Below are 72,089 nucleotides of genomic sequence, written 5' to 3' on the forward strand. Positions count from 1 at the left end.
AGACCACCCCTCTTGATTGTCTGCCACAAAACAACGCAAGAACTGCTCAACATCCTGGTTTTTCCTTTCTGTCTGGCCATTAGATTCAGGATGATATCCGGACGAAAACGACAAATGAATTCCCAACCTGTCACAAAAGGCACGCCAAAAACGAGCCACGAACTGAGGACCCCTATCAGAAACAATGTCAGTAGGAACGCCATGAAGTCTGACAATTTCCTTGACAAAGGCCTTAGCGAGAGTTTTAGCGCAGGGCAGTTTGACGAAGGGAACCAAGTGACACATCTTGCTAAAACGGTCCACGACCACCCAGATGACAGTAAAACCCTCAGAGGGGGGAAGGTCAGTTATAAAGTCCATAGCCAAATGTGTCCAAGGAGCACTGGGGACCTCCAAAGGACAAAGCAACCCCGCAGCAGGAGTATGTGAGGACTTAGATCTAGCACATATAGTACATTGGCGCACCCACTTAATGACTTCCTTCTGCCATCCAGGCCACCAAAAACTGCGACCCACCAGTCTCTTGGTCTCAGAGATTCCGGGATGACCTGCCAACCGAGATTCGTGACACTCAACAAACAAATCTCTCCTAAAGGTCTCAGGCACAAACAACCTCCCATGAGGAGTGTTAGATGGGGCATTCTCCTGAGCTTTAAGAATCTCATCTTCCAAAACGGAGTCTAAAGCAGCTATCACAACACCTTCTTGTAAAATGTTTTCCTCTTTCTCAGCACCGACTATGGGAGAAAAACTGCGAGACAAGGCATCCGCCTTAACATTCTTAGTACCAGGGATGTAAGTAACGGAGAAATTAAACCGCGAGAAAAACAGTGCCCACCTAGCCTGACGGGCATTCAGGCGCTTGGCAGCATCAAGATATATCAGATTTTTATGATCCGTAAGAACCTGAACGGGAAATTCCGCACCTTCCAAGAAGTGGCGCCAGTGTTCAAATGCGAGTTTAATAGCTAATAATTCCCGATTACCAATATCGTAATTCAATTCAGTCTCCGAAATTTTTTTTTAAAAAAAGGCACAGGGATGTAATCCATCCCCGTTATCCTGAGACAATACTGCGCCAACCCCCACAGAGGAAGCATCAACCTCAACCAAAAACGGCCTAGTAACATCAGGCTGCATAAGGATGGGAGCAGAGGTGAACCTCTCCTTGAGATACACAAAAGCTTCAATGGCCTCAGAAGACCACTGAACCGCATCAGCACCTTTCCTGGTGAGATCAGTCAGAGGTTTGACAATACTAGAAAAATTTTTTATGAATTTTCTATAGTAATTGGCGAAACCCAAAAACCTCTGTATCGATTTCAAACCAATAGGCCTAGGCCATTCCTGCACAGCCTGAACCTTAACCGGATCCATCTCAAAACCTTTGCTGGAGATAATGTAGCCCAAAAAACTAATTCTCTGTACAGCGAACTCACATTTCTCCAGCTTAGCAAAAAGCGAATTGTCCATTAATAACTGTAATACCTCACGCACGCTCCGCCAATGAGACTCCAGATCTGGCGAATAAATCAAAATGTCATCCAAATACACAACCACATTTTTACCGATCAAAGGTCTAAGGATGTCATTAATCAGATTCTGAAAAAATGCAGGAGCATTAGTAAGACCAAAAGGCATAACCAGATTCTCAAAATGACCCACAGGAGTGTTAAAAGCAGTCTTCCATTCATCACCCTCCTTCATGCGCAACAGATTGTATGCCCCCTTAAGGTCAATTTTAGAGAACCACTTGGCCCCCAATAACTGGTTAAACAGATCAGGAATCAATGGCAGTGGGTAAGGATTGCGTACCGTAATTTTGTTAATCTCACGAAAATCCAGACAAGGACGTAAACCGCCGTCCTTTTTTTTTACAAAAAAAAATCCAACCGCCACAGGAGACTTAGAGGGCCTAATGTGACCGGCGGCCAAGCTTGTCTGTATGTATTCCTCCAAAGCCTTCCTCTCAGGAATAGTAAGGTTAAATAAACGACTCTTAGGAAGAGTCGCTCCAGGGACAAATTCAATAGAACAATCATAGTCTCTATGGGGAGGCAAAACCTGCGATTCCTTCTCAGAAAAAACTCTCCAAAAATCCTGAATAGGAACAGGCAATTCTCCCCTATCCAAAGCTGCAATACGCCCGTTACAACACTTGTCATAACATTTATGGCTCCAGGATTTAATTTCACTGGTAGACCAATCCAGTACAGGATTGTGAAATTTTAACCAGGGCAAACCCAATATTACTGGAGAAGGCAAGTTATTCAACACTACCAAATCCAATTTCTCATGGTGAACACCATTAATAGTGAGAGGAAATTCACTGACCTTGAGAGTAATATTCTTCAAAGGGGAGCCATCCACAGAAACCACAGCAATGGGGGATGACAAAGGTTCAGGTTTTAAATTGAGTTTTTCCACGAATCCCCCATCAATTACATTCAGTGTAGACCCGCAATCAACAAACACCCGAAATTCCATTAATTTTTCCTGAGCAATCGTGGAAGCAGCTAAAAATATACCCTTGGAATTTAAACAGGCAATACGGGCGTGACTGACCATTTTTTTTTCTTTCTTCATACGAAGCTCACAGCCTTTAATCAAATGACCAGTTTTTCCGCAATAGAAACACAAGCCTTGCGAAAAACGACGGTCTTTTTCTTGAGAGCGAGGTGCCACCGATCCAATCTCCATCGGTTCACCACTGTTAGTACACACATTATCATAACCAGAAACTGACATAGCAGAGGATTTGCTCTCATTAACCCTAGCACGCAGTCTTCTATCCACCCGTATAGCTAATTGCATAGCCTGTTGCAAATCTTCAGGTGTAGGATAAGCAATTAGCAGGTCTTTAACCCTTTCACTGAGCCCAGCAAGAAATAGACTTTTCAGAGCAGAATCGTTCCACCCTGTTTGAGTGGACCAACGACGAAAATGTGTACAATATTTTTCCACATTACCCGATCCTTGTTTTAGACGTCTCAACTCAGTCTCAGCTGATGCGACACGGTCAGGATCATCATATAATAGTCCCAAAGCAGAAAAAAAACTATCCACTGATCTGAAGCATGAATCACTAGGTTGCAAAGAAAAGGCCCACTCCTGAGGCTCTTTGCGCAAAAGTGACATTATGAACCCTACGCGCTGGGATTCATCCCCAGAGGACTTGGGTCTCAAACGAAAATACAATAAGCAAGCATTTTTAAATGAAAAAAATTCTCGATGTTCACCAAAAAATAAATCCGGCAAACATACCTTAGGCTCCAAGAAATATGCTCCAGGACAGTTACTCACGTGCTGACGGAGCTCGGCCACTTCCAGAGAGAGTCCCTGCAGGTGTTTAGCCAAATCCTGAACCGACACCATGATGGAACAAAAAAAAAAAAAAAAAAAAAATCTTTCCTTAGAGAATTTGCAGGCTGGACTTACTGTTATGTTCTGCTACCAAAGCTAAGGAAAGAGAGGAGATCTGTCCCTACTATAAGACTCAGCTGAATCCCTACGATGTAACAGGGAACCTGATCCTGCGATCAGACCTGCTAAAGTCCTAATCTAGTCTGTACGAAGACCTATAGATGTGGGGAGGGAATCCCTACAAGTACTAAGGACTGGGAGGAATATGGGACACCTCCTAACAGAAATAGTAGCAGACAGACGAACAAACAAAATAGATAGAACATAGAGGTCCGTAGACCAAGCAAACTAACAGAGTTAGATACAGAGCACAGGCTAGCTAGAAAGTAGATATACAATGAAGTCCAGCAAAGCCAGAAGGGTGGAGCAGGATTAAATAGGCCAACAAGGTCATGTGACCAGCAAAGGAAAAAAAACCTAACAGCAAGGTTCTAACAGTCAAAAGCATGGGTAACATTGAAGACCACAAGTGCTGGATCCTGCAGACAGGCTTAGTTTCTGTTGGGTCAAGCAGCTGATCCCTCGTCCAGATTAGATCGACTCTACTAACAAGTGAGGCTGACGGGCCTCCTTCGTGCTCAAGCTACGCAGACAGAAGACACCATCGGACACCCCAACATTTCCTTTAATATATTAATGGTGGTAACTTTGCCTCTTACAGGTCTGCTTCACTAGTGTTTTATAGCTACTGTCAAATCTCTGAACAACAATACTATCTATTGATCCAGCTACTAAGTTTGACTTGCACTTTTATGTTTATGTGTATTATCTGCTGATTGTATATCCTACTTCTACTACTACTACTTGTATAAGTGCCGTTTCTCTTCTTTACATTGTTACTGAAATAACTATTATTGTAAAGTAAACTGTACTGTTAAGTACCTATTACTGCTACTGAGAGCTCTGCCACCTCTACAGAGCCAAGACACCCAGCGCAAACCCAAAACCTCACATATATAAGCTACAACAATTACAAACCCTCCCTACTACTGTCCACCTTCACCTCTCCTTCCTCCCCACACAAAAAATCTTACATATTACAACCTAGCCATCATCTAACGCTACTTCCTTGTAATAAGCTACTCAATATTACACACATATTTCTATAACTAGGCATAACGTACTTTTGATCTCCTTCTAAATCATTCAACTGTTTCTCACTGCTTCCGGTCCAAGATCTGAAACTCCAAATATCGAGCCCGATTAAAGAGATCTCCCTAACACTAACACTAATCCAAATAAAATGCCTCCAAAAACAAAATCCAATTTTAATAATAAACCAGCTAATAACGACTAAACAACCGATTCAGGTAAAGATCAACAAAAACTCAAATCAACCTCTTCGGTTCAAACTACCACTGACCTAAAACCTGAAGGCAACTCAGAAATAATTGAAACTCATCCAGAAAATCAAAGATCATCCCCTGAAGACTTGATGGCATACGAAAATTCACAACTCGTCACTAAACGTAAAGAAAGAGAAACACAGACCAAACCTCACCTAAATTACAGTCTTCCAGACGATACTGACTCTGAAGATGACACTAAATTCAAAAGCCCAGTTCGACGAAGATCAAGAAAGGATAACTCTGAAGACGACCCTTTACTGAACTTCAACGTGGGTCAACCTATGGATAGAGACTTTTTTCACAAACTCTTCTCTGCTTTCAAGCAGTCTCTAAAGGAAGACCTCACAGAACAGTTTGATGACATGCGATACTCACTAGCGACAGTTGTCTCCAGAACAGAAAACAATGAGAGAGCAGTACTTGACCTGAAGAAGGAAAGTAAAGAATTCAATAAAGGACAAGACCAGATGAGAGAAGAAATAAAGTTTCTGCAAGATAAACTAGCGGATAGAGAGGATCGAGACCACCGCAACAACCTCAAATTTAGAGGAATTCCGGAAAAGGTCAAAAACCCCGAACTTATGTCCTTCATGAAAGACTTGATTAAAACAACAATTCCCACCTTATCGGATATCCAATATTCATTGGAAAGAGCACATAGACTACCCAAGCCATCCCATCTACCCAATGATATCCCTAGAGATGTCATAGTAAAATTTTCATTTTATCAGACGAGGGACCAGATCACCAACTTCTTAAGGATCAATAAAACATTGCCCTCTCCATTCGAGAAAATTAAAGTCTTCACAGACATATCAAAAGAGACTATGACTAGACGCAAGGCACTGAAACCGATCACTGATATCCTCCAAGAGAAAAAAATTCCGTACAGATGGGGACGACCAACCACTAATGTCATTTTCTCCTTTAAACAAAAGATGATTACAATTGACGAGACAGCAGCGGGATTAAAAACTCTTAAGGATCTCCATATATCCAATACATGAAGCTTCATATCACACCTAAGCACTTAACCCATTTCTCTCTAACTAAGGTCCAGCCTAGGCACAAAGGCTAAAACTTTAGTCTCCTCGGAAGTTTTACATTTGCTTTCACCCTCCCGCTCTACCAGCTCTTTAGTGACCTACGAGTCCCTTAAAATTTACGGGTGCCTCTGAACCTGGTTGTTCATTCACCGTTCATTTACCGTTAACCCCTCTTGAAAATGGAAGTTACAGAATGACTATCTCAAAATGTTACCCCTATGCCCCTATGCACTCTATCTTACCAAAAATTCCACATTGCTACCCAAGCACCTGACTCAGACTATGGCTAACAAATTCTTATCCTACAATGTTAAAGGTCTAAATTCACCCCAGAAATGATTCCTAATATGGAAAGAACTTACAAAATTAAATATTGACATTGCAGGCATACAGGAAACTAAGTTTTCAATTGATAATCCACCTAAATTCATGAACAAAAACTACCCAAATATTTTTTTATCTTCTAATGAAAAGAAAAGGGCAGGGGTAGCTATCATTGTCAAAGACACTGTTAAATTTGAAAAAATCAACTTAATTAAAGATGAAGATGGCCGCTTTCTAATTCTCATCTGCAAAATAAATGATACATGCTATACCCTAGTCAACGTGTATGCCCCTAACAAGGGACAAATTACTTTCCTAAAAAGACTAATCAAAATTATACATGAATCACAAAAAGGACAGTTACTCATATTCGGAGACTTTAATGCAGTACCTAACCCTTCCTTGGATTCTTCCAACAAATCTAGGATATTTAAACACTTCACTCGATCCCTGGTTAAATAGAGAGGAACAGGCACGGATCTCCCAATTATACATAATACATAGGACATACAAAACACCGCTGCGCCTGTACAAGGCGGGCTTGAGGGGAGATTCCAATTGCCCTAGATGTGGCACGGACCAGGCCGGACTGCTACACATGCTATGGTCATGCCCGCGGCTAGTGGCTTATTGGTTGGTCGTTGTTAACAAAATTGAGAGGGCTTATACATGTACAATTGACAGAAACCCGGTGCTGTGTGTTTTGGGGGAGGTGGATGGAATACCTGTCTCAGAACATTACAAAGTGGCGATAGCGCGATTGCTATATGTGGCACGCAAACTAATAGCATGAAAATGGACAGATTCGGAACCCCTCACTAGGAGGGAATTTATTGCTCAGACACGTACGGTAATGCATTTAGAGGAAAGCATTTACAGGCGGAGGCATGGAGAGAGAACTTTTGGGAAAATATGGTCCGCATGGATGGCGGTAATATGATTGTCAATGTTCCCAGGTATGCCCGGCATAAGGAGTATTGGCGGGAGGGGGGAGGGGGGAGAGGGTTTTGACTGTATTACTACACGTTATGTGAATTGTTATATGTATATTGATAACTGTTTGCTGTAAATTTTTGAAACCTAAATAAAAATAATTGGTTTAAAAAAAAAAAAATAGAGAGGAACTTTTTGACGCCTTTCGCTGCATTAATTCTTCCTCAATTGAGTACACCCACTACTCTGATACCCATAAATCATTTACCCGAATTGACCTACTCTTAACTGATATCCGTACACTTCAAAACATTAAATCTGTTAATATCCTTTCCAGGTCGTGGTCTGACCACTCGCCGATCATTTTCGAAGTCACCCATGGCCCCACCCACTCTGTAAAAAAGCTCTGGCGAGCAAACTCTTACCTATTCCACCACCCGCAATATAGAAAAGCAATACAAAATTCTATAAATCTTTATTTTCAGGAGAACGATTTAGAAAACATCGCAATTTCAACCCTCTGGGCTGCTCATAAAGTGGTAATAAGAGGCCACCTAATTCAACTCAACTCTAGACTAAAACGCCACAACATTAAAAATTCTGAAAACATTATTAAAAAAATCAAAAACTTAGAGATCCAACTAGAAATGTCCCCTAATGATAAAACTCACACAGAAATCCTTCAAATGCGAGTTCAAATAAAGAATCTGCTAACATCTGAATATGACAAATACATCCGGACTATCAAAAGCAATTTCCACAACTGCATGGACAAACCATCTAAACTCTTTGCCAACAAAATTAAGATTCATAGAAACAAAACTAGAATCCTAAAATCAAAGATAAGCAAAACTCAATACATAAAAACCCGAAAGACATATCAAATGTTTTTGCCAGTTTCTATAGAAAGCTCTATAATCTGAAAGAAGACCCAACAGAAATCTCTCCCTCAAAGTCTGACATAGACAAATTCCTAGACTCTATCCAACTCCCCTCTCTTTCAAACGAAGACTTGAACTTTCTCAATTCCCCCTTTACTGAAACAGAAATTTTGGCGACAATCAATTCATTAGCAAACTGCAAATCTCCCGGCCCAGACGGCTTACAGAACGAATATTACCTAAACTTTAAAAACTCTCTTGCTCCCTTCCTTACTAAACTTATCAACTCCTCCACTACATGCCAAGACACCTTCCTAGCAGAAATGCAGGAGGCAATAATCACGGTGATATCCAAAAACAAGGGTGACACCGAGAGTGTCAGCAACTACCGCCCTATCTCACTTCTCAATACAGACCTAAAAATCACCGCCAAAACTATTACCTCAAGACTTCAAAAAATCTCCCCTTGGCGTCTTCAAAAAGATAAGGGGGGATTTATCCCTGGAAGGGGAATGTCTGATGCTACTAGACGTGCCATTAATCTGCTATCCTATATTGAAAAAACTAAAACTCCCGCCCTGGTGGTCGCTGTCGACGCAGAAAAAGCGTTCGACAGAGTCCACTGGGGTTTCCGCTTTCAAACTCTAAAAAAATTTGGATTTGAGGGAAACATCTTAAATGCTATCACATCTCTATATTCTTGCCCCTCAGCAAAAATTCTGACCAACAATGTTCTGTCAGATGGAATTGCACTTACCAATGGCACTAGGCAAAGTTGTCCCCTTTCTCCCACCCTTTTCGATCTCTATATAGAACCTCTAGCTGAGAAAATTCGAGCAAATCCCCTAATAAGTGGTATCCAGATACATCAGAGACAATACAAAATTTCATTGTTCGCAGATGATATTCTTATAACTCTTTCAAACGCACTTAACTCAATTAGAAATCTACTGGACACAATTAAACACTTCTCCAAAATTTCATATTACAAAATAAATTTGACTAAAACTAAAACCCAACTCCTCCACCTAAACCTTGATCCACAAATCTTGGAAACTCTTAAAATGGAGTTTGAACTGTCCTGGGAAAATAATAATATCAGCTATCTTGGAATAAAACTCACCAAACCATTAACATCAATCATAGACACAAATTTAAATGATATTTACAAAACCATACAGATCGACATTATGCATATAGCTAAACTAGAAGTCTCCTGTCTTGGCAAAATGAATGCCTACAAAATGAACCTTTTACCAAAACTCCTATACATCTATCCCTTTATTAATCCCGAAGAAGTGGCTACAAAAATTTCATACACAGCTGGTCACTTTTACCTGGGCTAAAAAGAAACCTAGGGTAGCTAGGTCTGTCCTAGAAAAGAACAAAAAAAGAGGTGGACTCGCCTTGCCCAACTTAACTGCCTACTACCACGCCACCTTAGTCAAACTTAGCCAGAATTGGTGGGCAGAAAAAGAAAAGCCAACCTGGATAGCCCTAGAAGAACCTTTGAAACCCAGTGCCAGACTTAGCCTAATCACCCTCTCCTACTTATGCGACAAAACTAAGAGACTTCCAGAAGAAATCACAGTTAAATCTGCAATTCTCTCTTGGAGATTACTACTAAAGCTATCTCACAAAAGCTACCCCACGGTTTCTCCAACCTGGATAGTGGTAGATATTCTTGAACTGTTATCCTCAAGAATCAAACTAGATTCATGGAAGAAGTTAGGCATTAAATTTATCTCAGATATACCATATTTTTCGGACTATAAGACGCACCAGACCATAAGACGCACCTAGGTTTTAGAGGAGGAAAATAAAATAAAAATTTAAGCAAAAAATGTGGTCATGATGTACTTTTAAGGGGGAAGGGGTCTTCTGCTGACACTGGTATAGGGGTAATGTCCCCCAATTCTGACAATATCCCCCATCCTGGTATATATGCCGCCCCCCTTCCTTTTATATGTGGTCCCCATCCCCATTCTGGTATGCCTGGCATCCCTCCATCCTGGTATGCATGGCACCCCTCATCCTTATCCTGGTATGCATGGCACCCCTCATACCTATCCTGATATGCATGGCTCCCTCATCCTTATCCTGGTATGCATGGCACTCCTCATCCCCAATCCTGGTATGCATGGCACCCATCATCCCTGTCCTGGTATGCATGGCACCCCTCATGCCTGTCCTGGTATGGATGGCACCCCTCATCCCTGTCCTGGTATGCATGGCACCCCTAATCCCTATCCTGGTATGCATGGCACCCCTAATCCCTGTCCTGGTATGCATGACACCCCCCATCCCTGTCCTGGTATGCATGGCACCCCTAATCCCTATCCTAGTATGTATGGCACCCCTAATCCCTGTCCTGGTATGCATGGCACCGCTCATCCCTGTCCTGGTATGCAGGCACCCCTAATCCCTATCCTGGTATGCATGGCACCCCTCATCCCTGTCCTGTTATGCATGGCACCCCTCATCCCTGTCCTGGTATGCTTGGCACCCCCTAATCCCTGTCCTGGTATGCATGGCACCCCTAATCCCTGTCCTGGTATGCATGGCACCCCTAATCCCTGTCCTGGTATGCATGGTCCCCCTAATCCCCATCAGGCTGCACATTAAAAAAAAATAAACACTCCTACTCACCTCTCTTCTCTCCTCCAGTGCTGCGTCCGGTCTGCCTGCACTGATCTCTCCATGTGAGCCGTGCATGACGTCACTGCCATGCGTGGCTCACATGGAGAGATCAGCTGCCGGAAGTCACTGCTCCCCACGCGGGGAGCAGTGACTTCCACTCTCCTTCATAACCGGCACACAGCGGTGCCGCACTGCGGCTGCTGCTGCTGCCGGCTATCTCCTGTGCCCGCTCATTAAAGGGCATGAATATTCACCCCCTCCCCACGCCCATGGGCATGGAGAGAGGTTGAATATTCATGCCCTTTAACAGCGGGCACAGGAGATAGCTGGCAGCAGCAGCAGCCGCAGCGCGGCTACACTGTATACTGCTATTAAGGAGCATGAATATTCAGTGCTCCCCACGCCTCATGGGCGTGGGGAGCAGTGAATATTCATTTTCTTTAGCAGTGGGGACAGTGTAGGCTGCAGCAGGCAGCTGCTGCCTCCTGTGCCCCGCTTCTCCACCGAATCCGCTCCCCCCACACCCCACATAAATATACCCCCCCCCCAACATTCGGACTATAAGACGCACCCCCCATTTTCCTCCAAAATTTTGGAGGAAAAAAGTGCGTCTTATGGTCCGAAAAATACGGTAATGGATGACAAGAAACAACTCATACTTTTTCAATCTCTTAGAAATAAATTCAAACTCAACATTCTAGAAGAAAAGACATGGAAGAAGATTCAAAACATCCTCAACTCTCACAAACTAAACTTTTTACCCACAAACTCCCCTTTTCTGTAAAACTGGTCACATATATCAGAACTTCAACCAAGACACTCACTTTCCACATACAACAAATATAGAAGCATGGAAAAAAGAATTAAGTATAGAAATTACGACCGATCTTCTGCACAAAGTCTTCGAATCTATCTATACTGACATTCCCTGCTCATCCCTTGTAGAAACCCACTACAAGATCTACACACGCTGGTATTTTACTCCGCTTAAACTTCATAAAATTCAGAACACTAACTCCCCCCTTTGCTGGAGGAATTGTAATGCTACTGGCATTCTTACTCACATCTTTTGGAGCTGTAAAGCTCTCAAATCATACTGGTCTGGAATTGAATCCTTAATGAACAACATCACAGGTTTAAACATACATCTTTCACCAGAACTGGTGCTCCTCCTTTTGGGCCTTGAAACCCTCCCATACAGATACAGACCTATCATCACTCATATACTCCTTACAGCAAAAAGCAATATTGCCGCCCTTTGGAAAGACCCTCTTCCCCCAACTGTGGAAAAAACTATAGAAAAATTAGCATGTCACAACACGTATGAATATACATACGCCCTTAGAAACAATCTTTTAAAAAAATACTTCAGAAAATGGGAGGATTGGAACTCTATTATGATTCCAAAACATTCACCGTAGAGACCTTAGCATTGTTTAAGGCTATATTAGTCTTCTCAATCTAACTCGACTCATCATCCTCATTCATCGAATTGTATCTAACTTACAGGATAGTCATAGCGGGCATATCGTGTCTTAATATCACCATCCGATTTTCCCTTCCCCCTTGTTTTCCTGAAACATTTCTGTGTACTTCCAAATATGTAAATAGCTATCTTTGTATACCTTGGCAACTTATGTTATGAACGAGTCAACCAAGTTACCCATCTATAAGATGCACCTATAAGATATAGCTTACGTATCTAAAGCTATGAATCATATCACCAACCAAATAATTTCAGGTTTACAACGGTATTCACCTTGTGTACCTCTATTTCACTATATATGTACTGTTTGTATGAAAGCTATATATTTCTTTTTTTTTTTTTCAGTCTACTTGAAAATTTAATAAAAAAAAAAAATTTGAATATAAAACTTCCATATAATGCTTAGCATTGATATTGCCTTTCAAGGTGCGTGAGCTGCACATGTCATAGGTACTAATACAACCCCACATCATCAGAGATGCAAGCATATGGACTGTGTGCTGATAACAAGCTGGATGGTCCCTCTCCTTCTGAGTTCTGAGACTGCAGGACACGGCATCTGTTGTTTCCGTAACATTTCACATTTTGATTCACCTAACCACAGAGCAGTTTTCCATTCTTCCTCATTGACTGCTGGCCTCATCCTTTGTACACTTTGATTTATTGAAAATCTCTGAATCTTTTGATGATATTTTGTACTGTAGATGATGGAATAATAAAAGTCTTTGCAATTTTACGTTGAGGGACATTTTTCTTTAATTGGTCCACAATTTTTAGATTGGTGAACCTCTGACCATCTTTGCTTCAGAGAGACTCTACCTCTCTAACATGCTCTTTTTATATAAAGTCATGTGATTTAGCAGAAAATTGACCCACTAGCTGTTTTTCATTAGTAACACTTTCTTTTCCAGCCTTTTGTTAACCCTGTCCCAACTTTTTTGAGATGTGTTGCTGCCATCGATTTTTAAATGAGTTAATTTTTTCAAATACAATAGAAAAATGTCTAACCTTCATCTTCTGATCTGTGTTCTATGTTCTGTTGTGAGTAAAATATGACTATAAGAAATTTCCAAATCATTACATTCTTATTTTCTTTACATTTTACACAGCATCCAAAATTCTTTGTAATTGAGGTTGTATGTTATAATTTCATCACATGGAAATGCAGTGTATTTCTAGTGACAAAAATTAGACGCAATATTTCCTGCTGTTTGAATTTAGAGATTTGCTATTAGTGTCCTGTGAAATTGTTCTTATTCTATTAAATAACATATAGCCATTTCCCATCAATAAACAACAATGTTTAAATGTTGATATTAAAACATAACATAGCATAGTTTCCATTTTAGTGACTAAAGTTAATTGTTTGAAGTGTTCCCGTATGAGTTTTCTTGGCTACATCACTTACAATGTAGTGAAACATGCAGTAGAGTAGGTATGGCGTGACAATGCGTAATAATAAGGATATGACCCTGATAACACCTGTGCTTGAAATGCCACATTCATCATAAGTTATTTGTCTTTTCCAAGTCATAGAACATTGATAGCTGCAATGGGCAGAACAGAAATAGAATGCTTCTTATCATGTGACCAAATCCAGAAGTGTTAGGTTAACTACATTTTTAAGTTATTATTTTATGTGAACTTTGCATTTTTTTACATCTTCCTAATAAATATTAAACTATAGAAATGACACACAACCAATATATATTCAAAATGCAATTATTAATTTATTGGTAGATAAATACGCACAAGCATAAAAAGGCATTGGGTCCCTTAGCTGCAAGGTTTGTATCCACTTGGAACTTATTTGACATCATGTTTCATTACTCAGCATGTCTTTATTTACATTTTCTTTATGCATTGCATGTTCTTAGTACAACTATGTCCTTATGACCATATTCGTTTATTTATTAAAATTTGGGATTTTACTATTAAGCCACAATAATTTGTTGCTACTGTCATCATTCTATCACTATTTTACTTTTATTTATTTATTTACATATCAGCACTCTTGTTGAGGCACGTTTACTTAAAGACACATGTCACTTTATTAATTTCATATACAGTTGAAACCAGCAGTTTACATACACTATATAAAAAGACACATATGCATGTTTTTCTCAATATCTGACATGGAATCAGAATAAACCTTTCCCGTTTTAGGTCAATTAGGCTTACCATAATGTTTAATATTTTCCAAATGCCAGATAATGAGAGAGAGAGAATGTTTTAAGGCATTTTTATTACTTACTGCAAAGTCAAAAGTTTCCATACATTTCATTAGTATTTGGTACCATTAAACTGAATGACTTGGGTCAAACGTTTGGGATATGCTTCCACAAGCTTCTCACAATAGTTGGTCGGAATTTGGGCCCATTCCTCCTGACAAAATTGGTGTAACTGATCCAGATTTGTAGGTCACCTTGCTCGCACCTGCCTTTTCAGCTTTGCCCATAAATTTTCAATAGGATTGAGATCACGGCTTTGTGATGGCCACTCCAAAACATTGACTTTGTTATCCTTAAGCAACTTTGTTACCATTTTGGCAGTATGCTTCGGGTCATTGTCCATTTGGAAGACCCATTTCCGCCCAAGCTTTAACTTCCTGGCTGATGTCTTGAGATGTTGCTTCAGTTTTGCCACATAATCTTCTTTTCTCATGATGCCATCTATTTTGTGAAGTGCACCAGTCCCTCCTGCAGCAAAACAACCCAACAACATGATGCTGCCACCCCAGTGTTTCACAGTTAGGATGGTGTTCTTAGGCTTCCAAGCTTCTCCCTTTTTTCTCCAAATGTAATGATGGTCATTATGCCCAAAAAGTTCAATTTTAGTTTCATCAGACCACAGGACATGTCTCCAAAAATTAAGGTCTTTGCTCCTGTGTGCATTTGCAAACATTAATCTGGCTTTTTTATGTTTCATTTGGAGTAATGGCTTCTTCCTGGCAGAGTGGCCTTTCAGCCCATGGTGATACCGTACTCATTTCACTGTGGATATTGACACAATCTTACCAGCTTCGGCCATCATCTTCACAAGGTCTTTTGCTTTGTCCTTGGGTTGATATGCACATGTCGGACCAAAGCACGTACATCTCTGGGACACAGAAACCGTCTCCTTCCTGAGCGGTATGAAGGCTGGACATTCCCATCTTGTTTGAACTTGCGTATAATTGTTTGTACAGATGAATGAAGCACCTTCAGGTATCTTGAAATTGTACCCAAGGATGAGCCAGACTTGTGCAAGTCCAAAATTATCTTCCTGATATCTTGGCTGATTTCTTTAGACTTGCCCATGATGCTACACAAAGAAGCAGTGTGTTTCAAGTGTGCATTAAAATACATCCACAGGTGTGTCTCAATTAACTCAGATGTTGCCAAAGCTTCCAAACACATGACATCATCATATGGGCAGTCCAGAATTGTTTAAAGGCATGGTAATCTTAGTGTATGTAAACTTTTGACTTTGCAGTAAGTAATAAAAATACCTTAAAACATTCTCTCTCTCTCATTATTCTGGCATTTAGAACATATTAAAGATTCTGGTAATCCTAATTGACCTAAAACGGGAAAGGTTTATTCTGATTTAATTTCAGATATTGAGAAAAACATTCATATGTGTATTTTTATATAGTGTATGTAAACTTTTGGTTTCAACGGTTCCTGCTCATCCATGTAGTACATTATTACCACTTAGATTTACTGAGTGACTATTTATCTATTGGTCTGGACACAGTCTTACATGCCTTCCAGAGTTCATCTAGATTCTTTGGTTTTGTCTTCCAAGCTTCCTCTTTCATCCTACCCCAAACATGCTCAATGATGTTCATGTCTGGTGACTGGGCAGGCCAGTCATTGAGCTACTTGATCTTTTTTGCCTGGAGGAACTTTGTTGTAGAGAAGGATGTATGAGATGGAGCACCATCCTGCTGCAGAATTTGACCCCGTTTATGATTTGTAATGTAAGAGGTAGCTAATACTTCTTGATATTTTAGGCTATTGATATTGCCTTCCACCTTGCAAATATTTCACACACACCCATACTGAATGTAACCCCAGACCATGATCTTTCCACCACCAAATCTAACTGTTTTCTGGGTGTATTTTGGATCCATACTGCTCCAGAAGGTCTGCAGTATTTGCGGCGGCTGTGATGTAATTATACTGATTCATCAGAGAAATCCACCTTCTGCCATTTTTCCAGCGTCCATCTGTTTAGCAGGCTGTGGGACTTTGCAAATGCCACACGATTTTTTATTTGCCTTTTGTTTAGTGCTGGCTTCTGGGCACTGATTCGACCATGGAGGTCATTTCGAGACAGAATCCTACAAACTGTTCTAGTTGACACTGGGACTTGATGTGACCAGGCCTGTTGGAGCTCTGCTGCAGTGGAAGAGGGGCTTGCTTTGGATTTTCTAACCAACAAACGTTCCTCCTGAGCAGTTGTCTTGCGGGGTCTGCCGGACCTGGGCTTGTCAAACACATCTCCAGTCTCTTCAAATATTTTTAATAATTCTTTGTACTTGACGCTAAGACACATTAAATGTGCCAGCCACCTCTGCAGTGGATCTGGTCTTCAGCCTCTTGGATCTGGTCTTCAGCCTCTTGATAATCAAGGCTTTGGTCGCAGGGTGGATTTTTGGCATGTTGTCAGAGCTCAAGTTGCAGTTCAAGTGAAGGTCTGGGGTGCTGGGTTTCTTTTTATACACACCCACTAATTAACTGATCATTTACTAAACACTGGTGAGGATGTAAACTAGGATTGGGTGCATTATATGACCAGGCGACAAAACTTTTGTCTTGCCAAAATCTGACCATTCTGTGTTCATTAAATGATCAATATTTCAGCATTGATGCCAATTTATTTTCTTAACCTAAACCAAATCTGGGAGGGTTTCAGCTTTCAAAAGAGTAATTTATAAAACCAATGGATGAATTTAACGTCAGGTTATAAGCTTTTATTTACATAACATGGATAAGCGACATAACTTCTGTCAGGGAGTGTACTACACATAAAAAGAAACTTAAAAGTTTATCTAAGATGTCATTCATACATCAATGATTTTTCACATTCACAAAAAATTAGTCTGAATGTCATCAGTGTATTTCATCCGATTTTCATCAGAGTTTGGTAAGTGTCAGATTTTTCCATCAAATAAAGGAGAGAGGAAAGCGATGCGTCTCGCTTGCTGCCGCTGACAAAGGTTAATCCAGGCGTTAAGTATAAAAAACTTCTACTTTATTGCAACGTATTTCGGAGTAGAACCTACTCCTTTCTGAGGCAACTGAGATGCCTGAGGATGGAGTAGGTTCTACTCTGAAACGCGTTGCAGTAAATTGGAGGTTTTTTTATACTTGCCACCTAGATTAACCTTTGTCAGCAGGAACGCCCGGGATGCACTGCACTCCTCTCAGCTACAGCGGCTGGGGCAGTAGCCACCATTGGATTATATATAACTCTTTATTTAGTTGTGCCCCGCACAACCTGCTCAAGTGAGCAACAAACCCTCCAACTCACCCTCACCTGTTGCTCAACGTTTACACGGGGAGCATCTCTTGTTGTTTATCTCTCCAGTTTTTACCATCAGTGATTTTCACAAATGGAAAAACACAGAAATACACTGACAATAAGCAAAAGGGTAACAGTGTTTTGAACTTTTGACTTTCAGGCTCCATATTTCACCATCCACTACTGCTTCGAATGTGAAACTACCATCATTTTACAGACATCATTTTGGCTATCTCATACAAATTTGACTTACAACTATTTAGCATATGATTAGTTATACAGATTCTTGTCATGTCACTGCATTGTTACTGTTTTGCTCCTGGTGGTTGAAAAATCTTTTTCTTCCTGTATACTACAAAATACAACCTGTTTCACATTCCCTAATGGCTTAGTGTGTTATTAGGTTGATTCCCAAGCAAAAGGTCACTGGTTTGAATCAAGGAGCAGCCATGAAGAAGATTTCCCAAAAAAAGAGAAACAGCATCATCCAGCTCATCGATAGCGATCTCTCGGCCAAGAAAATTGTGTCATGACAGTTGGAAGAATATGAAATTAACTCCATCTATCCATTCAAAAGCCAAGAGGTGGACGTTCAGGCAAAATATCGGTGTCAACAAGTCGGCTCATCACAAGGTCTATCAGTTCTGGCTCGTATGCTTCCTAATGGTGAGATCACAGACATCCATGCAAGCATCATGCCATGCATGGTGCACAAGTTTGGAATGGTGGCTCGAAAAAACGTGAAGAAGCTTACAGTATCGTCATAAGAAGCATTGGCTCGAGTTTTCAAAAAGTACGAAAAGTGGACAGTAGATGATTGGTAATGGGTGACTTGGAGCGATGAGACGAAAGTCAATAGACTAGGCTCTCATGGGTGCAAATGAGTCTGAAAGTAATAAAGGAAAAAGGGGCTAACGGATAGAGAAATGTATTGAACTGTTAAGTTCAGTGGAGGAAGACATGACATGGGATACTTGACCAGGATTGATGGTGGTCTCAATGCTGACCTATATGTGAGTATCCTACAAGATGAGTTACTTCATACACTCAAGTACTATGGGTATGATAAGGATGACATAATGTTCAAGCAGGACAGCGACCCAAAGTATACGTCGAGATTGGGAAGAAATGGTTCAATGACAATAAAGTAGAGGTGCTGGATTGGCCCCCACAGTCCCCAGATCTCAACCCAATCGAACACTTGTGGGTAGAGTTGAAGCAAAAACTGTATACATACCCAGGTGAGACGACCAGTATGTGCCAACTTTGGGAACGTGTAGTAGACACCTGGATTTGATTTCTGTAGAGACATGTTCGAATCTGATCAAGAGCATGCCCAGAAGGATTCAGGCAGTGTTGAAAGCCAAAGGTGGATTTACAAAATACTAACAAAATAATAAAAATTAAAATTTCGATTTTTAGGAGCAAAACAGTAACAATGCAATGACATGATAAGTATCTGCATAACTAATCATATGCTAAATAGTTGCAAGTCAAATTTATGTATCAGATAGCCAAGATGATTGTCTATAAAATGATGGTAGTCTCATGCTCGAAGCAGTGGTGGATGGTGAGATATGGAGCCTGAAAGTCAAAAGTTCAAAACATTGTTACCCTTTTGCTCGTCAGTGAAAATTGCAAAATGTCTTCTAATTATTACAATATTAAATCACAGACAGCACACAGACTTCATACTGATGCCATCTGTGTGCTGTTCATGATTTTGACATATACACATGTATGGATGATTTTGTACCATGACATGAATCAAAAACAGATATGACTGTGATTTTTTTGAGGGCACACGGTCCGCCAAAAAACATGTTCATGTGAGAAGACCCATACACTATAGACTGATAGAACATGTACATAAAAAAGAATGTCTGAATGAGGTCTAAATCCTAGGCAAGCAGTGAACGTCGCTCACTTTTCGCTCCACTTTAAAATTGACATATATACCGCCAACTGCTTTACAAATGATTAATATATCTGTATCAAAGCAGGCCAGGCACTTCAGTATTGTAGAGAATGCACAAAAAAGCCGTACATATGTTTATAATTGTAAACCAATGTTATCAGTCCATTTTTTAGGACCTGAAGGCAATAGTAATAAATTGATGTAGGACATATTATTTAAAAGTATGCATCAGTTTCTTCAGTATTTTTTATAGCACACTAGGGTGGACTATTCCTAGCGACAGCAGGAATTCACTAGTTCCTGTTGATGTTATTCACTTGTTTACTAGCATTTTTCTGTGTAGACAGTGTTGAATCTACACAACCAGAAAGCACTGACAAAAGAATCTACTTTGCTTTATAGTAAATATACAGTATTTATGGTGCATTCAGATGGGACGATTTCAACCATTATGGAGTGCTGATCGACCATATTAAGTCATTTAGCACCTATTTGATGGCCTCTTTGCACAGGCCAACAAACAATGATGGAAACAGAATGATCGCTAATATAATCACTCTTTTTTTTATATCCGCATTGTGTATACAGGATATTCCCTGTATACACGGAGGGATAATGATAATTTTTGCCAGCATAAATGATCCGATAACCTGACGGATAAAATAAATTTTTGTCTTTCATTAACTGTGAAGTCAATAGGTAAATACACCACAAAAATATACACATGCTCTAGTCAGGTAACAAATGCCTCCAAACCATACAACTCAGTATCATATAGTGGAGCTAGAGTGTTCCACTATTAGGGTGTATACACACGGTGCATTTGCACGCCAGCACAGCCACCAAGTTTTCCAAGGCAAAGCCGCTGCAGGAAATTGTCAGCATTTGTTTTTCTAAGGTGGCTTTGCCATCATTCTTGCAGTGGCTCTGCCGCGCCGGCACTCTATACTGATAAGTACAGAGAGCAGGCGGCTTTCAGTGGGAATGAGCATATTCTTCCACCGATGCATGTAGGTGAGATGTGTCGGAGGGATGTGAGCACGGATCTCCGTACAAGCAATGCTAAATAGGTTACTCACTATCCTCTCCTCTATTGTCTGACCAGCTGCAAGTGGACAGTCCAGGAAGGAAGATGCAGTGGACGTACTTTTAGGTTGTTTATTCACAGTACCTTGACAAATGATGAAGTTGAGATGAAGGGATGAGAATGAGGTAGAAGATGGAGGTTGGATGATAGAGGTAACAGGAGAATCCTCTCTCCAGCTCTGATGCACACTTCTGCCAAGATGGCACTGACCAAAAAGACAGGATGTGAGGAAAGAAGATAGGAAGAGTTACAAAGATGAAGAGGCATGATGGGAAATTACATCTGCAATACATGAGAACATATGATAAAAATGGCCAGTAGACAGTAGCAAAGGACAACAAGCACAATAATACAATTAAAAAACATTATTCATATGTCCTAGTAGTATCTGAAAGTCCTGAAGAGATGGCTGGACAGCACAGAGCATGTCACTTCTTTCAACCACTTCAGGGTTTCCGAAGTGACATTAGACAGAACATGTGCACTGCAATGTCATTTTAACATTGCTGTGCATTACGTTCATTTTATGAGTCACTTTTATGGCACTATTTCAGGTTAATTCTGGGTGGATTCCGCCTGAAAAAGACAATGTACACATACTCTTATAAAATATAGAAAATGTGAACAAGTCTTTGGGGAACATTAATCTCTAACCAGTGGCTCTTTCTTACAAATAGATGCTTGTTGTATCTTTTCTGTTTTGGACTTTGGTATATTCACAAATTATCTCTTTAAAGTAAATATTGCAGTTATATTTGTTTAACATCATATTTCCTCTATACAAATAGAACATTCACAAGATAATCAGATCTGCTGCTAATGATGTAATACTGTATTAGCAGGTCTGTGACATGCTACAAATATAATGCAGTGACTTCAGTACTTCACTATTAAAGATACTTTAAACATTTTGTAAAGTGGTTCTTCTGAATAAATAACATTAGTGGTCAAACAGAATAAATAGAAGTGAGCTGATGATTGAACAACCATTGAATGAATAATGGGCAATCATTCTGCAGCTCCTTCTATACTTATTTTAGTCCATGTTGGTTATTACAGTTGTTTAAGCTGGCTACATATTTACTAAAGTTTGGTGAAGGAGAAATGGTCTTATTGTGAGCACTTTGAGAATATTCCAATAATGTTATTTCTTAAAGATCTTTGGTGGATTAGTCACTACAAGGCCACGTTCATACGTTCACTGTTTGGTAAATATTTTACATCAATATTTGTAAGCCAAAATCAGGAGTGGAACCATAAGGCCATAGCCCCACTATCAGTATTTGGTCAGTATTCGGTCAGTATTTTTTCTCAAGAATGGGAGACGAAACCAGGTGAGGAACAATCAGAAAAAAGGTTTAGTAGAAACAAGTCACCAATTCTGTATTTATCACCCACTCCTGGTTTTATGTCCCACTCCTGAAAAAAAATCCTGACTGAATACTGACCAAATACTGATAGTGGGGCTGTGGCCTAAGAGAAAAAGTATAATAGAAATACTTGCACCAATTCTGCATTTTTCACCCACTCCTGGTTGTAGTTCACAAATACTGATATAAAATACTGACCAAATACTGAACATGTGAACGTAGCCTCAGGTGAACATTTTAAACATAGAATACTTCTTTCTAGAAGAATGCTGTCTTTCATTGACTGACTAAAATGATTTTTGTTCAATTTCATCCAACAACAAATGCATGCTTTTTTGAATAAACATTTTTGCAATGGGGATTCATTCAAAATTTTGCACCTTTTGGCTTCTACAGCCTCCAAGTATTAATGTAAATAGCAGATTGCAGAAGAGACTATCAGCAAGTCTGCAATCTTTGTGTGACGGCACAAATCCACATTTTTCTTATATGTAAATCAGCTGTTAAGATCTATTGACCGGACACTGATCTGCATAAGAATCTACATCCAGAGCTTAATTTAAATGAAAGGAAGCATTACCAGTGTGAGATGCAATGGCTGACACTTTTGCTTTCATAATCACACATAGCTCTGCAGTGAGACCAGAACTAACACTGTGCAGCAGAAGTGAACTTTGTCTCATAACAAACACATCTGCAGCAGTATTTGTCCTCTGATGTCAGCTCTGCTGCAGAGCTGTGCCTGGTTATAACCACTAGAGATGAGCGTTGTTCGTCTTGAACTGTTCGCCAATCTCAAATTCGAGCTGTTTTGGGCGGTGTTCGAGCCGTTCGGCGAACACGAACGATTTGAGAAAAATTCGGCTGTTCGAGGTTATGTTCGATAACTGTTCGTGCACCAAAATCATAACTGGATTTTTTCTCAGTAATGATAAAAATTAATGTTAATACGCAGTTTGAGTGTACAGCGGGGCGGGGGGAGGGGCAGGGGATGGATCTCTGCAGGAACAATGAAGATCTCCATTTTTTTTTCTCTTTCCCGCATTTACAGTGGGGAGGTGCAATCTGTCAGCCTATCAGCAGCGCACACACGGAGCGAAGTGCTTTTTTTCACACAAGCAAGGGCATGTGTCATTGGCAGTGTATGTCACATGTCCTTGCCCTATAAGACACAGCCATTTTCCCCGTCGCCACCATTTTCTCACTGCTGCAGCTGCGTGTTAGACGGCACCGCTGTTGCTGTGTGCGCTATACCTTGTTAATTTCAAGCCAATTTTCGCACAAATCTACAGATAGCTTGGGAGTAGGGAATAGTTGTGATTGCAGTCCTTTTGAGGACTAGGTTACAGCATTTCCTTTTATCAGGCAGGTCTGTGCTCTTAAATAGATAGGTTGGGAGTAAAGACTAATTGTAATTGCAGTCCTTTTCAGGGCTAGGTTACATCAGTTCCTATCACTTTTTGCCAGGCAGGTCTGTGCCAGTGCTGTGCAAGTGTTTTTCACAGCATTTGGCTGAATCTAGCAAAGCTAATCCTTTTTGGCCTATTGCAGAGTGTGTTAGTCAGTGGAGTAGCCTATCTGTGTTGCAAGATACACCACCTGTGTATAGAATACCAATTTTTTACTGCACCTAGTGAAGTAAAACCTTTTGGGCATAGCATCATTCTATTAGTCCATCTATACTGACCTCCATCAGGTTGCAAACTGAATATAATTTTTTCTGCATCTACCTCTGAAAAAATATTTGGCCTTCTAGCAGTGTGTGGGACTTGTTCTATTAGTCCATCTATACTGACCTCCATCAGGTTGCAAATGAAAAATAATTTTTATCTGCATCTAGCTCTGAAAAAATATTTGGCCTTCTAGCAGTGTGTGGGACTTGTTCTATTAGTCCATCTATACTGACCTCCATCAGGTTGCAAATTCAAAATAATTTTTTTCTGCATCTAGCTCTGAAAAAATATTTGGCCTTCTAGCAGTGTGTGCGACTTGTTCTATTAGTCCATCTATACTGACCTCCATCAGGTTGCAAATTGAATATAATTTTTTTCTGCATCTAGCTCTGAAAAAATATTTGGCCTTCTAGCAGTGTGTGGGACTTTCTCTATTAGTCCATCTACACTGACCTCCATCAGGTTGCAAATTCAAAATAATTTTTATCTGCATCTAGCTCTGAAAAAATATTTGGCCTTCTAGCAGTGTGTGGGACTTTCTCTATTAGTCCATCTATACTGACCTCCATCAGGTTGCAAATGAAAAATAATTTTTATCTGCATCTAGCTCTGAAAAAATATTTGGCCTTCTAGCAGTGTGTGGGACTTTCTCTATTAGTCCATCTATACTGACCTCCATCAGGTTGCAAATTAAAAATAATTTTTATCTGCATCTAGCTCTGAAAAAATATTTGGCCTTCTAGCAGTGTGTGGGACTCATTGTATTAGGCCATCTATACCAAGCTCCACCAGCTTTTAAATTAATAATAATTTTTAGCTACATCTAGCCCTGAAAATAATTTTTCTTCCCAATAGTGGTAGCAATAGAAATATGGGGCGCGCGCCTGGCTTACAAAAATATACGCTTCATAACAAAAAACACCAGCCTAGCGCACTGCATTAATAAGATGGCATCATCGTCTCTCCCAGTGCTAGGCCTACTACCCAGGCTAGCATTCCTGTGCCTAAAACACAATGTATGGGTCCGCGCTAGCCACTATGCTGAGGGGTCTAAAGCTGCTGCTAACGCTTTATAACAATTCAATTGGCAGATTTTCACAGAGCTCTTCCACAACGCCCACCCATCGGGCAACAGTTGCCCACCTTCCCTATGGGATCTAGTGGCGAATAGTTGATGCCATTAATCAGAGCGTCAGTTGCCCCGTCGACGTGGCAAGCATACGGTAAGGCATGGGAAGAGTGGACACGACTAGTAGCAGGTAGACGGGTTGACCAATGTGAACAAGCCAGATCACAAGTCACCATAGAATTTCTCCACCAGCTAATTATGAGGGGCATATCAGGGGCGTCAGCGCAGCGGTGTCTGACGGGAGTAGCATTTCACTTCCAACTACTGAATTGGGGAGATGTGACAAAGGTTCATCATCAGACAATCCATAAAAGGGTGGAAAAGGGGTCAGCCAAGTCAGGAGTGTAGACGTCCGGTCCCGTGTCACTAAAACTGATTTCTCACATCATATCCCTAACACCATTAATATGACACTCACAATTTGAAGCAACACTACTGTCTACTGCATTTGTGATCGCCTTCTTCTGGGCGCTATGCATAAGCGAATTAGTCCCTCAATCCAAAATTACCACCAGTGGAGGCTTATTACACCAGGACGTAGTCATAGCCAATAATGCAATACGTCTACGCATACACAAATCGAAAACGGTTCCAGCGGGCAGGGGCACTTGGGTACTTCTACAACCTACAAACGGTACACTGAGTCGGGTAACAATAGTAAAAACATATCTAACCATCAGATCACAAAGTAATTTCTTCCTATCACACATTGATGGAATGCCATTATCAAGATACCAGTTCCAAGCTATATTTAATAAATGCATAACATCGGCAGGGAACCACCCCAAAGATTACGGGACACACTCATTCCGCATAGGCGCGGCCACGGAAGCAGCAAGAGCAGGACTGTCAGAAACGGAAGTTCAGAGGATAGGGAGATGGCGATCCACGTGTTTGGCAAGATACATAAGACCGGACTTGTTATCCTAACGTGGTTTCTTTCTTTTACAGGTGACACTAAGCCAACAGTGTGGGTGATAGGCCACTCGTATATGTATTGGGCAGAAAAAAGGGCGAAAGTCTGCCCAGGCGGGAGGAAATTAGAGTTTCATAACATATATTTCAACTAGAGAGGTATTAGAGGCCTGCTATGGCCACAGGTACTAATGGAGGTAATCAAGGTAGGGAGAGAGGCAAGATGTCCGGTCATCTTAGTTATACAGGCCGGGGGAAGCAACCTAGGTCATCACAACAGCGCATAACTAATGGCAATAATGAAACTAGACACTGAGCGCTTCAGAGAATTTTTTCACAAAACTAGCTATAGTATGGTCAGAGATTGTGCCGATAGCGGTATGGCAAGGTGTGCGAGACATCACGGCCATCGAACGGACAAGGTGGGTAATAAATATTCGGATGGCAAAATTTAGAAGAGACAGAGGCGGTGTAGTGGTACGACACCGACAACTGGAAGGAGATAAAGCAGGCCTCATACGGCCCGACGTTGTTCACTTAATGGATATTGTACTGGACATATTCCTGTCAGGACTCCAGGACAGAGTGGAACAAGCGTTAAGAGTGATGGGTGGGGGTCAGAGTCCTGCATACGAGAACGCAGGATCCTCCGTGGCCTGGAAATAGAAAGGACATGTTGGAGAGTTACACTTGTTGGCCAACTTGCCGGAGTGGAGACCCAGGGCATGCTGCAACAAGCTGAATTATTTTAGAAATAAAATGCCTTTCTAATGGAATGAGTATAAAGAGTTAATAAAGCTGTGACCGATCCTCACCCATCCAGTTGTAAGAGTTACATTATTGTATTGTCAAGGAAAGGGGGGCGGTAGGGGGGCTGAGCGTCTGGGTTTGGTTGGGGGTCCCCACAGTCTGCCTAGGCTAGATGCATTTAAAAATTCTTATTAGATACACAGGCGGTGCAGCTTGCTTCGCAGCTGGGCTACTACGCCCAAAGTATTGCCTAGGCTAGATGCAGTTAAAAATTCTACGCTGACTAGCAGACACTGAAGATTTGGAGCAGACCTCTGAGTAAACAGCTCTTCAGACTCAACCATCTGTGTTACCCCAAGCCATAGTGTATGTAGTTTCTTACAGTTAAAAGGGGGGGGAAGCGACTCAACCCACCTGGAATTGACGATGCCAACGTCACGTAAGACGCAGCAAGGGGACTCCAAAAAGAGTCTCCATTTTTTCCCAAAATTGTGGCACAGACACCACTTAACCCTAGAACGCATACCTGGGGCCTCGCAGGCCCGCCTTGTTAATTGTTTTCTATTTTCTGCAAGATTACTTTAGTTAGAATTTTGAAACTCTAGGTATTCTTCATGTATATAGTTGTTTGTCATTTGAGTTTGAGTTATTCCATGTTATTTGCACACGGGCCTAAAAGGCCCCAGGTATATGAAAGTGTAGATTTTTATGGTCATGCGTTCTAGGGTTAAGTGGCATCAATTGCCCCACAGTTGCTTAAAACGGTTGGTGAGGTGATTTTACCAAATCCTCAAGGTTTTAGTCTCCCAAGGATAACACAGGGGTAGAAAAGTCCTTGCGAATCCATGATTTGTTCATCTTTATGAACGTGAGTCTGTCTACATTCTCAGTGGACAGACGCGTGCGCTTATCTGTCAGCACACCACCAGCAGCGCTGAACACACGTTCAGAGAGAACACTGGCTGCAGGGCATGACAAGATCTCCAAGGCGTGAGTGGCGAGCTCCGGCCATTTTTCCAGATTGGAATACCAAAATGAGCAAGGGTCCAGTGACACAGTCATGGCTTCGATGGTCACTTGGAGATACTCCTGCACCATCCTCTCTAGGCATTGACTATGTGTCAGACTTCTTGTCTCCTGTGGCCTTGCAAAGGATGGTCTAAAAAAGTGGTGAAACGATTCCACAAAATTGCTGTTACCAGCAGATACTGTGTTACTGTTACGGTTTGAGTGATGAAGACTCGACAGTCCCACGGTTGGCAAGTTAGAACTGTGAGATTCACTACGTGCACCACTGGTGTTTTGTGGAAAAGCACATGTAAGATTCTGCAACAGCGTCTGCAGATACTCCTGCATGCGTCAATCCCTTTTTATGGCAGGAATTATTTCGGCAAATTTACTTTTGTACCGGGGATCTAAGAGTGTGGCAACCCAGTAGTCGGGATTACTTTGAATTCTGACAATCTGAGGGTCATGTTGCAGGTAGTGCAGCAAGAAGGCACTCATGTGTCTTGCGCATCCAGGAGGACCAAGTCCTTGTTGTGTTGGTAGCGAGGTAAGAATCATGCTTCCTTCCTCTGCCCTCTCCCCCCAACCTCGCACAACAGAAATGTGATCAAGGTCTCCCTCATCTGATGAGTCTTCCATGCCCATCGCCAGTTCGTCCTCCACTTCTTCCTCGGCTCCTGCACCTTCCTCAAGAGTTTGGCTGCTACCATGCGCCCTGGTTAATCCCTCTCCCCCACCCTCCCATGCCTGCCGCCTTGGTGCTGCCAACCGTCTGGACCTTGGAGATGTTATCCCTTCCGCATACAACTCCTCCTCTACTTCCTCCACCTCCTCTTGTCCCGCCACCTGACTCTGAATTCTGTTTAATGTATGCTCCAGCATGTAAATCACCGGAATAGTCATGCTTATAATGGCATCGTCGTCAGCACTAAACATCTTCGTTGCCATTTCAAAACTGTGCAGAAGGGTGTGTGGCGCCCCTGAGGGTTCAGTCGCCACAGAGTTACTGCATCTCAACCAGAGGTGTGGTATCTCACCCTCAGGTAAGGAAGGCATATGGCTCGGGACCCTAACACCTGCATCCAACACATACCCGCAGTGGGGGTAGGGCGAGATTGCTCCTAAAGGAGAGCACAGTCCCAGGTCCCTAGCTGGTGGGAGGGTCCTATGTAGTGGGTGCTTAGGGGAGCAGCTTAGCGGAGCACATGACAGGGAGAGTATAAATAGGAAGCCATCTTAGAAAGAGCAAGCCAGTCAGAGGAGGAAAAGTGACAGGAGCAGAGGCTCTGCATGAGCTCTGCTCCAGAGGCGGGCCTAGCCTGGGAGGCCCAGGACTGAAGGAGAGAAGAGAGGAGTGGGATCAGGAAGGCTCCAGGAACCGAAGGGACCCTAGGGCTACGGGCCGTGCAGAAGGCCACCCGTACTCCTGCTGCTACCAGGAGGTAGAGGGGTCAGGCCAGATAAGGGGAACCGGTCCCTCAACTAGCGGAGAAACAGCAAGGCTCAACTAGAAACCGGACACTGCAGCATTTCATGTACTGCAGGTAAAAGTCCACACCAGTCTCACTAAGAAGGTAGCCACATAGGACCCAGGGGACGGAACACAAGTCGCCCGCCAAGGCCCGAGGATACCGGATAGAAGTGTCACTGGGTGTGAGGTGCAGGGAGAAGGCCAGAGAAAGGACACACAGAAGGGGGTCCTGCTAAGTACTCCGGAGCTATCTGGGGGTGGACTGAGCCCCTCACTGAGTACGCACAGCACGACGGGTGAGATTGCTCTGGTACCTGTAATCTGGACTGCAACAACTGTGAGTAAAGATCTTGGGACTCCATCACATGGACTCTGTGTTCATTACTGACTCCCTGCACTACAACCACCATCATCCACCCACACTGCCCTGAAGCTACACTCTTCCTGTGGTGAGTAATAATACCATTGCTGCAAAACCACCAGCTTCAGAGGACTGTTCCGCAGCGGTCGCCTCTTTTGCCCCACTCCAGAGGTGGCGTAGTCGGACATTATAAAACCCATATATGCAAATTACCCTTGGATTGACCGCCCTGGATCACGGACCAGGTCACCGCCACAGTGACTACAACCCCCAGCGTCTACCGGCCCGGCTCAGGGTACCCCACGGCCCAGGGGGCGCGTCAACTTTATAGGTCCCTGATCTGAGACCTCTCCTGCAGCGTGATTTGCCCCACCTCTGGATCTCGTTGGCCCAGGCTATACGTCAGAACGTATTGCACCAGGGCTTGTCGGTGCTGCCACAGTCGCTGCAACATGGTCAGAGTTGAATTCCACCGTGTCGGCACATCGCATTTCAGCCGGTGAACTGGCAGGCCCAACGACTTCTGTAGAGATGTAAGTCGTTGAGCTGAGGGATGCGAACGGCGGAAGTGAGCACACAGCGACCGTGCCCTCTGCAGAAGGCCATCTAGTCCGGGATAGTGGGATAACAATTTATGGACAACCAGTTTCAACACGTGAGCCATACAAGGCACGTGTGTGACATTGCCCCGGCGAAGGGCCGCACCCAGGTTTGCATCATTGTCGCACACGGCCTTCCCTGGTTGCAGGTCCAGTGGAGACAACCATTCATGAAACTGGGTCTCCAGAGCTGACCACAACTCCTCAGCTGTGTGACTCACATTTCCCAGACATTTCAAAGTAAACACTGATGCCTTGAGCCCTGCTGCCAGCATAGTAAGGAGGTGTGCAGGATTCCTTCTGCGCAGTTAGAAAGCAGGTGGCATTACCAGACAGGCTTTGGGTGCAGGAGGAGGACCGAGAGGAGGTTGAGGAGGCAGAAGCAGTGGAGGAACTTCGAGATAAAGAGGATTGACGCACAACTCGTGGGGACGGTAAGACTTGGACAGCAGCCCCTTGTCCTGCTGTCACCATAGTTACCCAGTGCCCAGTCAGCGACATGTAACGCCCCTGTCCATGCCTACTTGTCCAAGTGTCTGTGGTGAAATGCACCCTGTCACACACAGAGTTTCTCAAAGAAGCGGTGATGTTGTGTGCGACATGCTGGTGGAGCGCAGGCACACCTTTCTTTGAGAAGTAGTGCCGACTGGGCATCTGGTACTGGGGCACTGCGACGGACATAAGGTCTCGAAAATCCACTGTGTCCTCCAGGCGGAAAGGCAGCATTTCTGTAGCCAAGAGCTTGATGATGGTGAAATTCAACCTCTTAGCTTTCTCATGGCTAGGAGGAAATGGTCTTTTACTTTTCCACATCTGAGGGACCGAGGGCTAGTTGTTGTGCTTAGACGGGGTTGAGTAGGGTGTCCCCGGCAAACTGCCGGTCTGTGAGGAAGATGCAGACGGACATGTTAGGTTGCCTTGATCCAAAGGTGGTGCTCTTGATGTCAGAGAGCGCTCAACACCAGCAGGTGTTTCCACTTCCCAATGAACTGACGACCTGTCAATCACACTGGCTGTTGCAGGTAAAGAGGTGGCAGGTCTGCGTCCAAAAACATGTGTGACTGCTGTCCCCCCAGTCACAGAGGATGAAGAGGCCGCGGATGCACAAGATGGGGCAGACGGTGGTTGGCCCAGCCTGCTAGGCCGCATTGTAGCACAGTGAGCTTCCCACTGCAACTTATGCTTCATATCCATGTGACGGTACATGCATGAAGTACTCAAACTATGGATTTTTTGGCCTCTACTTAGCTTTTGGTGACAAATATTACAGATAACACGAGTTGGTCATCCTTATCATTCTGAATAAATGGCCAGGCTATGGAAGGCTTAGAGCCCATGCGACCTGAAGAGCCACTATGACTTGTGGTCAGAGGCAGAGTTGTGGTTGAGGATGCAGTTGTTGACGTGCTTCCAGTACTCCGTCTCTGTCCAGGAAGGCGCAACCTAACCTCGTCGTCAATAGCATCTGTGACGCCCCGCTGTGCTTGGTATCACAGATCCTAGAAGAGTGTATTGATGGAATCCTCCACAAGAGGCCCCTATAAACATTCACACATCTCCACCTTCCACCTCAGACCAGCAGAGGGAGCCCGTTAGGGATATAAATAGGGAAGGTGGAGCTAGGCAGTTCAGTTCCTCTGAAGAGTTCCTGCAGTAGAGAAGCCTAAGAGAGGTCAGTCTGCAGTGGAGCTCAGTCTAGTCTAGAGAACTCAGTTAATAGTTCAGCAGTGGAGCACGAGGCTCCAGCTAGCTAGATTCAGTAAGGCATAACCGGAATCCCTGGAGAACTACAAGTCCCAGGATTGCTAAGGTGCTGATACGTAACAGAGCCAGGAGATGCTTAGGCCCCGCATAGTGGGAGCGTGAACTCCAAGAGAAGGCCCTACCACAAGGTCAGCCAGCGCAGGACAGAGACAAAGTTAGGCCTAGCTCCAGGCAGGTCAGAAACTTACTACGCAGAGGCAAGAAACAGGAGGCCCTACACCCACTCATTGGGGAGGATCCTGATATTCACCCTTCACCCTACAGTGCTCCGGGATGTGCCTGAATTTCCTCCAGTAAAAGGTACTGAAGTGACTACCGTGTCCGTTCCCGTTCTTGCTCTGACCCAGCTGGGTCTCGCCTGTCCAGCATTCCCCCTGCATACGCTGCCCTGAGACCTAGCTCCACCTGTGGGGAGCTATACAATCGAGCTGCCTTATCATGGGTCTCAGTGGACTGCTGCAGCGCTGGTGCTTCTCACCAGATACCACAGGTGGCGTCACAAACTCTTATAAAATTAACAATTATCCACTCTTTTAAAGAGTGACCACAGGGTACGGGCCAGGGAGCCGAGCACCGCGACATCCCCAAGGCCAGGCAAAGGCCCGGGTACCGAGTCATCCCCATCCCCTGGGCTAGTCACATCCTCCTCCACCTCCTCCGTTGACCTCATCGACTGGCTGACTGTGGGTTGACAGTAAGTGGGATCTCCAACCTCTTCATCATCACCCTGTGTGTTATCACACCCGTCGTCCTCAAAGCCAACCTCTTCCTGCCCTGACCGAAAAGTCAAGTTGTCGCTCCAATCAGGTATTTGAGTCTCATCATCGTCTTCATCATTGTCTCCACCAACAGGAGTGACAGTTTGGGAACGAGGGTCTACATTATGCTCAGAACCTTCTTCATCTGGTCCTGGATCCGACTTATAAAGATTCTGGGCATCAGTGCAGATCATTTCCTCGTGTGGATTAACAGAAGCTCTGGAGCAGGCCTCCGTTTCCCAGGCTATAGTATGAGTAAACAGCTCTGCAGACTCAACCATCTGTGTTACCCCATACTCAGACAGGCAGCTGGAGACTTGGGAGCTGTGAGGAAGCAAGTGCGATTAGGGTGACACCTCTGAGGACTGGAGTATTTGTGATGTTGAAATTGAGGTGGAGGAGAGCCCACTTGAAGGAGCACTTGATATCCGCTGAAGCACCTGCTGTTTTTGTGCCTCATCTGGAATTTGTAGCGATGGGCGTGTCCGTAAGAAAGGGATCGTATCACATTGTCCACGAAAAGAAGTCGACATCTTAGTTTGGCTGGAAGATGGTCTTTCTTCTGCAGATGTTACCCTCCCCCACCGCGGGGGGGCTCAACCCACCAGCGGACAGGCACCAGTATTGGGAGAGGGGGGCTGGCCGTCAGGGTCCACCGCGGCTCTGGCACAAACCCGGCGACACGGAGGTGGCACGGGCAGGAACGAACTGGCCGTGTCGGCTTCTCACTTTTTGGATTTTAGAAGGGCATGACATGCCTATATCTGTGTCTCCCCCTCCTTTTACTCCTCCACCTCTTTTCTTTTCGCATGACTATATGTACTTGTCACTTTTCCATGTGTTAGTTATGTCTTCTGAGCAGTTTGTTAGCTTTTGGACACCTTTGAAGGTGTTTTCTATGTGTTTCTATGTGTTTTTGTTTGCCTGCCATTGGTTTTAACGGTGTTCGAAGGTGTTCGACGAACAGTTCGACGAACAGTTCGGCGAACACACGGGTGTTCGATGAACCGAACCGAACTCGAACACTACGGGGGTGGCTCAACACTAATAACCACCACTGTACAGAAGAGTTGATTAGTGCCTCATTACAAACACATTGGCAATTGTCTTCTCAAAGTGCTTCAGCTTCCATCACACAGGCAGCCTGGAGGAGGAGCAGCAACTGGGTTTATTTTACATACAGTGGGGGAAAAAAGTATTTACTCAGCCACCAATTGTGCAAGTTCTCCTGCTTAAAAAGATGAGAGAGGCCTGTAATTGACATCATAGGTAGACCTCAACTATGAGAGACAACATGAGAAAACAAATCCTGAAAATCACATTGTCTGATTTGGAAAGAATTTTTTTTAAAATTTTGGTGGAAAATAAGTATTTGGTCAATTACAAAAGTTCATCTCAATACTTTGTTATATATCCTTTGTTGGCAATGACAGAGGTCAAACGTTTTTTAAGTCTTCACAAGGTTGGCACACACTGTTGCTGGTATGTTGTCCCATTCCTTCATGCAGATCTCCTCTAGAGCAGTGATGTTTTGGGGCTGTCGCTGGGCAAAATGGACTTTCAATTGCCTCCAAATGTTTTCTATAGGGTGTAGATCTGGAGACTGGCTAGGCCACTCCAGGACCTTGAAATGCTTCTTACGAAGTCACTCTTTCGATGCCCTGGTGGTGTGCTTGGAATCATTGTCATGCTGAAAGACCCAGCCACGTTTCATCTTTAATGCCCTTGCTGATGGAAGGAGGTTTGCACTCAAAATCTCACGATACATGGCCCCATTCATTCTTTCATGTACACGGATCAGTCATCCTGGTCCCTTGGCAGAGAAACAGCCCCAAAGCATGATGTTGCCACCCCCATGCTTCACAGTAGGTATGGTGTTCTTTGGATGCAACTTAGCATTCTTTCTCCTCCAAACATGACGAGTTGTGTTTCTACCAAACAGTTCTACTTTGGTTTCATCTGACCATATGACATTCTCCCGATACTCTTCTGGATCATCCAAATGCTCTCTAGCAAACTTCAGACGGGCCTGGACATGTAATGGCTTAAGCAGGGGAACACGTCTGGCACTGCAGGATCTGAGTCCCTGGCGGCGTAGTCTGTTACTGATGGTAGCCTGTGTAACGTTGGTCCCAGCTCTCTGCAGGTCATTCACTAGGTCCCCCCATGTGGTTCTGGGATATTTGCTCACCGTTCTTGAGATCATTTTGACCCCACGGGGTGAGATCTTGTGTGGAGCCCCAGATCGAGGGAGATTATCAGTGGTCTTGTATGTCTTCCATTTTCTAATTATTGCTCCCACACTTGATCTCTTCACACCACACTGCAGATTAAGTCTTCCTAGCCTGGTGCAGGGCTACAATTTTGTTTGTGGTGTCCTTCAAAAGCTCTTTGGTCTTCACCATAGTGGAGTTTGGAGTGTGACTGTTTGAGGTTGCGGACAGGTGTCTTTTATACTGATAACATGTTCAAACAGGTGCCAGTACTACAGGTAATGAGTGGAGGACAGAGGAACCTCTTAAGCCTCTTAAAGAAGATGTTACAGGTCTGTGAGAGCCAGAAATCTTACTTGTTTGTAATTGACCAAATACTTATTTTCCACCAAAATTTGAAAATAATTTCTTTCCAAATCAGACAATGGCATTTTCAGGATTTGTTTTCTCATTTTATCTCTCATAGTTGAGGTCTACCTATGATGTCAATTACAGGCTTCTCTCATCTTTTTAAGTGGGAGAACTTGCACAATTGGTGGCCGAATAAGTACTTTTTTCCCCCACTGTAAGTTATTTTCAGGCTCCCCATAGAAACAAATATATAAGAAAAGCACCAAAAACTCACAGAAGAATCAACATGAAATCACATCTGATTTGCTTGGACAGTTTAATGCAGCTGAGTTTTTGAGCAAAAAAAATCTGCAGTATTTACACTATGTATGAATACTGCCTAAATGTCCAAGCAATGTGGATGTGATTTCATGAAAACTCCTGCCTTCTAAATATGTTGTTGAACCTCACAATTTTGGTGCATTTTGTCTCGATAAACTTCTATGTGGAGCCTGAAATAAATGCATGTAAAAAAAAGAGTGGAATCAAAGCTTCTGTGTGTAAGGCATCATGAAATCTGAAGATTACCAAAGGATTTTGGGTCACAATGTAGTGCCCAGTGTCAGAAAGCTGGGTTTGCGTCCTAGATCATGGGTCTTCCTGCTGGACAATGACCCCAAACACTTCAAGAAGCACCCAAAAATGGATGGAAACAAAGTGCTGGAGAGTTCTGAGGTGGCGAGCAATGAGTCCGGATCTAAATTCATTGAACACCTGTGGAGAGATCTTAAAATTGCTGTTTGGAGAAGGAACCCTTCAAATATGAGAGACCTGGAGCAGTTTGCAAAAGAAGAGAGTGGTCCAAAATTCCAGTTGAGAGGTGTAAGAAGCTTGTTGATAGTGATAGGATGTTATTGATTGCAGTTATTTATTCCAAAGGGTGTGCAACCAAGTATTAAGTTGAGGGTGCTAACAATTTTGTCCTGCCCATTTTTGGGTTTTATGTGAAATTATGTCCAATTTGCCTTTTTTCCCTCTATTTTTTTTGTGTTGTTCCAATACACACAAAGGAAATAAACATGTGTATAACAAAATAAGTGTAATTGCAATAATTTTCTGGAACAATTTCAAGGAGGCCAACACTTTCAGCCATGACATATATATATACAGTTATATGAAAAAGTTTGGGCACCCCTATTAATCTTAAGCTTAATGTTTTATAAAAATTGGTGTTTTTGCAACAGCTATTTCAGTTTGATATATGTAATAACTGTTGGACACAGTAATGTTTCTGCCTTGAAATGAGGTTTATTGTACTAACAGAAAATGTGCAATCTGCATTCAAACAAAATTTGACAGGTGCATAAGTATGGGCACCCTTATCATTTTCTTGTTTTAAATACTCCTACCTACTTTTTACTGACTTACTAAAGCACTTTTTTTGGTTTTGTAACCTCATTGAGCTTTGAACTTCATAGCCAGGTGTATGCAATCATGAGAAAAGCTACTTAAAGTGGCCACTTGCAAGTTGTTCTCCTGTTTGAATCTCCTCTGAAGAGTGGCATCATGGGCTCCTCAAAACAACTGTCAAATGATCTGAAAACAAAGATTATTCAACATAGTTGTTCAGGGGAAGGATACAAAATGCTGTCTCAGAGATTTAACCTGTCAGTTTCCACTGTGAGGAACATAGTAAGGAAATGGAAGAATACAGGGACAGTTCTTGTTAAGGCCAGAAGTGGCAGGCCAAGAAAAACATCAGAAAGGCAGAGAAGAAGAATGGTGAGATCAGTCAAGGACAATCCTCAGACCACCTCCAGAGAGCTGCAGCATCCACTTGCTGCAGATGGTGTCACTGTGCATCGGTCAACTATACAACGCACTTTGCACAAGGAGAAGCTGTATGGGAGAGTGATGCGAAAGAAGCCGTTTCTGCAAGCATGCCACAAACAGAGTCGGCTGAGGTATGCAAAAGCACATTTGGAGAAGCCAATTTCTTTTTGAAAGAAGGTCCTGTGGACTGATGAAACCAAGATTGAGTTGTTTGGTCATACAAAAAGGCGTTATGCATGGCGGCAAAAAAACACAGCATTCCAAGAAAAACGCTTGCTACCCACAGTAAAATTTGGTGGAGGTTCCATCATGCTTTGGGGCTGTGTGGCCAATGCCGGCACCGGGAATCTTGTTAAAGTTGAGGGACGCATGGATTCCAGTCAGTATCAGCAGATTCTTGACAATAATGTTCAAGAATCAGTGATAAAGTTGAAGTTACGCAGGGGATGGATCTTTCAGCAAGACAATGATCCAAAACACCGCTCCAAATCTACTCAGGCATTCATGCAGAGGAACAATTACAATGTTCTGGAATGGCCATCCCAGTCCGTAGACCTGAATATCATTGAACATCTGTGGGATCATTTGAAGAGGGCTGTCCATGCTCGGCGACCATCAAACTTAACTGAACTGGAATTGTTTTGTAAAGAGGAATGGTCAAAAATACCTTCATCCAGGATCCAGGAACTCATTAAAAGCTACAGGAAGTGACTAGAGGCTGTTATTTTTGCAAAAGGAGGATCTACTAAATATTAATGTCACTTTTCTGGTGAGGTGCCCATATTTAAGCACCTGTCAAATTTTGTTTGAATGCAGATTGCACATTTTCTGTTAGTACAATAAACCTCATTTCAAGGCAGAAACATTACTGTGTCCAACAGTTATTACATATATCAAACTGAAATAGCTGTTGCAAAAACACCAATTTTTATAAAACATTAAGCTTAAGATTAATAGGGGTGCCCAAACTTTTTCATATAACTGTATGTATATATATATCCCATCGACTATGCAACCATTAGCCACCTTACATACCTGCCCCCTCTACCTAAAGCCGTGGGACTTGGCACTTTCTACTACCAGACAGGGGATTCTCGATAGGGCATCGGCATTACTGTGGAGGTTTCACCAATTTAAGATACACCAGGTAACTGCTCTCCTCCAAATTAAAGATGTCCGAGTGCATGCAGAGAAGCTAATTAACCAAATCTGCTAATCTGGTTGAAAAACTTCACTCAGAGACTGAACCACGCAAAATGGCATACTTTATTACGTAGACATGGGGTTAAATAATATTTTCCTTCTAGGTGGGATTAGTAAAATTCCTTGCTCTTTCTGATAACTCGGCACACTGCGATTTGCTCATCCATGTATCTCTTGGTCTGAGTAACGCCTTAGGAATTCCGATGGGAGGGGGTGAGTTCATCTCTCAGCGCCATCTTTGCCAACTCGACATGAATCTCTCTGTTATCAGCCATGCACATTCATACGTCATTCTCAGGAAATCATTTAGTTGGTCGTGTCTACAATAAGAATAGAAACTGTTAGTTATATATTCATTAACTATTAACATAATCCATGTGCATATATACATTTGCATACATACAGTTATATGAAAAAGTTTGGGCACCCCTATTAATCTTAAGCTTAATGTTTTATAAAAATTGGTGTTTTTGCAACAGCTATTTCAGTTTGATATATGTAATAACTGTTGGACACAGTAATGTTTCTGCCTTGAAATGAGGTTTATTGTACTAACAGAAAATGTGCAATCTGCATTCAAACTAAATTTGACAGGTGCTTAAGTATGGGCACCTCACCAGAAAAGTGACATTAATATTTAGTAGATCCTCCTTTTGCAAAAATAACAGCCTCTAGTCGCTTCCTGTAGCTTTTAATGAGTTCCTGGATCCTGGATGAAGGTATTTTTGACCATTCCTCTTTACAAAACAATTCCAGTTCAGTTAAGTTTGATGGTCGCCGAGCATGGACAGCCCTCTTCAAATGATCCCACAGATGTTCAATGATATTCAGGTCTACGGACTGGGATGGCCATTCCAGAACATTGTAATTGTTCCTCTGCATGAATGCCTGAGTAGATTTGGAGCGGTGTTTTGGATCATTGTCTTGCTGAAAGATCCATCCCCTGCGTAACTTCAACTTTATCACTGATTCTTGAACATTATTGTCAAGAATCTGCTGATACTGAGTGGAATCCATGCGTCCCTCAACTTTAACAAGATTCCCGGTGCCGGCATTGGCCACACAGCCCCAAAGCATGATGGAACCTCCACCAAATTTTACTGTGGGTAGCAAGCGTTTTTCTTGGAATGCTGTGTTTTTTTGCCGCCATGCATAACGCCTTTTTGTATGACCAAACAACTCAATCTTGGTTTCATCAGTCCACAGGACCTTCTTTCAAAAAGAAATTGGCTTCTCCAAATGTGCTTTTGCATACCTCAGCCGACTCTGTTTGTGGCATGCTTGCAGAAATGGCTTCTTTCGCATCACTCTCCCATACAGCTTCTCCTTGTGCAAAGTGCGTTGTATAGTTGACCGATGCACAGTGACACCATCTGCAGCAAGTGGATGCTGCAGCTCTCTGGAGGTGGTCTGAGGATTGTCCTTGACTGATCTCACCATTCTTCTTCTCTGCCTTTCTGATGTTTTTCTTGGCCTGCCACTTCTGGCCTTAACAAGAACTGTCCCTGTATTCTTCCATTTCCTTACTATGTTCCTCACAGTGGAAACTGACAGGTTAAATCTCTGAGACAGCATTTTGTATCCTTCCCCTGAACAACTATGTTAAATAATCTTTGTTTTCAGATCATTTGACAGTTGTTTTGAGGAGCCCATGATGCCACTCTTCAGAGGAGATTCAAACAGGAGAACAACTTGCAAGTGGCCACTTTAAGTAGCTTTTCTCATGATTGCATACACCTGGCTATGAAGTTCAAAGCTCAATGAGGTTACAAAACCAAAAAAAGTGCTTTAGTAAGTCAGTAAAAAGTAGGTAGGAGTATTTAAAACAAGAAAATGATAAGGGTGCCCATACTTATGCACCTGTCAAATTTTGTTTGAATGCAGATTGCACATTTTCTGTTAGTACAATAAACCTCATTTCAAGGCAGAAACATTACTGTGTCCAACAGTTATTACATATATCAAACTGAAATAGCTGTTGCAAAAACACCAATTTTTATAAAACATTAAGCTTAAGATTAATAGGGGTGCCCAAACTTTTTCATATAACTGTACATACACATAGATTATTCCATCATTGCTATATTGATTTACACTGATTAGGTAATCTATTAAAAGAAACTAATTGATTTTCTATAATATATATGTTTTACCTTGACATTGCAGAGCCTCCATTCACCATCAGGCTTTGGTACCATGACAATCGGGCTCGACCAACCGCTCTTGGATTCCTCAATGACCCCGTGTTTCAACATATCTCCTTGGAGATCACTTCTCGTCGGGCCTCCGAAATTCGATAGGGCTTCACGTTTACACGCACATGTGGCTCCATCAGAACTTTGTTTTCTATAACCTTTGTGCAGCCCGGCAATTCTGAGAACAGGTCCCTGTTCTTCTGGAGCAACTCCCGACACTGCTGTTTTTGAGCCTTTGGCAGTGTCTCCACTATGGCGACACCTCCAACCTTGCCTTCTGGCTTGCCCAGCAAGCACGGAGTCTCAGCCGGCTCTCTGTCTTGCCATGGTTTGATGAGGTTGACATGGTAGATCTGATATGGTTTCTGTCTTCCTGGTTGATGAATCTTATAGTTCACATCACCAAGCTTCTCCACCACCTCACAAAGCCCTTGCCATTTGGCCAAGAATTTGCTCTCCACAGTAGGAATTAGCACAAGGACTCAGTCTCCCAGATTGAACTGCCTCACTCTGGATGACCGGTTGTAGACCCTGGCCTGAGCTTCTTGTACCTGGAGGGGATGTCCTTTTACAATGGACATCACCTTCGAAATCCTCTGCTGCATCAGTGCCACATGCTCGATGATGCTTCTGTGGGGCATGACTTCAGCTTCCCAGGTTTCCTTTGCTATATCCAGGAGACCCCGCGTATGTCGGCAATACAGAAGTTCGAATGGCGAGAACCCCGTAGAGGCTTGTGGAACCTCACGGATGGAGAACAACAGATACGGTAGGAGACAGTTCCAGTCCCTACCATCCTTTTCTACGGCTTTCCTCAGCATGCAGCATGCGTCACAGCGTGGCAAATCAGGGATGTTCATGGGCGGAGCTGATTTTTTGGCGTGAACAAGCCGGAACCCCAAACACGAACACGAATTTGAATACACTACTTGTGGCGCCTCGCTGGGTGGACAGTTGACACTGCAGGCCGGATACGCATAATACGAGCAGCAGCGTCCTATGCTGCAGTCCATCTGCTCGGGGGTCAGGGGACAATGGGCGGCAATATAGCCTGGGCCGTGGCACCTCCAGCAAATAAAATGACCCGTAGGCACCTTGGGCACCACCTCCCCCGCCCCTTTGGACCTTGGACGCCTCACCCCCTAATGGGCCTCCACCCCCTGCTGGGACCCCCAGTATGGAGTGGGCTCTCCAACCTCCTGGTATCTCTCGACCAGTCCGACTAGTTCATTGGTGTGAAGACCCGGGGTCTTCCGTGGGCGTAACGCTACTCAGACAACACAGGGTGAGGGTAAAACAGCATGGTAATACTTTATTGAACCACAAAGCGTACAATAAACACATAGAACAGTCCCAGCAAATACCCAAGATGGTACAAAATCACACGGTCTCACCCTTCCTTCTCCGCCCGCCTGGGATAGAACAGCTGCGCCTTTGGAGACTTCCAGGGCTGACTACCTCAACCAGTGGTCCCCCGCTTCTGGCGATCCCCCACAGAGAGGAGGTAGCAGCAAGCTTAGGAAGCTAGCAGTCCATCGAGTTACAAGGCTAGGAGACCCGAGGGTCCCACCCTGGCCTCTCTGAGAGTTTTCATGGGGCCAGATGACCGGTGGGTCCCAATCTGGCCTCTCTGAATGTCTCCATGGCTTGGTGGTGATAGGTGGGTCCCTTCTGGCAACCCCAAAAAACATATCCATGGGGCCAGGTGACTTCTTCGTCCCAACCCTGGTCTCCCCAAAATGTATCCATGGTCTCTCTGATGGTTAATGTAGCAGATCCATATCTTTCCAGTCAGGGCTGTACCCTTAGGCTTGAATTCAAATCTGTGTCTCTTTGGGTAATGCCATGCAATCCATCTGCTGTCCTGAAGGATGTCTCTCATTCTCTTTGTGAAGTCTCTCTCCAATCTCTCCAATCTCTGTTTTCAAGATTCACAGCTACAGAAGCACATGTCCCTTCTGCTTCTCTGGGCTCAGCCCCCTGAATGACAGAACTGCTCTTACCCTCCCCCCCAAAGCTAAGTGTGCATTAGTGGAGGTATCTTTCTCAGGTCGACCACATCACCTGGGTCTACATGTGAGACTCCCTGTGGTGAAGGTTCGGCCGGATCTTCTTTCAACACTTACACAATTGGCCTAGACAATTTTTGAACAATGGTTGGAGGCTCCTGGGATACTAATGAGATTAGTGGACACTTTACAAGTTAAATTGGTGTACATAAACTGATGAGCAAGCAGAACATTAATAAAACACAGCCAGCAATCTCTAATAAAACACAGTAAGGTATTTCTCTTGAATTAACAAATCTAATCATCTGGCTTATAAAGATTTTAGGCTGTATCGTCACAATCGGCATTCCGGGGATCACCCTGGGCAACCCAAGTCTGTATAGGCCTCTTCAGGGAGTGCACAAACCGGTCCATCACCACCCGCTCTACCATCTGCGCAGGCGTAGAGGACTCTGGCTGCAGCCACTTCTGGACCAGGTGCAACAGGTCAAACATTTGGTAGCAAGGTGGTTTGTCCCAGTGATACACCCAGCTGCTCCCTGATAGTCACTGTCACCCCCAAGCGCACGAGAATCTCAGTTTTTAGCTTGCCATACTCTTTGGCGTCCTGCAAAGCTAAATCATAGTATGCCTTCTGGGGCTCTCCCATCAAGTATGGCGCCAGTACCTCTGCCCACTGCTCTGGCGGAAGTCTCTCCCTCTCGGCGACCCTTTCAAACACCGTCAGGAAGGCCTTATCTTCATCCCCCGGGGTCATTTTCTGCAAGGCCCGTCTTACTGCCTTCCGGACGTGGGAGTCATCAGCCGTTCCTGGGATTGGGGCGCTCGTCCTGCCCTGGATGGCGGTTGCCAGAAGCTGCATCTCCTGCCGCTGTTCCTGCTGGTGCTGCTGGATCTGCTGTAACAACAGCTGGTTGATCTCCTGTTGCTGCTGCTGCGACTGAACGAGGTGTTTCAGCAGGTCCTCCATCTTGTCTGGCAATGCTTGCTGGCTTGCGACAGACTTAACCCAGGACATGCAGTCCTTCCAGAAGCAGTCACATGTCTCTGCTGGGAACGCAGCCCGCATTCTCACCAATTGCAGGGGTTTTACTCACTTTGGTGCGACAGGAGGAAAACAGGAGGCTTGTTCCTTTAAAAGTTCATGTGGATTTATTTCTTCATAAACCCAGAAGCCAAACAGAAAAGTAAATAGCCTTTAGATCAGGCAAACAAAGTAAAATGTTTTTTGCAGGTCTCTGCTCAGCCAGGCCTGTGTGGCACACAGGCTGGGGTAGCATCCAGTATCCTGTCTCGGTCTGGAGACAAACATACACAGGAGACCTTCTCCCTCCAAAAACACAGACCATGTGCCAAACAATAGCCTTCATTATATAGGCTGTTAACCACACCCAGAAGTGAGATATGTGGGTAGCTAGACCCGCCCAACTCTCTAAACTACCCATAACCCGGTCCCAGGTGCAAAAACGATCCTCTTAGTGCTATGTGCACTAGAGAAACACTCTGGGTTACATCACAGAGACCAGCCATCTCTGTGACACATACCCACCATCGACTATGCGACCATTAGTCACCTTACAGCTGTTATAGTGTCGGCCATCACTACCTCTTGTGATAGGGTATTCCACAGTCCGACTGCTCTGACTGTAAAGAACCCTTTCCTATTTACCTGCCGGAATCGCCTTTCTTCCACCTGTAATGAATGGCTACTGGTCTTTAGTAAGGTCTTTGGAAGGAGTAAGTCATGTGCCAGTCTTTTGTACTGACAACACATGTATTTGTACATATAAATGAGATCTCCTCTGAGGCATCTTTTTTCTAAGCTAAACAAGCCCAACTTTTCCAACCTCTCATTATATGAGAGGCCTTCCATCCCTTGTAATAATCTAGTTGCCCGCCTTTGAACTCACTCTACCTTCTGAATATACTTTTTAAAATGTGGAGCCCAAAACTGGATCCCATATTCCAGATGTGGCCTCACCAGTGATTTATAAAGGGGTAACAATACATTTGCTTTTGCTGCTGCTTGACATTGAGTACTGCTGCTCAGCTTACTTGTAACCAGAATACCCAAGTCCTTCTCCTGTTCTGTAGTCCCGAGTATACTCCCATTTAATGTATATGCAGCAATAGGATTACTCCGTCTTAAGTGATTTACGCAACATTTATCAACATTAAAACTCATTTGCCAAGTATTTGCCCATTCAGACATCTTATCCAGATTGTTTTGTAATATTGTACTATCAAGATCAGTTTTTAATATCCTACATAGTTTGGTGTTGTCAGCAAGGACTGATATTTTACTCTCAATCCCATCCACAAGGTCATTAATAAAGAGATTAAAAAGAATCAGTCCTAGCACAGATCCCTGTGGTACCCCACTGGTGACTACCGTATTTTGCGGACTATAAGACGCACCGAACCATAAGAGGCACCCCAAATTTTGGGGAGGAAAATAGAATCTTTTTTTATTTTAATAAAATGGTCCGTCTTATAGTCAGAATTTACGGTAGCTTACCGGCAGGCCTGCCGTTGTGGAGCGGGGTCACAGGAGGCAAGGTCACTGCTGCAGGAACCTGGCAGTGACAGGAGTGGGGTTATGCTGCGGGCCCCATGCTGGAAGGAAGTGGTGTCCCAGCGGTGCAATGATGTGGGTCCTGGGCTTTCGGAAACTGTCAGCGGTGAGCAGAGATCTCAATCTGCGCATGAGCTCCCTCAGGTTGCCATTTTCCCGGATCCCATTGCCCTGAAATCAATGGAAAGTGCAGGGCCGCAGCATCACACCTCCGGAACACCTTCTCCTCCCAGCTCGGGGCCCACAGCATCGCCCCACTCCTGCTGCCGCCGGCCTCCTGCAGCAGCAACCCTGCCTCCTGTGACCCCGTTCTACTGCAGCCGCCCCTCCCGCTAGGCTACATTCGGATTATAAGACACACCCCCATTTTTCTTCCAAATTTTTGGGGAAAAAAATGCATCTTATAATCTGAAAAATACGGTGTGCAGTGTGGAAAATAATAATTTGATACACTGCTGATTTTGCAAGTTTTCCACCTACAGAGAATGGAGAGCTCTGTAATTTTTATCATAGGTACACTTCAACTGTGAGAGACAGAATCTAAAAATAAAAAGCAGAAAATCACATTGTATGAATTTTAAATAATTCAATTGCATTTTATTTCATGAAATAAAGTATTTGATCACCTACCAACCAGCAAGAATTCTGGCTCTTACAGATCTGTTAGTTTTTCTTTAAGAAGTCCTCCTACTCTCCACTCATCATATGTATTAATTGCACCTGTTTGAGCTTGTTACCTGTATAAAAGACACCTGTCCACACAATCAATCACACTCCAAACTCTCCACCATGGCCAAGACCAAAGAGCTGTATAAGGACACCAGGGACAAAATTGAAGACCTGCACAAGGCTGGGATGGGCTACAGGACAATAGGCAAGCAGCTTTGTGAGAAGGCAACTGTTGGCACAATTATTAGAAAATGGAAGAAACACAAGATGACTGTCAATCTTCCTCGGTCTGGAGCTCTACGCAAGATCTCGTCTCGTGGGGTAAGGATGATTCCGAGAAAGGTCAGGAATCACCCCAGAACTACATGGGAAGGACCTGGTCAATGACCTGAAGAGAGCGTGGGGCCACAGTCTCAAACATTACCACTAGTAACACACTATGCCGTCATGGATTAAAATCCTGCAGGGCAACTAAAAGAGTGACTCCGTAAGAATGGTCCTGGAATGGCCTAGTCAGTCTCCTGAACCCAATGGAAAATCTTTGGAGGGAGTTGAAACTCAATGTTGCCCAGTGAGAGCCCTGAAACGTGAAAGATCTGGAGAAGATCTGTATGGTGGAGTGGGCCAAAATCCCTGCTGCAGTGTGTGCAAACTTTGTCAAGAGCTACAGGAAACGTCTGACCTCTGCAATTGTAAACAAAGGTTTCTGTACCAAATATTAAGTTCTGTTTTTCTATTGTATCAAATGTTTATTTCATGCAATAAAATGAAAATTAATTATGTAAAAATCAATGTGATTTTCTGGATTTTTCTTTAAGATTCTGTCTCTCACAGCTGAAGTGTACCTACGATAAAAATTACAGACCTCTCCATTCTTTGTAGGTGGGAAAACTTGCAAAATTGGCAGTATATCAAATATTTATTTTCCACACTTTATCCCATATAGAGAATGTACCATTTACGACGACTTTTTGTTTCCTGTCTTTTAGCCAATTCCTTACCCATCGGTATATAGTTTTTCCTAGTCTATGCTTCTAAGGCTGTTATGTAGTACAGTATCAAATGCCTTTGCAAAGTTCAGATAATCACATCAGCTGCATTACCAATATCCAGATTTGCATTTACCTTCTCATAGAAACCCAACATGTTTGTTAGACACAACTTATCCTTCATGAATCCATGCTGATTATAAGTTATTATATTATTCTCTGCAATAGATTTCTGTAGGTCATCTCTTATAATGTCCTCAAAAACTTTGCACACTACTGATGTCAGACTTAATGGATGATAGTTGTCTGAATCCACCTTCTTACCTTTCTTAAATATTGGATATATATCAGGTGGTGAACTTTGATTTTTGCCTTGTTAATTGATCCCTGGAACAGTGAGTTCATTGGTGAACACGGATCAAAAGTGCCTGTTTAATAACTCGGCCCTTTCTTTGTCCTCTATAATTATCTTGTTATTATCATCTTTTAAGGGGCGATACAATCTGTTTTTTCTTTTTGGCTTTGAATTTATTTATAACATTTTTGGGGATTTATTTTAATGTTGCAGGCGATTTGTGTTTCAGTAGCTAACTTTGCAAACTTGTTATTTTTTTACATTTCATATCGGAGATCTTTATACTCCTGAAATGCTATATCTGTATTCTCGGCCATCAAGATTTTAAATCTCCTTTGGTTTTTGTCTTATTAAACTTTGTATTGTCTTATTTATCCACAATGGATAAATATCCATATCCATAATGCACAGCTCCAAAATAAATTAGTAATATATCATAAATCCCTAGCCTTGTCCAGGCGCTAACTGAACAGACCCTGGATACTCATACACAGCAAAACAAAATAGCTATTGTCCACAGCAACCACTGATACTTGAAGTTCTCTGCACATGGCCTGTGCAGACTCTTCCCAGAGAGGGATTCTGGCTTGTCTCTCTTTTCAGCTTCAAGACTCATCCAGTCTGGTCAGCTTCCCTGAGCTTGACTTACTCAGATGAACACCCAGCCTGTTTATTTGCAGGGCCAGCCAGGTGCACTAATCATAGCCTACAGATATAGGATTTAACCCTAGCCTACCTGGCATTGCTACAGTACAAGCTGTGAAGAAATGGCAACAGAGAGACCTCGCAGAATCCAACCGCTGCCACAAATGTGAAGAAATGGCAACAGAGAGACCCCGCAGAATCCCACCGCTGCCACCACTTGTGATGGATCCACGCCCCGCCACCTGCCTGACGTCACAATTACGACAGACGGAGCTCTGATATGGATCTGCCCTTTTCACCAACGTGATGTTCCGCCCTGCCTCGAGAATGCATAAGGTCAGATTGGTACAGTTCTACACAGACACCCACTGTCCACACAGGTACAGGAAGACACCAAGGAGTGAGAAGAGGTGGCCCACTCAGTCACTGACGTGGCACCACACTCGCTCAAACCCCTGACAGGCTGAGAGGCTCCTTCACTAGCTCCAGTGAAGCAGACCCTGGTCAGCCTGGGAGAGCTGCCACCAGTTTCTATTAGATATAACGGGACTTATATCAGGCTAGAAACCAGCCCGGTAGCGTGTTCGTTGGGCCAAACAACGGACGTGAGAGTTCATGGATCGAGATAAAAGAACAGCCCAGGGTTAAATTATATATTTAATCACCGTAAGGGCACACTAGACGTTACACTATATACATAAGGGTTATACATACACAATGGTCAGAGTTGCAAGTGACTCACCCCCTGGGCCATGGGGTACTCAAGACCGGGTCTCTAGGTTGCGCGGTGCTGATGGGGGTAGTAGTGGCAACCCGGTCCCGTGCTCAGGGTGTCAAGCTGTAATTGTGGCAGTCTCTTTATATATATAGACATGTGAAAGTCCGACTACGCCACCCGTGGTTTGCGGTCAGGGATAACCGCCGCTGTAGGACAGACCGTTTGGGCTGATGTTGGTGAGCAGCACAGGAATGGTATAACTCCCCACGGGAGAAGTGTAGCCCCAGGGCAGTGTAGGTGGATGTTGGGGGTGATAGTTCCGGCCACGATAGTCAGAATGCAGAATCCGCTTAAACAGTTCAGGGTCTTTATTGAAACAGGTGGTAATGACCCAACAGCAGTACCGGCTAGAAGGGGGCCTGGATGTCTGAGAACACTTGGGAAGCCCCTCTGGTCAGGGTGAGGGTGTAGGCCTACCGTGCTCTCTATGCTCTTTCTGACTACTTCTCCCTTTAGTGGTAAAATAGCCCACATTCCTGAGCGTGCCGTGTATTCTCACCCGTATGGCTTACAACTTGGGCTCCTGTTACCTCTGACCTCTCTTGGCTTTGCTGGTCCCTTCTGTTGTGGCGGAGCCTCCGGGCTTTTTAGGCCAAAGGACATGAAATCCCTCGCGGATTGGTTCTCTGCTGCTGGACTTAGAGTCTTTACAGCCTCGGACCCCAATGTCCGGTAGGAAGTTCTCTATCTGCCAGGACAGGCTCTCCGCGCCGTACGTCCCTGGCTCGTGGCTTCTCCACTGCCTCATGACCTCCTCAGCTACAGCTGAACTGTCCCTCCTTCTCTGGGACTAGTCTCACTCCTGAGCTAGGTCGTCCAGTTCTCTCTAACCCTGCCCCCAGTTCCAGCTTTTATAGGGGCAGCCAGCTCCCCCTACTGGCCTGGGACAGGAGGTGCTGTATGCTAATTGTCCCTAACCAGGGAACCTCCCTCCTGCTCTCAGACACAGCCTTTATTATTTGTGGCATCCAGGCCTGGGGTGACACATTCCCCCCTAGTAAAAGTTTAGTACTCCGGGACTAAGCCTTTCTGGCCAAAAACAAACAGGGTATTTATACATGACCATGAAATCACTACAGGAAGGAAATAGCAAACAACATCACATATTGAGTTCTTAGGGTCACAATGTGGTCTGTGACCGGGTGTCCATATCACCAACACAAGGGGAGCCTTAACCAGGTGGGGGTCTGTCCTTGCCCCGAGTCCTTGACAGTCTTTATTCATTCCGTTGGTTAAGCTCCGAACATATTTTACAAGAAAGTCCCGGTTACTCAAAGTTCATAACCTGTTAGTCCATATAGTCAACTGAAAGAAACTGAAAAAACATAATTACTGGTCATGCAATTAACAGTTTGAACATTTGACGACTATTTATAAGGGTTATTTACAGATCTTTACACACCCTATATTTTCCAGCGAGCGGGTATCTGCCCCCTAGTGCTCCGGGTTGACCTACGTAACCCACTGTCTGGTGGTGGTCTAACCTGGCTTTCCCCACTAGCATTCAGGGTATAGCTACTAGCTGGGTTTACAGGCAGTGCAGGCAGCAGTCTGCGGGTCCTTTGGCTTACCGCAGGCATGGCAGGCTCACTGTCAGCAGAGGGTTGACTTTCCTGGGCTGCTGGCATGGGTTCTTCTGCCTCCGGGGCTGCTTGTTCCTCTGATTCTTCCTGCTCTCCTGTAGGTTCCTGCTGGGTTGGTTGAAGGAAGTGTAGGGCGGGTACCACTATTGCGTCGTTTATCCGAGTCCAGGACCGGGGAAACTCTTCAAGAACTGTGCTGATCATTTCTTCCTTGTCCTCTGCGGGTTCAAGGTCATCTTGATCTTCTCCTGCACTCTGTAGTTGCTCGGGGCACCTTTTTAAGTGGTCTCTGGAGACGGTGCTAGTGGTTTCTCCTCCATCCTTGGTAATTACACATACCTTCGGGTTGTTGTGGTTGGACTGCAGTACTGTGTACGGTTCTCTTTCCCACTGGTCATCTAGCTTGTGAAACCTTCTCTTCCGCAGGTTCCAGGAGACCAGCACGGGCGTGTTGGTTAAAGAGCCTCTCTTGCTTTTCTCTCACTTGAGCCAGACTCCTCTCCACACTCTCCTGTACCTTCTTGTACTGTAGCCGCCGTTCCGTATCCCAGTCCGCGTCTGGGGAGGTGTCCTCGGGTGTCAGGACTCCCATCTCCAGGTCTACCGGCAGCTTACCTGGTCTTGCTCGCATCAGGTAAGTCGGGGTGCAATTTGTAGCAAAGCATTCACCGGGATATGGTTGTATAAGTCTATCAGGTCTGGCAGCTTCTCTGGCCACAGGCTGCGTTCTTCCAGGGGCAACGTCTTGAGGAGATCAATGACGATATTATTCATTTTCTCACACAGCCCGTTGGTTTGCGGGTGGTAAGGCGTTGCCCGAATCTTCTTACAGCCGTAGAGGTTGCAGAACTCCTCGAAGATTTCCGCCTCGAACGCTGAACCTTGATCTGTCAAGACCTGTTCCGGATACCCGTGTGGACGGCAGAAGTGTTGTTGGAAGGCTCTGGCTGCTGTTTGGGCTGTCAAGTCTTTAATAGGAACCACCACCAGGAACCGGGAATAGTGATCCACTATTGTCAGGGCATAGACGTAGCCCGACCGACTTGGAGCCAATTTCTCATGGCCCAGAGCTACCAGCTCAAGAGGCTGCCTGGTGACGATGGGCCTCAAGGGTGTCTTCCGGCTGGTACGGTCCTTCCTTCTGAGGTTACATGGGCCGCAGTCCCTGCACCACTTCTCTATGGCCCCTCTCATACCGATCCAGAAGAACCGTTCTCTCAGTAGGAACTCCAGTTTCTTCCAATCGAAGTGTCCCGCTCTGTCATGGTAGGCCTCCAGGAACATTGCTGCATCTCGTCTTGGGATCACCACTTGCCAGGTCAGCTCGTGCATCTGGTGGTTGACAAGTCTTCTGCACAGCTTACCTTCGTAGAGGAATAGCCTACTTTTCTCCTTCCATAACTGCTTGGCTTCCTCTGGAGCGTCCAGGCCAGGGCTAGCGTCTGCCTGGGTTAACATGTCTTTCACCAGGCGAATTGAAGGGTCACTATCTTGCGTTTCAGCCCAGCCGCGGTGGGGTAAGGGGTTGAACATGACGGTGGTTAGGTCTTTGTCTCTTACCCGGTGAGAATACTGAGTGGCCCCATACCGGTGGAACGCAGGGAGCTCTACTTCCTCCAGCTCTTCCGAGTCTTCTTCTCCTTCGGGTAGGTGGGGCATTCTTGATAGGGCGTCTGCATTGGCGTTGGTTCTGCCCGCCCGGTATTTGATTGTGAAGTCATAATTTGATAGCCGGGCCATCCACCGCTGTTCTAGGGCACCTAGTCTTGCATTGTCCAGGTGTGTCAACGGGTTGTTGTCCGTGTACACAGTGAACTTTGCGGAGGCCAGGTAATGTTTAAACAGTTCTGTGACGGCCCACACCACTGCTAAGAATTCTAGCTTGAAAGAGCTGTAATTCTCCGGGTTTCTTTCAGTGGGCCTCAGCTTCCGGCTGGCATACGCTATCACTCGTTCCCTGCCCTGTAGATTTTGGGACAGTACGGCTCCTAGCCCCACATTACTGGCATCAGTGTGGAGGATAAAAGGCTGGCCATAATCAGGGTAGGCCAGAATTTCATCCCCCGTGAGGGCCATTTTCAGCTGGCGGAAGGAATCTTCTTCCAACTTGTCCCACTTGAAGGGTGGCTTGTGACTTCTGGATTTAGACTGACCTATCAGGAGGTCCTGCATTGGAGCTGCCATCTTAGTGAACCCGGGGATGAACCTTCAGTAGTAGCCTACCAACCCGAGGAATTGCCTCACTTCTTTGATGTTAGAGGGGCTTGGCCAGCTCTTGATTACTGTAACCTTGTCGGGGTCGGGGGCTACGCCCTCTGCACTCACCACGTGTCCTAGGCACTGTACCTTCGGTTTCAACAGGTGACACTTTGAGGGCTTCACCTTCAGGCCAAAGCCTGCCAGGGCTTCGAACACCTCTGCCAGGTGTTTCAGATGGTCCTCATAGGTCTTTGAATATACAATCACGTCGTCCAGGTAAAGTAGGACCGTCTCAAAGTTTCGGTGCCCTAGACAGCATTCCATCAGCCTCTGGAAGGTCCCGGGTGCGTTGCAGAGCCCGAATGGCATACAGTTGAATTCACTCAATCCCATCGGAGTGGTGAAGGCGGTCTTCTCCTTGTCAGCCTCTGCCACAGGAACCTGCCAGTACCCGCTAGTAAGGTCCAAAGTAGAAAAGAAATTAGCTGATTTTAGTGCGGCCAAAGACTCCTCTATTCTAGGCAACGGGTATGCGTCTTTATGGGTGATACGATTGACTTGTCTATAGTCCACGCACATTCTCATAGTACCGTCTTTTTTTTTTACCAGAACCAAGGGTGCTGCCCAGGGGCTACAGCTGTCTCTAATGACCACAGCTTCCTTCATTTCTTTTAGCATGCCCTTTGCGTTCTGATAATGTGCAGGGGGTACTGGTCTGTGTCTCTCTTTTATTGGTGGGTGTTCCCCCGTGGGGATGTGGTGTTCTACCCCCTTTACCTGGCCGAAGTCCAACGGGTGCTTGCTAAAAACTCTTTCATATTCCTGCACCACCCGGTAGACTCCTTGTTTTTGGTGCAAGGGAGTGGAGTCAGCACGCACATGGAGTTTCTGGCACCAGTCCTCCTTGTGTTTCTGGGAGCCATTATCCTCCACTGGGGGAGATGGAGGCAAGGGTTCCACGACCCTGAGAGCATTGTGTTCGACAGCAAACAATTTGGCTAATGTAGTGTACCGGGGCAAGTGTACTTCCCTTTCCCCAATGTTTAAGATCCGGATGGGCACCCTTCCATGGCGGACATCAACCACCCCCCGGGCTGTCAAAATGGTGGGCCTGCTGTCTGAGTACACAGGTTCTACCATGGCTTGGTAGTCTCTTCCTCTTAACTCGATTGCAGTCCGACACCAGATCATCATTTCACTTTTGGGAGGCATGGCAATGGGGAACGGGTCGCTCATCCTCACGATACCGATCTCACCACCAGACAGTTCTACCTGTTGCCGTCTCATCAGGGCTCTTATCTCTTTCTGGAGGACCCTCTGTTGGCTGGAGCTAGCATTCATCGCCACCTGCTGCAAAATTACAATTACTTCTGAAAGACAATTTTCAATCACGTTAGTACCCAAGGTTATTTTAGGGTGACTTTCTCGACGGTCAATGTCCAGAATAATCACTCCCTGTGCTGGCAGTTCAACCTTACCAATCTTGATGGTCATCTCCCTGAACCCCACCTGCGCCATGGGTTGACCATTGCTGGCGATGATGCTCAAGTCATCGTCTGGATAACGGTTTATATCAGTGTCACTCCAGCACTGCTTGAAAAGTACATAGGGGATGGTAGTCACTTGAGACCCGGTGTCCAGCAGTGCACTCATGGGGATACCGTCTAGCACTACGGGTAAAACCGGGCGTCCCCCCACGTACTTATCGTGCCAATTCGACGGGCCTGGTGACCTTATGCCTGGGGGTTGGCCCTCTGCCCCAGGTCGGACCCATTTAAAGTACAGTACCTGGCTATGTGTCCTGGCTGGTCGCAACGGCGGCAAATCGGCTGTCCATCCTCAGCGTAGCAGTCTGTGGGCCTCCCTCTGAACGACGGGATCCTCCTCCGTCGACGCCACGGGACAGCTTGATTGGTCCTGACGGGTCCATCTGTAACGACTGTACGGTCCTGGTCAATGCGGCAACACTCTTTGTTAGTTCTTGGACCTGATGGTGCAGGTTTGCAGACGGGGATGGGTTTAGGGCCTGCGCATCAGCCCCCACAAGGTCGGCAGGGTAGGGCGCCGCCCCCTGGTGGTACGTAATGGCAGGACGCCGGGAAGCTACAGCGCCACCTGGTGTGGGTTCTCGGAGCACCCGGATGGCCCTTTCTTTAAACTGTGCAAAAGTCAAATCGGGGTTCTGTAGGGCCATGAAGCGCAGCTGGGTTCTATGGGCGCTAGACAGCAGACCTTCTATGAACTGGTCAGTCAATAGTTTATCTGTATCCTGCACGCTGCCAGGGTCAGCTTGTTTGATTGCTCCCAAGGCTTCCTGTAAATTTAGGGCATAGTCTCTGATGCTGTCCTGTGTCCGCTGCTTACATCCGTAGAACCGCATTTTAATTTCAGCTGAGGTGCGGGTGTCAAAGGTACCCCGCAGCCGGGCCAAAATGTCCTTTACAGTCCTTTTCTCCTCAGCTGGCCATGATTTTACCTCCCGCTGGGCCGCACCAGTTAACTGCCCTGTCAGTAAGCTGATTTTCTGTTCTTCTGTTAGGGGATAGACTTTAAATAAACTGTACAGTCTTTCCTTAAAGTCACTTAATGTATAGGATTCCCCTGAGTCAGGGTCGGCTCCAGGTTTTTCTGGGCCCCGGGCGAAAGAGTCTCAGTGGGCCCCTTTAACACATACCACGATTCATGATGCAGAGATACGGCGGAGAAATAAATATATAAATAAATATATATATATATATATATATATATATATATAGTACAATGCATTTCACTTCTTACATTACATGAGTGATATCTATTGTAAATTCCACAATAGCTCAGAAACCGGTGAATTGCTCCACACAGAATACTGACCCCCATATAAGGCTCCATACGGAATACTGGCCCCCATATAACGCTTCATACGGAATACTGGCCCCCATATAAGGCCCCATACGGAATACTGGCCCCCATATAAGGCTCCATACGGAATACTGGCCCCCATATAAGGCTCCATACAGAATACTGGTCCCCATATAAGGCTCCATACGGAATACTGGCCCCCATATAAGGCTCCATACGGAATACTGGCCCCCATATAAGGCCCCATATTGAATACTGGCCCCCATATAAGGCTCCATACGGAATACTGGCCCCCATATAAGGCCCCATACGGAATACTTGCCCCCATATAAGGCTCCATACGGAATAGTGGCCCCCATATAAGGCTCCATACGGAATACTGGCCCCCATATAAGGCTCCATACGGAATACTGGCCCCCATATAAGGCTCCATACGGAATACTGGCCCCCATATAAGGCCCCATACGGAATACTGGCCCCCATATAAGGCTCCATACAGAATACTGGCCCCCATATAACGCTCCATACAGGATACTGGTCCCCTTATAAAGCTCCATACAGGATACTGGCCCCCATATAACGCTCCATACAGGATACTGGTCCCCTTATAAAACTCCATACAGGATACCGGCCCCCATATATGCTCCATACAGGATACCGGTCCCCTTATAACGCTCCATACAGGATACTGGCCCCCATATAATGCTGCATGCAGGCTGTTACCCCCCACATAATGCCCCATACAGACTGTCCCCCTCTTATAATGCTCCATGCAGGCTGTTACCCCCCACATAATGCCCCATACAGGCCCCCCCCCTTTTAATGCTCCATGCAGGCTGTTATCCCCCACATAATGCCCCATACAGGCTTCCCCCCCCTTATAATGCTCCATGCAGGCTGTTACCCCCCACATAATTCCCCATACAGCCCCCCCCCTCTTAATGCTCCATGCAGGCTGTTCCCCTCCACATAATGCACTATGCAGGCTGCCCCCCCCCTTTATAATGCCCCATGCAGGCTGTTCCCCACCTTATAATGCCCCATGGAGGATGCCCCCCCCTTCTCTTTATACTGCCCCATGCCTCCATGCATTTAAAAAAAAAAAAATCAAATACTCACCTCCCTTCTCCTCACCTGCTACCTGCTGCTGGCTGCTCAGGTCCGAACTCCAGCGTTGTCGGCGTCTTCCCGCTCAGCGCTCCCTGTGACGGCTCAGGGGAGGGCGCGGTGTAAAGACGTCACCGCGCCCTCTGACCTGAGACGTCACAGGGAGCGCAGAGCAGGAAGACAGCTGATCTGCGGAGGCACGGGGAGAGGTAAGTATCCAGCTGCCAGGGCCCTGAGCAAGCGGCGGAGAAGGGCGGGCGCTGACACCGCTCTCCTCCGCCCATAGCCCAGCGGGGTGCGCGACCGCCAGTGGGCCCCTCTGCCTGCTCAGGGCCCCGGCATTTGCCCGGGTGCGCCGGGTGCTGACGCCGGCCCTGCCCTGAGTACTTGGGCAGCCAGGCCGCACCGGGGATATAGGGCATGGAAAACGGCATCACCGCTGCTGCAGCCACGCTGGTGGTAGTGGGCCCCTCCGCTTCCGACATCTTCCTCCCCCCTAGTTAACCGTGGCCTACCTTCCGATGATCCTCTTCTGTAGGCCGCGGCTCCGCTCGCGATGCTCTGGGTAAGGACGTTGCGTCGCGGGGTGATGACGCTGGATCTCCTTCCAGAACATTGCGCAGCGTCTGGACGTAGGGCGGGGCTTCAGGCCTCGCCCAGTTTTTGGTGTCCTCGCCTCTCTTCTTCCCGCGTGGCGTCCCGAAGATGGCGCCTTTTGGCGGGAAATGGCCCCGAATGGCGGGAAACTTCACTCAGGTAAGTATAAAGTCTTTTCTGGCACGCAATACCCGTTTGTGGCGGGTTGGTCACAATCCTGCCGACTACGCCAAAAAGCTGACTCGCTGTGGGGTACTCAAGACCAGGTCTCTAGGTTGCGCGATGCTGATGGGGGTAGTAGTGGCAACCCGGTCCCGTGCTCAGGGTGTCAAGCTGTAATGGTGGCAGTCTCTTTATATATATAGACATGTGAAAGTCCGACTACGCCACCTGTGGATTGCGGTCAGGGATAACCGCTGCTGCAGGACAGACCGCTGGGACTGATGTTGGTGAGCAGCACAGGAATGGTATAACTCCCCATGGGAGAAGTGTAGCCCCAGGGCAGTGTAGGTGGATGTTGGGGGTGATAGTTCCAGCCGCGATAGTCAGAATGCAGAATCCGCTTAAACAGTTCAGGGTCTTTATTGTAACAGGTGGTAATGACCCAACAGCAGTACCGGCTAGAAGGGGGCCTGGATGTCTGAGAACACTCGGGAAGCCCCTCTGGTCAGGGTGAGGGTGTAGGCCTACCGTGCTCTCTATGCTCTTTCTGACTAGTTCCCCCTTTAGTGGTAAAATAGCTCACGTCCCTGAGCATGCCGAGTATTCTCACCCGTATGGCTTGCAACTTGGGCTCCTGTTACCTCTGACCTCTCTTGGCTTTGCTGGTCCCTTCTGTTGTGGCGGAGCCTCTGGACTTTTTAGGCCAAAGGACATGAAATCCCTCGCGGATTGGTTCTCTGCTGCTGGACTTAGAGTCTTTACAGCCTCGGACCCCAATGTCCGGTAGGAAGTTCTCTATCTGCCAGGACAGGCTCTCCGCGCCGTACGTCCCTGGCTCGTGGCTTCTCCACTGCCTCACGACCTCCTCAGCTACAGCTGAACTGTCCCTCCTTCTCTGGGACTAGTCTCACTCCTGAGCTAGGTCGTCCAGTTCTCTGTAACCCTGCCCCCAGTTCCAGCTTTTATAGGGGCAGCCAGCTCCCCCTACTGGCCTGCGACAGGAGGTGCTGTATGCTAATTGTCCCTAACCAGGGAACCTCCCTACTGCTCTCAGACACAGCCTTTATTATTTGTGGCATCCATGCCTGGGGTGACACATTAGCACAATAGTAGGGGTGCAAAAGATATAAAGCAGTTATTAAGAGTCAGTTACCAGTCAGATGGATGACCTGGTTTTCGGGGGGAAGGACTGCCACATGGGAGGCTTGTGGGCCCTCTCTTGGTTGATAGACTCCTTCCACACGACGTGACGTCACGGCCTCTCCAGGAAAAAAGACACTGGGCTTTGCTGTAGGGACCTTTAAACTCTCTGGGTCGCTCCCACTACTGCCTCCTGGTTGAGCCTAAGTCTTCAGTCCTGGTCTAAACTCCCAAAAACTACAATGGGATATACCTCCTTAATGGACTGTCCTAGAGGGCCAGTTCTGGTGTCATCAGATCCAGCTGGGCCTCTGCTACGCGTGGATACCAAACACCGGGGCCCTAAGGGCCGTCGCAAGGCTGTGCCGTGTATCTCCTTTTCCCTATGCGCTGGACTGTGCTAAAAGCTAGGGTGACATTCCCCATTCCAAAAATCTAGTTGGTTTATCACTGGAATGTATCGTGTTCCCATAACTCGATGTTGAATTTTAGTATCTTACACAAAAGACCGTATGGCCTGGGGGAGGGGTCGTCCTGTGCCACTCACAGCTGCTGTGAGGTATGTCACTCCCTGCCTATCGGCCCCCTCCATTGCAAGCTGAAGTGTCAAATTACACTGTACATTGGAGTTCTCTATAATCACCGCCAAACAGTGCACAGTGATTGACATGGGATTATCTTGAATAGTCTTCACACAAGCATAAACACAAATAAACATTATATATACAGTACTGACCAAAAGTTTGGACACACCTTCTCATTTAAAGATTTTTCTGTATTTTCATGACTTTGAAAATTGTACATTCACACTGAAGGCATCAAAACTATGAATTAACTCATGTGAAATTACATACTTAACAAAAAAGTGTGAAACAACTGAAAATATGTCTTATATTCTAGGTTCTTCAAAGTAGCCACCTATTGCTTTGATGACTGCTTTGCACACTCTTGGCATTCTCTTGATGAGCTTCAAGAGGTAGTCACCAGAAATGGTTTTCACTTCACAAGTGTACCCTGTCAGGTTTAATAAGTGGGATTTTTTGCCTTATAAATGGGGTTGGGACCATCAGTTGTGTTGTGCAGAAGTCAGGTGGATACACAGCTGATAGTCCTACTGAATAGACTGTTAGAATTTGTATTATGGCAAGAAAAAAGCAGCTAAGTAAAGAAAAACGAGTGGCCATCATTACTTTAAGAAATGAAGGTCAGTCAGTCTGAAAAATTGGGCAAACTTTGAATGTGTCCCCAAGTGCAGTTGCAAAAACCATCAAGCGCTACAAAGAAGCTGGCTCACATGAGGACCGCCCCAGGAAAGGAAGACCAAGAGTCACCTCTGCTTCTGAGGATGAGTTTATCCAAGTCACCAGCCTCAGAAATCGCAGGTTAACAGCAGCTCAGATTAGAGACCATGTCAATGCCACACAGAGTTCTACAGCAGACACATCTCTACAACAACTGTTAAGAGGAGACTTTGTGCAGCAGGCCTTCATGGTAAAATAGCTGCTAGGAAACCACTGCTAAGGACAGGCAACAAGCAGAAGAGACTTGTTTGGGCTAAAGAACACAAGGAATGGACATTAGACCAGTGGAAATCTGTGCTTTGGTCTGATGAGTCCAAATTTGAGATCTTTGGTTCCAACCACCGTGTCTTTGTGCGACGCAGAAAAGGTGAACAGATGGACTCTACATGCCTGCTTCCCACCGTGAAGCATGGAGGAGGAGGTGTGATGGTGTGGGGGTGCTTTTCTGGTGACACTGTTGGGGATTCATTCAAAATTGAAGGCATACTGAACCAGCATGGCTACCACAGCATCTTGCAGCGGCATGCTATTCCATCCGGTTTGCGTTTAGTTGGACCATCATTTATTTTTCAACAGGACAATGACCCCAAATACACCTCCAGGCTGTGTAAGGGCTATTTGACCAAGTAGGAATGTGATGGGGTGCTACGCCAGATGACCTGGCCTCCACAGTCACCAGAACTGAACCCAATCGAGATGGTTTGGGGTGAGCTGGACTGCAGAGTGAAGGCAAAAGAGCCAACAAGTGCTAAGCATCTCTGGGAACTCCTTCAAAATTGTTGGAAGACCACTACCTCTTGAACTTCATCAAGAGAATGCCAAGAGTATGCAAAGCAGTCATCAAAGCAAAAGGTGGCTACTTTGAAGAACCTAGAATATAAGACATATTTTCAGTTGTTTCACACTTTTTTGTTAAATATATAATTCCACATGTGTTAATTCATAGTTTTGATGCCTTCGGTGTGAATGTACAATTTTTAAAGTCATGAAAATACAGAAAAATCTTTAAATGAGAAGGTGTGTCCAAACTTTTGGTCTATACTGTATATTTATCGTAAGTACATTAAAATGTCATTATTGTGATTTTTTTCATTACTTCTTAGTAATTTTATAAGGAGAAAAAATTCTGACTTTTATTTTACCCGTAGAGTACAGGTACTTAGAGATACATCTCTATATACCAGTACATTTCTATGTACCAGTATAATCTGTTTGTAATTTAGGAGACTACAATACATGCATGCAATAATACAGGTTGTTGAATGATCAAATCCCAGGAAGATCAGATCTCAAGAAAAGAAAATAATATCTTATTTAAATGATTGTGTGTAGAGAGATTCCGGCCACACACACCCAGAGTCAGGGGAAGAGGAGAAGCTAAGGAGCAGCGAAGAGTGAGTAGAAGTCGGGACATTGCCCTGACAGCGGGACAGCCCCCTTCCAAATCGGGATTGTCCCACTAGATCCGGGATGGTTCTAAGTTATGTCTAACACACATCCCTTACATTCTATGTTCACCTGCTTTCTTCAGCTTGATCACCACAGGAAACTTTATTTAGCTTCCAGTGCTGCTCAGATAATTCCCACCACTGCCTCTTTAGGCTCTGAACATTCGCAGCGCTAGGCCATGCCCCTTGCGAATGTCTGGGATCTACACTTCTTTGCACCACCGTTTAGCTGTACTGCCCTGCAGAACAGTTAGAATGCTTCCCCCTCCCCCTCTTAGCTGAACCGGTTACACAGGTGTATGTCAGTGGCAGCCACACTGAATGAGCAGAGATATAGGTTTTAATAATAATGATAATGCTGATCAAATGTATGAAGCACAGTAGATCTTATAGACAATGCTATGTAACTATGCAAACAATGGAGGAGATGCGTGAGGTTCCTGACGGTCAGTCACTGATCAATCATTAATAGACTAACCCAAGGCTTACAATGTTAATGTTCCAGAGAATCCCTTCAATATACTTTTACCGTTCCTGGGAAGCACAAGGAACAAGGAAGACTTTAGAAACTGTGATTTATCAAGAAGAACCTTGATCCATGGAATGCAGTGATGCCATACAAAGATTTTTTTTGTTTATAATAAATTGACATAAGGGGCATTGTTTAAAGTGAGTAATAAGAAAGCAGAATTCCTGATATAGATAAGGAAATGTGTATGACAGCTAACAAAATCAATTATGTAAAGCTTGGTAATAAGAAGGGGAATCAAGGGGCATGTGTCACGGCAAATCTGAAATTCTAATTAGTGTTTCCTAGGTCTTGGTTTTTCCAGTGTCCAGGGAGCAAACATTACTGGTAAGAATAAGCTTAGTTGTATTACACATAAAGTAATCTAGCTTCAGTTCTTACCTTTAGCAGTAATTGGTCAATTCCACAATCCATTTGAGTTCTCCTTCACATATTTCTACTATGTGTGGTATCAGTTTTTTTTTCAAGGTTACCACACATACCCATTATAACCTATGGAGTCCGTGTTTTTACACAGACCATGTGTTCATGCAAAACACACGGAGACATGCCCGTTTTATTCCAGGAGCACAGATGACAAGAGTCAATACAAGTCAATGGGTCCGTGAAAAACACGTACAGCACACGCAAGGTATCTGTGTTTAACATTGCATATGACGCGCCCCCTGGGCCGTGGGGTACTCGGTGCCGGGCCGGTCGTTACTCGGGGATATGTCACAGTGGTGGTGACCCAGTCAGTGACCCAGGGCGGTCATTCAAAAGGGGATTATTTACAGGGGATTTATGTACAAAGTTCGTGACGCCAAGTATGACGCGCCCCCTGGGCCGTGGGGTACTCGGTGCCGGGCCGGTCGTTGCTAGGGGTGATGTCACAGTGGCGGTGACCCGGTCCGTGACCCAGGGCGGTCAGTAAAAAGGGGAATTTTATAGTTTTTATGTATGCAATTCGTGACGCCACCTGTGGTATGCGGCTATAGGTAGCCGCCGCTGCAGTGCAGGTCCTCTAAAGCTGGTGTTTAATGCAGCAGAGTTGGTTTGGCTCTCCACAGGTAGAGCTTAGCTCCATGGCAGTGTAGATGTTGTAGTGAAGTAGATGATGCTGGGCAGTGTAGTGCAGGGGTGATGGCGCAGTTAATAATCAGTCCACAACTCAATGGCGGTTTCCTCTTATGTTTACTTGCGGTGATTAGGCAGACCGGGACGCGGGTGCTGGCTAGAAGTGGAAGTCCGGGCAGCCTGGAAGCAAGTAAGGAATCCACCTCGCCAGGTGAAGTTGTAGGCCTTCCCTTTTGCACTAATCTCTCTGGTCCTGCTGCTTGTAGCTGTGCTGTGGCCCTCGTCCCTGAGTACAACGTCCTTGTGCTCACCCGAATGGCAGGCAGCTCGGGCCTTGCTGATGCGTCGCTCCCACGTGGCGGTGCTGGGCCCTGCGGTGCTGCTGAGCCTCCGGGCGTCTGGTGGGGCCAGGAGACCTGCAATCCCCTGCCCTCCGGTTTCTGCTGCTGGGCCTTCGGTGCCCCACAACCTCGGACTCCGGTGTCCGGTTCTTCTGCGCTTCCCTCTGGGGTGAACTGCCGCGCAGCTCCACTCCCTAGGTCTTTTCTCTTCAACGTCCTGACTTCAACTCCTCTCACTAAGTCTAACTAACCCCGCCTCCAGATCCCAGTTGCTAAGGGGAGGAGCTCTCCTTGCTGGTCTGGAGCCAGGAAAGTGTTGCATGTTAGTATACCTGACTAGGGGACCCCTGCTTGCTTCCAGGCATGGCATCACCTCTTGTGAGGGAGGCAATGCCACTATGGCAACCGGACTCCTGGGGTGCCACATTCCCCCCTAGTTAACTTCAGTACTCCTGGACTGAAGATAACTTTTTAAATTAACAGTCAACAATTCACGTTACAAACAGTGTAACAAGTCAAAAATTACAAAAACCAAACAAAAATTTATAGTAGTCACTGCGGCGCTTAGTCTTTACACCACAATCCGGGAATTGTCTTTTTCCGGATAATTGAAATTTGGCTGGTGGGAACCGCATCAACCCACTTTGTGTATTGTCCCTGGGCGTGACTTCAGGGCACTCTTTCGGTGGGCCTGGTCTTCAGCCACGCCTGCAGTTTATTTTCTAGGCCACTTACTAACTATTTTCAATATTGTCCTGACCACACCTAGTCCTGTGGTCTAATTGTCCATAAATTTAACAAATATATACACCCAAGATCATTTAACGGTGTAAGGCGGCGGTGTTCACACCGTGCAGTAACTGAGGCAGTGACCCAAGCAAGTCCAACATAAACAGCTTTATTCAGCAACTCACGGGTAAACAGGACAGTCCCCCGGTTCGCAGCCGGGTTAACGCAAGTCTTTAAACAACGGTTGCCGTAGGCAACGGCCGGGCCGCTCAGAGCCTGACAGGTGCAGAGGCTTCCCAGGCGTGGGTTCAGCCACCCTCAATCCTGCCGAGCTTTCCTGCTATGCTCCTAGCAGGTTCCAACATAGAACAACACTAATCCTTAGTGCAGGGGTTTTAAATGACCTGTGGCAAGAGCCACTGGAAAACCCGGGTTGGAGGGAGGAGGCCGCCCCACTGCCTTCTGTGACCTCCTCCAAGAAATGAAGGCCCTGCCGGGTTTTACTTAATCTGCCTTAGCCAGGTAGTGTGACCAGGTCATTGCTCACCTTTATTCCTGCATTGCAGCCGCAGGTGAGTTTGTGACTGCAATGCACTCCAATGGATTTAATAGGTCTCTGTACACATTCTGGGGGATATATAACGTCCTTCGTATACGATCCCGGTCACTGCCTCACATATCCCCCCCTCTGTTCAAACTTGTGGGGCTGAACATTTGCCACCATACAGGGTGCCCGGGACAGGGCATCCGCATTTGCTTTCAACTTCCCAGGGCGATGTTCTACAGAGAAACTGAAATTTTGCAGTGACAGGAAACACCTGGTGACTCGCGCATTCCTCTCCTTGGCATTCCTCATCCATACCAAGGGTGAGTGGTCCGTCACCAAACGGAACTGAAGCCCGAGTAAATAATAACGTAGTGATTCCAAGGCCTACTTAATAGCCAAACACTCCTTCTCTACCACGCTATAGTTTTTCTCTGCCGGGACAAGTTTTCTAATCAAGTAGGTGACCGGGTGCTCTTCACCATTCATTTTTTGTGACAATACCGCCCCTAGGCCTACCTCCGAGGCATCTGTCTGTACAATGAAGGTTTCCTTGAAGTTGGGGCTTATGAGGACCAGCTGTCCACACAGGGCCAACTTCATGGACTGAAAAGCTTCTTCTGCCTGAGGGTTCCACCGAACCATTACCGATTTTTTTCATTTCAAGAGATCGGTCAGGGCCGTTCGCCCAGCAAAATTAGGTATAAACCGGTGGTAATACCCAAGGATGCCAAGGAACGCCCTCACCTGTTTTGTACTTGATGGTTTAGGCCAGTTTTTTATGGCCTGAACTTTATTGATTTGGGGCTTGATAGCTCCTCGGCCTATCACATACCCCAAATATCGGGCTTCCTCTAGCCCTATCGCACATTTTTTTGGGTTTGCCGTTAAGCACCGCTTGTACCTGTGATAGGTGCATATGCCAGTCGGTGCTAAAGATGATAATATCATCTAGATACGCGGACGCGTACTCCTGATGAGGCTTGAGCACTATGTCCATCAACCTCTGGAATGTAACTGGGGCCCCATGTAACCCAAAAGGTAAGACCACATAGTGGTATAGACCCTCCGGAGTTACGAAGGCGGTCTTTTCCTTCACCGAATCTGTGAGAGGTACCTGCCAGTAACCCTTGGTGAGATCGAGCGTGGTAAAGTACTGGGCCTGCCCCAGTCTCTCAACCAGCTCGTCCACCCTGGGCATTGGATAGAGGTCAAACTTTGACACTTCATTCAATTTCCGGAAATCATTACAGAAGCGTAACGATCCGTCTGGTTTTGGAATCAGTACGATGGGGCTAGCCCACTCACTCCGTGATTCCTCTATGACGCCTAACTGAAGCATTTGTTTTACCTCAGCCGTGATTGCTTGCCTCCGGGCTTCGGGTACCCGATACGGTCTTATTCGCACCCTTACCCCAGGTTCGGTGACAATGTCATGTTTGATAACCGTAGTCCTACCCGGTAGCTCTGAGAACACGTCGGTATTGTGCTGCACCAGCGAGCGAGCCTCCCGTCGCTGCTGTTTAGTGAGGGTATCACTTATCCTGACCTCCCCCTTGGACGCTTCCCTGGCTGAAGGTAGAGAACTCTCTGGCGATATGCCCGGGGTGACGTCTGTAACTAAACACTCTCGATCTTTCCAAGACTTTAGCAGGTTCACATGGTAAAGTTGCTCAGGTTTCCTCCTTCCGGGCTGATACACCTGGTAATTTACCTCTCCCACTTTTTCTCGAACCTCATATGGCCCTTGCCATTTGGCCATGAGCTTACTCTCGGCTGTGGGTACCAGTACTAACACCCGATCGCCCTTGTTAAAAGACCTGACTCTGGCTGTTTTATTATATGTGCGCCTCTGGGCTGCCTGGACATCTAACAGATGTTCTTTCACGATGGGCATGACCGCCGCGATCCGGTCCTGCATACTAGCCACGTGTTCAATTATACTCCTATGTGGAGTCAGCTCTTGTTCCCATGTCTCTTTGGCTACGTCCAACAGACCCTTAGGGTGTCTGCCGTACAATAACTCAAAGGGAGAGAACCCTATGGAAGCCTGGGGTACCTCACGGATGGCGAACATCAAATAGGGTAGCAACATGTCCAAATCCCCTCCGTCCTTAGAAACCACCTTTTTTAACATGGACCCGAGGGTTTTATTGAACCGTTCTACTAGCCCGTCGGTTTGAGGGTGGTACACCGAGGTGCGCAATTGTTTAATTTTTAGCAATTTTCACAGTTCCCTTGTCACTTTGGACATAAAAGGGGTCCCCTGATCCGTCAGGATCTCCTTAGGTAGTCCAAGGCGACAGAACATGGCAAACAGCTCCCGTGCAATCGGTTTTGCCGAGGTGTGGCGTAGTGGTATAGCCTCCGGGTACCGGGTGGCATAGTCGACGACCACCAGTATATGTTGGTGGCCACGGGTGGATTTTAAAATGGGTCCTACCAAGTCCATTGTAATCCGTTCAAAAGGTACCTCTATCACTGGCAGGGGTACCAATGGGCTACGGAAACTTGCGGTGGGTGTGCTCAACTGACATTCGAGGCTGGATTCGCAGTACCTTTTGACCTCGCGTAAACCCCAGGCCAAAAGAACCACTGCAAGATACGTTCTTGCATCTTTTTTACCCCTAAGTGTCCACCCAGCAAGTGTGTGTGTGCCAAATCTAGAACCACCCGACGATACGAATGAGGTACCACCAACTGTTCCACGACCTCGTCCCTGATCTTATCTTTCCTATAGAGCAACTCACCGTTGACTACCATGCGTGGAAATTCAGTATCTGCACCGGGCTGTTGGGCTACGCTGTTTACCTCTACCACCCTTTCCCGCGCCTGAGTCAGGGTGGGATCCTGTAGCTGAGCCGTCCCAAACGTGTCCCGGGACACTTCCAGCTCGGGGAACAATGGGGTCTCCTCGACCTCTCCGGCCAGCACCTCTAAGGGAAACCTATCGGGGTCACACTCTGTCCCTAGGTTGGACACCCCTACGGCAGGTTCGTCGGGTACAGCGCCTGTAATACATTTTACCGGGGGAGAGTGGATTTTGTTTTTCCACAGAGTCCAGAACAGGGGAAAGTCTCTTCCCAACACAGTCCCATAGGGAAGAGTTTTTACCACCCCCACCACATGTTTTATATCTCCACATGGCGTGGACAAAACTACCTCTTCAGTTGGGTACTCTCGGAGGTCCCCATGGATACACATAACCACGACTGGCCGTCCACTGGGGTTGTCTCCTGCCACCAGCGACCCATGTACCAGAGTTACAAGTCTCCCTGAGTTCAGGAGGGCCTCCATGGGGTACCCATTAACCAGTACCTGGCATAGTTGGAGTTCATTGTCCCTGGGGTCGGCGCTCGCTGTGCAGACGGTCTGGGCATACATTGAGACCCGGCGGCTATATCCGCAGTCCATGGGTTCCGTAGTCAGGGGACAATTAGCAACCACATGTCCTGGCCCCTGACACCGCCAGCACCTAAGGGTGGAGGTACTGTTAGGTCTTATGACAGTTTGGGAGGGAATCGGTCTCCTGCCACTCTCACTCCGAGGGGGCAGAGTCCCGGATAAAGTCCTGAGTGGCCGAGTAACGCTCAATCAGGCTGACCACCTGGTCGAGTGTGCCGGGGTCCCCTTGCCCCACCCAATGTTGGATAGCGGCAGGCAGAGTCCTCACCAGCCGGTCAACCACCACCCTCTCCACCATCTGGGCTGGAGACAAAGTCTCAGGCTGGAGCAACCTCTTTACCAGCTGCAGGAGGTCATAAGCCTGAGACCGGGCGGGTCAGGTCTCCACATAGGCCCACGAAAACACATGCTGAGCTCTCACGTATGTATTGACCCCCAGCCGGGCAAGGATCTCACCTTTGAGCCTCTGGTAGTCCTGGGCGTCCTCTCGACTTAGGTCGAAGTAGGCCTTTTGGGCATCGCCGACCAGAAACGGAGCCACCACTTCTGCCCACTGGCCGGTCGGTAGGTTTTCCCGCTCCGCTTTGTGCTCATAAATGGTCAGGAAGGCTTCCACGTCATCCTCTGGTCCCATCTTCCTCAACGCTGAGCGAACCTTGTCCCGGGCCTCTCGACGTTCCGGGGCTGATGCCGTCGGTGTCTCCCGCATGGCAACAATCTGTTGCAGCAGCAGTTCATTTGTTTTCTGCTGCTGCTGGTACAGTAACTGTTGCTGCTGATCACGCTGCTGCTGGAAGAGTATCCACTGTTTGCACAGCTCCTCCATTTTGTCCACGGGGTGGAACTGAAAGGTGGCAGGTCGTATTGTGGCCATGCAGCTGCCGGTGGGGGTATGCCTCAGTCACTATTAGAGATGAGCGTTGTTCTACTCGAACTGTTCGCCAATCTCAAATTCGAGCTGTTTTGGGCGGTGTTCGAGCCGTTCGGCGAACACGAACAATTTGAGAAAAATTCGGCTGTTCGAGGTTATGTTCGATAACTGTTCGTGCACCAAAATCATAACTGGATTTTTTCTCAGTAATGATGAAAATTAATGTTAATACGCAGTTTGAGTGTACAGCGGGGTGGGGGGAGGGGCAGGGGATGGATCTCTGCAGGAACAATGAAGATCTCCATTTTTTTTTCTCTTTCCCGCATTTACAGTGGGGAGGTGCAATCTGTCAGCCTATCAGCAGCGCACACACGGAGCGAAGTGCTTTTTTTCACACAAGCAAGGGCATGTGTCATTGGCAGTGTATGTCACATGTCCTTGCCCTATAAGACCAAGCCATTTTCCCCGTCGCCACCATTTTCTCACTGCTGCAGCTGCGTGTTAGACGGCACCGCTGTTGCTGTGTGCGCTATACCTTGTTAATTTCAAGCCAATTTTCGCACAAATATACAGATAGCTTGGGAGTAGGGAATAGTTGTGATTGCAGTCCTTTTAAGGACTAGGTTACAGCATTTCCTACGACTTTTATCAGGGAGGTCTGTGCTCTTAAATAGATAGGTTGGCGGAGTAAAGACTAATTGTAATTGGAGTCCTTTTCAGGACTAGGTTACATGAGTTCCTATCAGTTTTTGCCAGGCAGGTCTGTGCCAGTGCTGTGCAAGTTTTTTTCACAGCATTTGGCTGAATCTAGCAAAGCTAATCCTTTTTCGCCTATTGCAGAGTGTGTTAGTCAGTGGAGTAGCCTATCTGTGTTGCAAAATATACCACCTGTGTATAGAATACCAATTTTTTTACTGCACCTAGTGAAGTAAAATCTTTTGGGCATAGCATCATTCTATTAGTCCATCTATACTGACCTCCATCAGGTTGCAAATTAAAACTACCGTAATTTTTATCTGCATCTACAGTACCTCTGAAAAAATATTTGGGCTTCTAGCAGTGTGTGGGACTTGTTCTATTAGTCCATCTATACTGACCTCCATCAGGTTGCAAACTGAATATATTTTTTTCTGCATCTACCTCTGAAAAAATATTGGGCTTCTAGCTGTGTGTGGGTCTTGTTCTATTAGAATACCAATTTTTTTACTGCACCTAGTGAAGTAAAATCTTTTGGGCATAGCATCATTCTATTAGTCCATCTATACTGACCTCCATCAGGTTGCAAACTGAATATAATTTTTTTCTGCATCTAGCTCTGAAAAAATATTTGGCCTTCTAGTAGTGTGTCGGACTTTCTCTATTAGTCCATCTATACTGACCTCCATCAGGTTGCAAATTAAAAATAATTTTTATCTGCATCTACAGTACCTCTGAAAAAATATTTGGGCTTCTAGCTGTGTGCGGGACTTGTTGTATTAGTCCATCTATACTGACCTCCATCAGGTTGCAAACTGAATATATTTTTTTCTGCATCTACCTCTGAAAAAATATTTGGCCTTCTAGTAGTATGTCGGACTTTCTCTATTAGTCCATCTATACTGACCTCCATCAGGTTGCAAACTGAATATAATTTTTTTCTGCATCTAGCTCTGAAAAAATATTTGGCCTTCTAGTAGTGTGTCGGACTTTCTCTATTAGTCCATCTATACTGACCTCCATCAGGTTGCAAATTAAAACTAATTTGTATCTGCATCTACAGTACCTCTGAAAAAATATTTGGGCTTCTAGCAGTGTGTGGGACTTGTTCTATTAGTCCATCTATACTGACCTCCATCAGGTTGCAAACTGAATATATTTTTTTCTGCATCTACCTCTGAAAAAATATTGGGCTTCTAGCTGTGTGTGGGTCTTGTTCTATTAATCCATCTATACTGACCTCCATCAGGTTGCAAACTGAATATATTTTTTTCTGCATCTACCTCTGAAAAAATATTTGGCCTTCTAGTAGTGTGTCGGACTTTCTCTATTAGTCCATGTATACTGACCTCCATCAGGTTGCAAACTGAATATATTTTTTTCTGCATCTACCTCTGAAAAAATATTGGGCTTCTAGCTGTGTGTGGGTCTTGTTCTATTAATCCATCTATACTGACCTCCATCAGGTTGCAAACTGAATATATTTTTTTCTGCATCTACCTCTAAAAAATATTGGGCTTCTAGCTGTGTGTGGGTCTTGTTCTATTAATCCATCTATACTGACCTCCATCAGGTTGCAAACTGAATATATTTTTTTCTGCATCTACCTCTGAAAAAATATTGGGCTTCTAGCTGTGTGTGGGTCTTGTTCTATTAATCCATCTATACTGACCTCCATCAGGTTGCAAACTGAATATATTTTTTTCTGCATCTACCTCTGAAAAAATATTTGGCCTTCTAGTAGTGTGTCGGACTTTCTCTATTAGTCCATCTATACTGACCTCCATCAGGTTGCAAATTAAAACTAATTTTTATCTGCATCTACAGTACCTCTGAAAAAATATTTGGGCTTCTAGCAGTGTGTGGGACTTGTTCTATTAGTCCATCTATACTGACCTCCATCAGGTTGCAAACTGAATATATTTTTTTCTGCATCTACCTCTGAAAAAATATTTGGCCTTCTAGTAGTGTGTCGGACTTTCTCTATTAGTCCATCTATACTGACCTCCATCAGGTTGCAAATTAAAACTAATTTTTATCTGCATCTACAGTACCTCTGAAAAAATATTTGGGCTTCTAGCAGTGTGTGGGACTTGTTCTATTAGTCCATCTATACTGACCTCCATCAGGTTGCAAACTGAATATATTTTTTTCTGCATCTACCTCTGAAAAAATATTTGGCCTTCTAGTAGTGTGTCGGACTTTCTCTATTAGTCCATCTATACTGACCTCCATCAGGTTGCAAACTGAATATAATTTTTTTCTGCATCTAGCTCTGAAAAAATATTTGGCCTTCTAGTAGTGTGTCGGACTTTCTCTATTAGTCCATCTATACTGACCTCCATCAGGTTGCAAATTAAAACTAATTTTTATCTGCATCTACAGTACCTCTGAAAAAATATTTGGGCTTCTAGCTGTGTGTGGGACTTGTTGTATTAGTCCATCTATACTTACCTCCATCAGGTTGCAAATTCAAAATAATTTTTTTCTGCATCTAACCCAGCCAATAGTTTTGGCCTAATACCACAGTTTGGCCACTCAGCTCTGCTCGGTTACCATCCATTGTTTTTTTGTGCAAACAACTCCAGAGTTGTGAATTAGTTAACTACCAAAATGAGTGGAAAAAGGCCTGCTGCTGGTGGAAAGGGGAATAGGCGTGTTGGGAAGGGGAAAAAAGGTTGTGTCCGTGGGGTAGGTGTTAAAGCAACAGTAACATCTGCAGAAGAAAGACCATCTTCCAGCCAAACTAAAATGTCTACTTCTTTTAGCGGACAATGTGATAAGATCCCTTTCTTACGGCCACGCCAATCGCTACAAATTCCAGATGAGGCACAAAAACAGCAGGTGCTTCAACGGATATCAAGTGCTCCTTTAAGTGGGCTCTCCTCCACATCAACTTCAACATCACAAATACTCCAGTCCTCAAAGGTGTCACCCAAATCGCACTTGCTTCCTCACAGCTCCCAAATCTCCAGCTGCCCGTCTGAGTATGAGGTAGAACAGATGGTTGAGTCTGCAGAGCTGTTTACTCATACTATAGCCTGGGAATCAGAGGTCTACTCCAGCGCTTCTGTGAATCCAGACGAGGAAATGATCTGCACTGATGCCCAGAATCTTTATGAGTCGGATCCAGGACCAGACGCAGAAGGTTCTGACCATAATGTAGACCCTCATTCCCAAACTGTAACTCCTGTTGGTGGAGACAATGAGGAAGACGATGATAAGACTCAAATACCTGATTGGAGCGACAACTTTAGTTTTTTGTCAGGGCAGGAACAGGTTGGCTCTGAGGACGACGGGTGTGATAACGCACAGGGTGATGATGATGAGGTCAGAGATCCCACTTACTG

This window comes from Phyllobates terribilis, unplaced genomic scaffold (genome assembly GCF_046119375.1).
Source record: "Phyllobates terribilis strain yellow unplaced genomic scaffold, ASM4611937v1 Scaffold_2__4_contigs__length_985480577, whole genome shotgun sequence".
Classification (NCBI taxonomy): domain Eukaryota; kingdom Metazoa; phylum Chordata; class Amphibia; order Anura; family Dendrobatidae; genus Phyllobates; species Phyllobates terribilis.